At 47.6% G+C, this 72,089-nt stretch overlaps 1 protein-coding gene across 7 annotated transcripts; it reads left to right on the top strand.

Moving 5' to 3' along the window:
• The first annotated feature begins 31,792 nt into the window (after window positions 1–31,792).
• Window positions 31,793–54,909, top strand: LOC146207424 (uncharacterized). 7 transcript variants are annotated; one of them, XM_084587292.1, is made up of 8 exons: window positions 31,793–32,340; window positions 41,788–41,901; window positions 42,805–42,945; window positions 43,234–43,440; window positions 49,741–49,924; window positions 50,949–51,064; window positions 52,518–52,835; window positions 54,693–54,909. In XM_084587292.1, the coding sequence occupies exons 1-8, from the start codon at window positions 32,116–32,118 to the stop codon at window positions 54,726–54,728; spliced, it is 1,341 nt and encodes a 446-aa protein (XP_084443418.1). In that variant the 5' UTR covers window positions 31,793–32,115; the 3' UTR covers window positions 54,729–54,909. The 7 variants fall into 7 exon arrangements, with proteins under 7 accessions (XP_084443418.1, XP_084443399.1, XP_084443404.1 ...); XM_084587273.1 differs by having other exon boundaries at window positions 31,794–32,340; window positions 54,659–54,909; XM_084587278.1 differs by lacking the exon at window positions 41,788–41,901 and having other exon boundaries at window positions 31,795–32,340; window positions 54,659–54,909.
• The last annotated feature ends 17,180 nt before the right edge of the window (window positions 54,910–72,089 follow it).

Genomic DNA, 72,089 nt, shown 5'->3' with positions numbered 1-72,089 from the left:
AATAATTAAATTAATTATTATTTAAAGACTTTTATGATTTTATACGCGTACCTCACGCCATTCTAATTTCTTCCATACACTTGAAAGTGAACGGTATATGGAGCGCACAAAAATAACAGCTGGTGGTTCTTTGGGGTAATGAGGTGGTTTTCAATAAAAGGCAAATGCAGGGGAGTGGGTGGCATATGGATAGATGGTACCAGGGAGTTCGCTTGGACAGGGCTGGTGCGGCCAGCGAAACGTAGCGGGAGATTGCAGAGCTAACTGTAGGGATAAGGGAGAGAGAGGCCTCTGCTCTGAAGCACTTGAAAGTATTCCACAGCTCTCGCGTAGGACTTGTTTTATAGCCCGGGGTGCTGATTTATTACGCGACGAAAGCAGCAATAAATAAACTTTGCAACAAGATAAAATCAAGTGGAGAATGCGCAGTTGCATTAGTCTATGCTGTTTCTAATCCGGCGTCGCTTGTGAGAGCGCATCCATGCACCTTGCGTGGAGCGTGCGTGCCATGAGAAAACGTACACATGGTGGCCTCGAAAAACGTCTCTCCACTGGGATGTGGCGTGGATGGAAGCGAGCGAAGAAGGAAGGGAGAGCGGTAGGGATTGCTCTAAGCGCAGCTCGCTTATAGTGAAACAGCGCCGAAATGGCGTGCAGCTGACACCGGCCTAGTCTTATCAAGCACCTCTGCGTAGATACCTAACTATGCAGGTTTCATGTGCAGCGCGTTCCGAAGGTTGATGACCTTTTAATGAAAACCAGCACCTGCTGCTGGCGCTGATTTTCATTTTCTTTCAGATCTGCTCAAGCACACCTGCTTACTACGTGCCATCTATATATTAAGCGTAGGGCGGAGTAAAGGGAAAGAAGTTGGGGACCAGTTGGTTGGGTAAAACTATGTTCGCGTAATATCCGGCGCGTGGTACATGGGGATGCGGGTCCTATATCAGGTTTGCAGAAATCGTTTTCTCCCTTCTCAAATAAAAGAAAAAAATAATAGGGAACTAAGGTTCTTGCAAAAATTTAGCGTTTTATAACTTTCATTACATTGTGCATAACTGTTTATCCTTTACTGTGGTTAAAAACTCAGAAGCGCATTTGATGCTACAGGCGAATCAGCTTTCCACGGTCCAGCAGCTGATAGCACGCAAACAAACACAATGGTGGAGCTTGACGCGGTAGACGCAAACAGTCTGGACCAGTTTCGTGGCAGGGTGAATATATACTGCTCTGTGCGCCGGCTGCCATGAGAAATTTCTCATCGTGCCTTCGCTGGTACAATGTTTGACGCACAGTCTCGGTTACCTTGGTTTAAAATACGCGGCTCGAAGGTTACGTTGGTTGACCTGAACGACAGTTTTTTTTTTTTTTTCGTTTCTAGATGCTGAAGCCGACCTATGCGTCGCCGACCTGTGACGCATCAAAGAATATGCGAACAAATAAAATGTAGACTGCTTTTTTCTTTGCATACTAACAATGCAAGGAGTGACCCTTCGCTTCAACTTTCGGCGAAGAAAACTCCTCTTAACGGTATTAGCAGATACCAAGCGTTAAGCCATACAACGCTTGGTATCTGCTAAGCGTTAACCATAAGCAACGGAGCTTAGGCAGAAGAAACACAAGCGTAATTCCTGAAAATAAAGAGTGCTTCATGGAGTGGTCATGTGCGCCATTGCGAAATAGAGGCGGCGTGAGTGTTTATAGTACATTGCATGTGTTTCTTTTTCCCTTATGCGATACTGAAAAAGGCTCATATAAGATTAAAAAAAAATAAGAACTGAATTTAAAGAACCAAATAGATACAGTATCTTCAAAACCGTGTGTTGCGTCTCGTCTAAACCCGCTCGCATGGAGTACAACGAAGATGTGGTCGCGGACGTTTGACACTTCATCACCCAAGCACGCGACGCAATATTATGCAACAAAAAACTGTGTAGGCGTCGATCGATGGATAGTGTGGAAAGACGGAGCCAGTCCTCTAGAATAATTGCCCCTGCATCTCAAATGAGGCGCCACTCACTACTGATTGGATGCGAGAAGATTGCTTCATGCGAGGAAATGAATGCGTTTGAAGCGCTACACAGGGGTATTGAGAATAGCTTTCGTAATTCTCGGCATTCGCTTCTATTGTTTTCTTTTTTATTCGCGCAGTGAAGTCGTTTTTTAGACGACTTGTTACTAGGACTTCTTCCTAGACAAACAAGCGGAAACTATTAAAAGCTGCCGAAATGTTCTTTTCAATATGTAAAGTAAGGGTGTTTTTCATATCTTTTCGTGTTCGCTCTGTTAAACTTGACTATGAATTTTCGTAATCGGTTTTCGGCGTCACACGTGCACGTTCAACCATAAGCGCAATGCTTATTTGTACATAGCCCCCCCCCCCCCCCCCCCTTTTTTTTTTTCTCGCTAAATAGAAACTTGTTTTTCGGTCTTAGAAGAAACAAACGTTAAGGTGTTACTATAGTTTCGCACTTATAATAACTGCAGGAGAGTGTGAGCGGAGCTAGTTGTTACACGTTTGATGAAGGATCCAGTCGAAAGAAGACCAAGGACGACAGGCGAGACACATGCACACTAGATTTTAGATACACCAGCCATATGCTGTCATTACACCTCTCCTTGTCTGCTTCCAATTGGTTCATAATTCTAATAATAATCATAGTCATTATCCCCCCAACATAAATACAAGCACTATCACCGTCATCAGCATCCCAAATACGCTAACGCATACAGAGTTCTGAACAATTATGGCCTTACCATCAGATATACCTGAGAAAATAGCACGGAAGTACCGTTTCTCGCGGCTACGCTGAGGTAATTTTGTGCGTGAAGGTATGATGAGCGTTATTTGTTTGCTTGTCGAGCCTCCCGAAATACACTGTGTTATATTCAGAACCATGGCTATGCTTTAAAATTGTAGTGCAAATATTTTTCTGCATGTTCTGCGAGCATTTCGTTCTTATAAACCACATATGTCTCGACCAATCCGGCTTGTGGGTATGCGCCATTGTGTTGCAAGGTGCACAATAACGACCGCTATATTGTTTGGTACTTTAGGCCCTGCCATTTTTTTTTCTAATGATTACTGTAAAATGCTTCCAAAGGTAGCTCTTTGTTAGACAGACTTTTCCCCTGGAATTAGAGGCGTTCCCGCATGCTGCCGCACATTGTAACTTAAAACTACAGCTCTGAACTAAATTTGTCATTAAAAATTCTATCCAGGCGGGCAGGGCTGCAAGCATCCACGATAATGACCTATCACTATCGCCAAAAAGCTATCACTCTCTTTTCTTTGCCTGATGGCAGAGTAAGTTTTCCTGGAATCGGTGACAACAATCACATTGTATACTTTCCTTTTCTGCGAATTTCTTATGGTGCAGTTTTTTGTATATAGAATACGGCTGTTCTTCGAAACAACGCGCTTTTTTTTCTCCTCTATTTCTTATGCCGTTGCTGTTTTTGCTCTCAGGTGTCAGACGGAGACGCGCGCCATACATGTAAAGAGGGGCTATGTCTCGATGCGTCCTGCAGCTTCAAGCCACTTTGGTAGCAAAAGGCCTATTCGGGCCAACCTTCCCCGTTACCTCCTCCCTCATTTCCTGCTCACTTTCGTTGCTCTGCGCGAAGCGTAGAGCCTTTGGTGAGGCCGATGGACGAGGACCGTCCATTTACGTCGGCTAGACTTGCAAATTGCTACTTTCCGTCCTCCAGACGTGAATCGCCGTACCGAGCTTTCCCGCCAGAAATGCCCTCCTGCGAGGGGAAACTCCGGGCTGTTTCCACCCCTATGTGCCTTTTCACTTCCCGTTCCTTTGTAGTTTGGCCGCCGGCGACGCCTCTATGCCATGTCATTTCACTGCGTATGCTTGTAAGGTTCTCTTAGCTTGTGCTGACGTTATATTCGAGCGTTTTTTTTTGCTATTTTATCGTATCTGTTTTTTTTTGCTCGCGGAAGATTCTATTTGATCACACGCGAGGAGCGTACGCTACCGCAGTCTGAGCTGATCTAAGCTCAGGCTTACGTTTTGCTTTGTAATATTGACTCCGGTACAGGAAAAGTTAGGCATACTTGGATTGTTCAATCGCTTGTTTGTGAGTAAAGCACCCGTCAACCACAGACACTGTCGTGTATTTTTTTTTTACTTTTACTTCCTTTCTTATAACTGAGTTTTGCCATTTTTTTTACACCTTCATGCTTTGAAGCTTTGCTGTCTTGCTTAGTCAATAAGGATGTCTAATAGCACAGCACACCCTAAGCTTGATGCGTAGTGTTATATTTCTCTCCGCTTTCTCGTGTATAATTCTAACCGCCTAATAAAGTGAGTGCAAACTTTCCTCCTAAATAGTTTACATCATACATTTATGTGGGCTAATACTGGAAAACGTCGCGGTTCAAATTCCAAAGTTAGTGAAAGAAAACAGGGAGCAGTTGCTGCGCCCAACTATCGTTTGCAGGAGGAAAAAAAAATTCGGCAAAGTGCGAGTTAGAACTCGGCAAAACATCTCCTTGTTCACCGGAATATTTTACCGGCAGCCCAGATCCGTATGCCAACCTCTTTAAATTTGCGGACTGGGCAACGTTATTATTCTTCCTTTTTGCTGGCCCACACTAATTTATGCCTCTTTGAACGCCCATCTGCCATAAAACCAGGATAATAGGGCGACCCACTTCGTAATGAATGAGGTGCTTGACACGCTTAGGACCATATACTAACGCGATAGCATTAGAGGCCTTGTATTTAAAAAAAAAAAAAAAAAAACCGAGGCGTCGGCGTTGTTAGCGTTGTGAGTGAAAACTTAAGCTCATGCCTCAGACGAGTGATAGTTAGCAATAACGTGGCTGTGTATTGACTAGTCGTCGTGCTACGTGAGATCACGAGACCACAGAACGTGGCGTTGTTGGTAGGCGCTGATAACTGAAGGTTCGTAGGAGGCAATCGAAATCTGGCTTTTCAAGACCCGTGGATTCCGAGTTAGACACGCTTCGCCCAGGGCACGCACACGCAGGCACGTTCGTACGATTCGGTTAAAGCGGGAATTTGCGTCATGTCTTCATATAATGTGGTAGGTTATGTGACTGTGTGCTGATGAGTGTCTGCGGAATAATAGAAATGCAAATCAAAAATTATGATGAAGGCGAAACGAAAGCCTAGGCGTCTGTGTGCTGTGCGATGTCAGCGCAGGTTAAAGATCTCCAGGTGGTCGAAATTACTTCGTAGCCCTCCACTACGGCTCCTCTTTCTCTCTTTCCACTTTCACTCCCACCTTCCTCCCTCCCCTTACTGCGCGATTCAGGTGTCCACAGCGACAAGTGTGACAGATACTGCGCCTTTCCCTTCCTGTGCACAAATTAACAATAACAATAACAACTTAAAATACTAATGAATAATCGAGTATAAAGGTTTTTTACACAAAGAGCATCCGCAAGCGGAGCCGATAAACTGAAGCTTCTAACGCTATAGCGTCGTTTTTTAGAATGCAGAGTTTAAATAAACATCCATTCCCCCCCCCCCCCCCCCCCCCCCCCCCCCTACCATGTGCGCACTCGGGTCCTTAGGAAAAGTAAGCCCCGCCGGTGTGGTGCAGTGGTAAGACGCCCAACTACTGTCCGGAATACCCGAGTTCGAACCCGACCTCGGCGGCTGCGTTTCGATGGAGGCGAAACGAAGAGGCGTCCGTGTGCTGTGCGATGTCAGCGCACGTTAAAGATCCCCAGGGGGTCGAAATTACTCCGTAGCCCTCCACTATCGCTCCTCTTTCTCTCTTTCCACTTTCACTCCCACCTTCCTCCCTTCCATTACGGCGCGGTTGCGGTGTCCACAGAAAACAAGTGAGGCAGTTACCGCGCCTTTCCCTCCCTATAAATAAATCAGTTCTCTTCTGGGAAATGTAATCATACGGTAGAGCACTGTTTCTGAAAACGACCAACTCGAGCATCGAATCCTGGGTTGCAATATCACAACCAAAAGAGAAAATTCTTGGTAGTGACTAAGCTTTTACTTTTCTGTTACGAGCATTTGTGAAGGAGTTGCTCGTTGAGCGTCTAATCATGATTCATATGTCAGGTCATACGGATCAGTTCCCTAATATAAAGGTGCAGTAAACAGTAGGTCGGTTTAGATAAGAAATACGAATTTATAGACCGGCTGACGCGTCAAGAGATAACATGTCTTCGCCGCCTGAAAACTGCGCTTTTGAACTGCCACCGAATCGCTTTTTTACATTGAAGGGTTTGTACCACTGATACGGTTGAAAAGGCAACAATATTTTTCAATAACGATGTCGCTCTTTTCGTTTTGCCAGCAAAAGGCGGTGCAAAATAAAAAGCATATAAACGTCTTCATGTGCACTGTTTTCCACATCCCTGACTGCAAATCTAGGGCGGTGCAGTTTGAATGAATAAAAATGAATAGAACAAACCGGGCTTCTTGTCTCCTTCATTGCCTGTTCATCTAGAAGGAGAGTGCTTTTGTTTTCTGGTCCATTTACGAATTCATTTGTGTCTCGCTATCTTCGCACCCCGGGGGTCATTCGTCAGCTTGCAAGCGCGCGCTAATGAGATGTTTCCTGCGTCCATATCCACGGCCCGTCTGTAAGAAAACGCGTACGCTAGTTAATGGCGCTCGGCAGCGTCCTCCATCTTGTTCGGGCGTCTACGATCGTTGGGCCTGAAGCATGCCAACTTGCGCATGCGCGAAAGAATTGCTTGCATTGAAGAAAGACGGAAGGATGCTGACGGGTCTTCAAGAAGAAGAGTAGACGGAGAATTAATCGTCTGGTTTTCAAGATTTTTTTTTTTTTCTTGTTGTGGAAAATTTCTCGCACAAAGTGTGCACTGTCTTCACAAGCGGAGAAAAATGCCGCGGAAGTTAAAGTAACAGGGCGTAATGGTTGTACTAAATGCGTTTTATAATGTGCTCAAAATTTGCGCATAAATGAAATTAAAAGATTTCTGCCGTCATTGAAATGCAATAAGAATGTAAATTTCGACAACGTATTTGTCAAAGAGGACAGACCAAAATAAGTCGCAGTGGAATTAAATATTTGCACATAAAATGTTCTCGGCGTTATTAAAGAAAAGCCCTGTTGTTCGGGGCTTTTTATCTTTCGGAGTTCATGAATTCCACAGTGAGATTTCGAAGAACAATGCTATTTGCCCCGTCAGCATTGTACTGTACTGTTGAAAATATATCATGCAGATAAACAGAATGGGATGCGTAGCCGCGTGCATCATATTTGGTACGCATGCTAGCTGCCTTGTGTGCCTTCTCTCATCACGGGTATAAAAAGTAAGGGGGACGCAGTAGCGTAGCATTAATGGCTACCGGCGACTCTTATTGAGGGTATTCGCTTACACGTAGTTTCTTAGAAGGGTATACGCTTGGCCTTGTTGGTTCATGATTTCAATAATAAAAAAAAAAAAGAAAGTAACGCAATATACGCCTGCTATTACATTGGTCCGACACCTGTCCAGGGGATGGTCCGAGAAATCTGGATTGTGAACGGGAGCCGCTCCGCCGAAGAACGGTTTTGGCTCCATGGCAAACTTAGTTCCCGACGACAGAACACATTTATTGTGTCCAGGTAAATCCAATACTCGCGTTGCGCGGTAGTCATATGCACTGATGTTTAGATGGTTTGTTCCCAAGTTGTCTTCTGAGGTAGCCCAGTTGTAGCTGTCAAATGTAATGCGTAGTCTGGATGACAAGCCGCTGGTACTCTCGAATCTTTTTTACCCTGCTGTGAGCTAGCCGAAACGATTCAGCCTTCAGAATCTAGCAAACACTGACTGCTTGGTCTTGCAATGAAATGAGCCCACCGAAGAGCTGACTCACTTCATCAGGAAGCACTTTGTTCCCACGAGGGTGTCCGTGAACGACTGGTGCCCACAGCAATTACAGCTACGGCTTTCGAAAAGATACAGTACACTCAAAAGGGCCAGTTGTACTGGAAATATAATTCGGAAAGGTACATGCTTGGCTTGGTCGCTCATGATTTCAACGAAAAAATAAAAAAATAAAAAACAAACTTAGTGCAAAAAGGCACTGAATTGGCGTTGGCTCCATGACCTTGCGATATATTTTGCTTGCACGTATGATACGGCTCGGTTGGCCTAATGAAGAATGCATGTTTGATGCGATATATAATGCAGTTATTAGTGGTGTTGGTTCTGTCATTCGTGTGCCAGTTTTGTCCTCACTCCGTCGTGACGTATTTTGTTGTGAATAATGTACCAACTAGCCCAAACAATAGATATTCTTTTCCGCTAAGTCATCAGTGAAAAGTTCAAGATGGTGAAGAGACTCTGTACAAAGTCATCGAGTATCAGTGAACTCGTTGCCTCCAAAAGAGAAATCCAGTAAGCTCGAAGTCCAGGTTCTGAAATGACGTAGATGGTTACAACCGCTGACTTCGTGTTCCATTAAAGGTTTTAATTGAAAAGTAAGCCCGAAGCTCGGACTTCTTTCGGAGATGCTGTAGAAGAGGTGACCCACCTACCAACTCTCCGAGATGACCAAGTTACATTAATATCCTTTGTTATGCAACAAGGTTAAGAGGCTTCGATAGTGACTCATGAAAAAAGTTCATTGTTCACGGTCATCTGCAGAACGCCAGGTGCTCTTATTATTCCCTTTCTGTACAAAGTTTCGAGAAATTCAAACTGTTAACTTATACTGATGGCGAAATTATGGAAGTTGGTACAATGCGCAAGAAATGAGCTCTATAATCAGTCAGCGGTAAGAAGGAAGGTAGAAAATGTGAGGACCTCTCTGCAGAACAGATATTAGGTTTTATCAGAAACAAACATTTATGGCAGTTTTAGGGATATCGTTACAGAGTGTGCAATAGAAGCAAGTTGTTGGATAGTTAGACAGGACACCGGTAAACTCTCCCAGGAGACGAAGGATGAAAGCCTCCAACCCAACAGACCTGATAGAACTGGCAGAGCTATCGAGGTTAATCAGCGTCTGTGCGTAGTACTGCTTTCCTTCGTCCGTGACTGGTTAGCGTACACAGTAAATAAGCCAGAACAGTAAGCGTAACGTCACCTACAAAATAAAGTTCAATAGGAAAATGCTATAAAGAGCGGAGGTAGCCTGATAGCGTTCAAGAGCAAACTAGGCATACGGGAAAAAAAAAAAGAAAAAAAGAGAGACGTATGCAGCAATAAACGAGGTGGGAAGTGTGATTTTAAATATGGATCAGGTAGTTAATGCATTCGATGAGCTATATACAGATCGATACAGTAGTCGAACTAAGCAGGACTATAACAAGAGATGCAGTGTAGTGCAGATAAATTGAATATTTTACTGGTAACAAAAAAAAAAAAAAAAGGAGGCAAAGAGAGCCGTATAAGCAATGCAGATAAGGATGGTAGCTTACAAGAATAAGGTAAAAGCAGATACGCTGAAGAACGGTGTGCTTGTTATGCCAGAAAAACACCTACATGTATACATTATATGCTTCATGACCTCGAGCGCACATAAATATTAAAATAACGCTATGACATCATCTTAATTTATGATATATGTGCCTTGAAAGGCTCGAAAAATAGCAGGCTGCTCTCACTGCCCGTTCCCTATAGCTATTTACTATTGACGCATCCCATTGCGCGGACAAGGGTAGATAATACTAACTGCGAGGAGCAGTGCAGTAACACTGAGAACGAGGGGAGTACATGTTCTGACACACCGTACTCCGAGAGCAGTATATGCTATGTGGCCACGCTCGTTTTCCCATATAACCCCCATGCGGGCTAGTCACAACTTGACATCCTGTCTGGCGTGACCGTCAGCGAGACGTTAATCTTCGTTCACTCGTCTCTACCAGCTGAGACTTTGAAGTTGAGCGCACGTCCTCAGTGGTAATTGAAGTACCTCCGTCAACTAGACACAACTGTGTGCAGCTAGCCGAGCACCGATGCTTCTCAACCGCCATTTTCTCTGTCTCTGGTAGAGAGAAAACAGAAGGAGACAAATAAGCAAGAATAAAGCACTTCCATGCTATGCGACTTTCTTCACATTCGCGTTTGAAGAAGGAACTGCCCGGAGTGCCCTCGACGCTGAGCGCAGCGGTACCATATATATATGCCTCTTTCACCATTGCATGAAAACGCTTCAACTACTGTTCCCCTGGAAAATACTCTAATGTATTCTTAAGTTTTTGGAGTAGAGTATTGCAAATAATTCAGGCCACCCACTATTTGATTGGCGAGCGTGTGGATATTTGAAATTCCCGAACAGCAAATCTAACATTTAGCCCTGGAGTCCGGAAATTAAAGCTCTGTCTTCTGCATTGCATACCATGCCACGACCATTTCATTTATTTGATTTCAGCTGAAATATTATTAACTTCAGCTTGTCTCTTAATCATCTCTCTTCTTCGCAGCGTCACCCTATAGCAGTTTTAGAGCAGCCTTGAATGATTACTTAACAGCATCATCATCCTGGGGTTATCATATATAATCACTTTCTGACCAGCTAGAACTACCTCTTCCTCCATTATTTTTATCAGAGTAGGGTGAAAAGTTGTTCTTTCTTTACTCTAATTTATTCCAAATGAGTCTGCGCACTCTGCCAGCTCGACAAGCAAAGCTTGAAACGCACACAGACTACGACTAAATTTCACCCCAGGAACTTCGATTTCCGGCGAAGAGGAAAGGGAGAGATCATGGAACTGATTAGGTACTCGCGAGCACGGGAACCAACCGGGTGCTCGGAGAAATAGATAAACCTGTAAAAGAAACAAACTCACAGAGCGCAGGTGCAAGTTAAAGAAACGGCGTAGAAATACACCGCGGGAAGTTCTTTGAACGCGGCGTTGCTTGGTTCTACGTAATCGAGCTTCGTGGAAATGCTGCCGCCAGGTAAAATCAAGTGATAAAATACACGCGTGAAGTAACGCATTTGGGGGTGTTTACTTTTGAGTGCGGAGCGTTTTGGCTTGCAACTATGGTGCGAGAAGTTTTCGAGGTTTTGTAGGATTCGGCGTGTGTGCACGAACGCAGTTCTCTTTCGCAATTCGGTGGATTTGTATTAGACACCGCGCTCTTTGAATCGAGCGGAAATAAGGAGCTTTGTCTGGGGCTTAGTTATCGGAATGCGAGAGTGCGGAAGGAAAACGTTTTTGTCCTTTTAGTTTGGAGCAGACTGGGACGTTAACGAAGGTTTTTTTTTTTTTTTTTTTTTCCTTTTCCTGCCGTTTGGGAAGTGAAAGCACCCGAGGTAATGTATATACTGAAAAGCGATATTTAAAATATTTATCGTTTCATCTAAGTAAACTGAAACCACCAAGTTGAAATGAGGGGACAGGCTGCACTAAATGGTACGCCGCACAATGAGAAATGGAGGAAATGCAATCACCATCTTCTCGTGTAAATAATGAACATCATACAGTACTCAGAACGATTCAAATTTTGATCAGAAACTAGTTGAGCAGAAACTAGTTTGTAAAGTTTCTATTAATCCAGAGGGCTCTATGAAAGCAGGTTCTATAGTCATCAACAATTTTTGGGCGAAAGCTGGTTTCTTGTCAAGGGTGGTTCAGGAAACGTTAGGGTATTATGTGTCTGAACTACCGCTACAGTTAATTGGACTTCCCGCAGAGAACTACGATATTTTTGCCACTGTCAGACTCAGTGCAGAACAATTCATGACCGAATTTTGCGCTAGGAAAACAAAAATAAAAGAGGCCAACGATTCGCTACCTGGAATACAGAGAAAAACAGTGGCAGGGGGTATAAATAAACAAAAATACTGTAGTTTTTTTGCGGTGCATCGTTCGTTCGTGTCACACACCGTGGGCAGGTACAGAAAAATGTGGTGGAGATTTATATTTATTTATTTCACCCACAATGCCTGGGATATTATAGACGAGAGTTGTGATTACGATAAGGAAATACTAGCATAAACTTTAAATAAAAGCATTGAAATAATGTAGACATTAGCGAGAACCTCATGGCTAGACGTTCGGGCTGTCATATACGCGCTAGCCAGTTAGAGGGGCTACAGTTCCTTTGTTGTAAATGAGCAGTCGTTCCATATCATGCTGAATGATGTACATCAACGCATCTTAAACAGATATTTAAGTATGCCAGCATAATTGGGGCTCGTATCAAGCGCATCTTGCACTCGAATTGACAGTAAAACGAAACAAAAAAGAATCATACAGCTTTAAAAAAAATATTTTTGTCATGACAACACAGAAGCTTTGCGCACTAGAGGGTGTTCCTCGAATTATTTTGGTAATCGAGCCCCCGCCATTTAAGCCAGCTGGTGTTCTTTAAGGCTGGAAGGCTAATGATGATAAAAATAATTATTGAAAAGCGCCACTCCAGCAATAAATGCACCACGCTACTAGTCTCAGGTTGTGTCAGTCATATGTGCCCTTCTTCAGCTGTGCTGGAATCTACTGCGAACTCTGGAAACAGTGGTGAGTTTTTTTAACAAGTTGGCTTTTCCTTTTTTCTTCCTCCTTGAGTAAATGCTAATGCACCCCTGGTGTCAGAAGTGGACAGATGATCAGAGCAGCTTTAACGTGAATGCTACCTATGTGTATATTTATTACCAACGACACAAGCGCATTCAGAATGTCGAACCCCATCCCGCTTACAGTGACGCGACTGGTACCTCGTTAAATAATAATCAACCGATCAATCATGACTCCAGATCTAGTGTTGGTCAGCTGTGGTTAATCGATTAACACCGAGGTCTCCTTACGTATAAGGTTATTCTCATTTCACTTAGATGAAATTGACACCGTGGCGGTTGGGCTCGAAGAAGAGAACAAGCCATGTGACGTGCCCATGTGTTCTTCTTGTGGTGTATATAATGGTTTATATTGTTATCGCGCGTTCTGCTTGGAATACAAGAAAAGACGGATTTTGATCGCTTATTATAATCAGACATTTCGGAGCGAGGCGCACCGGTTAGTTCTAAAACGTCTTCAGGATGTTAAATTAGATTAGAAATGGTGACGGGGGTAACTATAGGGCATTTAGGTCTCGTATGCGATCGATAATAAAGGACTACTGCGAGATATCCGAACTGTGCAAAGAATTAGCACAATCGCCCAAGTTTTATTAAGGTAGAACTTTTGCTAGTTCTACAAATCGAGCTTATAAAATATTCAACCTCAATAGACCTCATGCTCAGTGGCTAAAAGCTACATCTACGGAACCGCTGCAGGGGCTGGGCAGAGCGAACCACTAGTGCAGTCATCACAGCTGTACCTCATCTGCTTCAATTCTCTGTTCTCATTCATTTGATTAAGGCTTCTATCGTAAATACCTAAACAGATTAACGACTGTTGCGATGACATGTATTTAGGAAGAATCTCCTATGAGCCGCCAGGTATTGATGCGATTTACGAGCCCTTAAGAGCAAGCACAGTTTGGAAGTGAAGTATCAACAACATTTTATTCGCACTATAGTTCCTAATTAGCTTTGAAACTTTTCCATTTTAATGGCAGTACCTAATCTGCAATATCCCAAAATCCATCGATTAGCGCGAAAGTGTTAAAGAAGAGAGTTTTGTTCTTATAAATTAAAACTTTACGACGGCTACTTCCATTACCTTTCCAGCTGGCTTTCTTGATTATCGACTTTTGTGTGCGACGTGATACTGCTGCGAATAATTTGAAGCTTTATTTGTTGGTTTTTAAAAGCCGCTAGCGTGCTGTCTTATCACTTAGCACACGGAACGATTTTGCACTATTTGTTTTCTATGGTCGTTGTCGCGAGACGGGCGTTATCATTTTTCTTTCTTGCTCAAAATTCGCCCAAATGTATTGCGAAATATTCCAGCCACGCGTGCCTGTTTCTACAATGTCCTCGATTGTGCAAGTCACGGTTTGCGTCTTTATATAGATGTTTCTGTGACGACTTTAAATTGAGCCCTGACGAATGCATTCGTACTTGAAGACCGATGAGCGCGCTCCCTGCTATCGCTGACGCCGAGTTGATTAGTTCTTTTGCGGGCGAAAGTTAGCCCAATTAAAAATTTATTTCAGTGTAATACCAGCCTCGTTGATTGTGGCCTACGGCCTTGTCACCACTACGCGACAATACATTTCCCCTAAGGTTTACATATTTCAGGCATGATTTCCCTCACACAGTTCTCTAACACATCGGTACAACAGTAAATGAGCTTCGTGGCCTGCGAGGAGTTTTAATATATAAATAATAAGCAGGATGTATCGACAGACTGGCGGGCATCTATATATTCCCGAGGACTAGTTGGTTGCTTGGCACCCTGCTTGTGTAAAGTAAATCATGTATAGGCTTTACTCTAAGGTTAATGCAGCCGTTCACCTTGGTCGCACCGCAAAATATCTACTTGTCTTGGATCAGCCTGTTTGGCCTGGCTATCCCAAATTAAACTTTTGCGATGTGAGTGCCGGCTTCACAGCTTTTTGATTTATTTGTCTTTCCTATTTCCTCTGTCGCTTTCCGTTTCGCGTAGCGAAAAAAAAGCCACGCGGAATAACCGCTCTCTCTAACCCCTTACTTTCCTCTTCCTTTTGAAACGAAAGCTTCACTACGCCATGTATCAGCCGAGGTCGACCTGGCAAGCCATTTGACCTTCAACGAGCCATAGGTCACAGTATGGCTATATACTCCACAAGTTGTTAGCATGGCTATACAGCTTAACGGTGGTACCACCTTTGCTGTACCACCACTTGACTTTGACCAATACCCTCCGACCTTTAATGGCAGATGCAACATCACGTGCTCTATCTTCAGCTGACGGCGTCTTCGGCTCCATAGTCTCGGCAATCGCTGCAAAGCCATGTTTCAGTTCAGTTCAGTTCAGTTCAGTCGTTTAGTCGTGTCCGACTCTTCGTGACCCTATGGACCATATCACGCCTCGCTTTCCGGTCTCTCACTATCTTCCTAACATCACGTATAACTTCACCTGAATGTTTAACTTATAAACATAAGCCCAATCAGAAGTAAAGCCAAGCAAAACGACGCTTTTGCTTCGCCTAACAAGCTTTAACAGGGTTAAACCTCTACCATTTTTTTTTCGGCTGCATATACCCTGTGAAAATGGGCATACGTTGTGACGAATGGCTATTGCTTAACAGCGCAACGTTAGTCGCCATCACAAGCAGTTTTTGCGGCCGCAGTTTTATGCCGACGTCGCACAGCAGGAACCATCTGAACACGGTGTAGCATCGCTTTGACGCCAGGCGGATCGGTCGTCGCAGCTACCCGTTCCGCTCCCTCACACCACGAAATCTGTTCTGCAGTTCATTTATGCCCAAACCTCATGGGCTAGCCCCGTCCGTCTGACCCGGCTGCATCGCTGCCTGTTCCGCACCACCGACGCGCTCGGCTTATCAGTGTTCCCGCACAGAGCGCCGAGCTGTCTGTGTCAAGCGTGGTGTCAAGCATGCCGCGAGCAATTGCGCTCAGAAACAGACAAAAAAAGTGTACTTCATTTCACAAACCGAAGGGCGCGCAACTTCTATCTCCAATTTTGGAAAATGAAATCGCAAGGAACGCGTGCTGCGGAAATGCGTGTCCGGTACAGTTCCATCATAGCGAAGCCTTTTGCCACAGAGTATACTGACTTGCGCAACTTGTGTCTGAATACTCCGACTGCTGGTTGGTTTGGAACTTTCGGATGGTTGTGACGGATTAAACGGGTGCTAGCGGATCCCGGGCGCTTTCGAAACATGCCGCTCAGGGACATCGCGTATTCTAGTGCTGCACCGGGTCCGGGCACGAAGCACCAGCCCCCTTTTGGTGCAATGTCAGCGTTCAACGATCGGTCACTGCCTCTGTCAATAGGAAATGAGAGCTGTGCATATTAGTTAATGTTCAAACTCTTGGTAACGGCGTGAAGGTTTGCACGAGAGGGACAGAGGCTAAGAAGCAGCCGAACATTTAAGCGCGCTTTTTGCGTGCCCATGCCCACCAAGTGCTTCTTGTCTTGCTTGAAAAAAAAAAAATAATAATTTTAGAGCTATAACGTCCATAGTTCGCGGTAATGTCTTCACGAGTGGTTCGTCTTATTCCGCCTTCCTGACTGATCGCAATAGCTCTATACTTCGTCCCGCGGTTTTGGATAGCGTGCGGTAACCGTACCGGCTAAAGTCACTGCATGGTGTTCTGGAGACGGCGATTTCACATGTATGCCGTATGGTCATTTCGTGCTTTCTGCTACTCGGCTTCCAACCACTCGAATGCTCATGGCTTGGAGCAGTTTGTCATTTATTCTTGCCCTTTAATATATGTGAATACTCTTCGCGTTATTTTTCAAGTCTGCGTTCGTTAGAGAGAACGGGACGGAAATACCACCCCACTCCCCTCTCTTTACTAAAGAAAGCGAAGCCCGCAATAATTGTCGGGACATTTTTGAAATACCTTTTTTATTTACAAAGATACTTGCTGGAGATGTTCGGTTATTACATCCTGCGTTTAGTTCTATGTGAATGTGAGTAGTAAGCGTGTAATTTCTGAAAAAAAAAAAAAAATGAACATTTTGATGTAGAACGACATGCTTTTTCCCTGCGGCGGTTATCTTGGTTAAAACATTGCGAATGTGAGTTTAATAAACAGTACTTACATACAAAATAACCGGGTACTATTTTCTTAAAGCGCTATCTCATCGTTTGCCTCGAATTTTCGGACAAGAGTAATGTACACGAGAATGAACAAAAAGAATTGCACACGCTTTGCTGTCTCCTTTTTCTGACTTTTTGCGGGGACAGAGCCCCATTGGTGACGAAGAGCTCACGGTGAGGTCAGCTGTAATTTGAAAAGAGAACAAATATGATTAGGTTAAACGACTAGACTGACCATAACCGTGGTTGACAATTGCTTAAGGGGTGGTTCTGCAACTGCAATAGGGAATTATTTGAACTATATTACGAATAATCAGGGAGAAGACTTATTACATTTGAAAGAAGTCTATGCTGAGGTAATACCTTCTTCTAACTACTGTAGCCAGTACTTGCGCTGCGAAAGAAGAAACTGAAAGCAAAACGACACAAACTGTATGCTCGCAATAACGTGAACTTACTGACCAAGCTTTATGTTTGCACTCGGAATCTGCCAATGTTCTTGAGGAGCGGTCATACTACTTTAAAAACAGTCGCCGTGCAGCTCCACTGGTATGTGAATTAATTAGAAGTCTTCGTTTCTGCTCCAAAATCATTTTTCAAGACAAAGAGTACAAATATTACCATGAAGAATCGGGCGTTTTCTCTTATGGCCAATAAGTTGGGGTGGTCATGAAGCGTGTCTTTACTGTCTTTAATACGAGAAGGGGAAACGCTGTATTGTCTGGAGAATCAGACGATTTTTTTTCTTGTTGTAGGTAACTTGAAATCGTTATCAAGAGTGTGCCAACTATTCTTGGTTATGTTGAGCTGCGGCTACTTTTCTTCGCCGAACATGAGTGGGGTTCGAAGTAGCAATTCCGTTCACCTTGAGCAACAGTGTGGTTGCCGAATTCTCCGAACAAATTGCCAAACTCAGAAAGTAATCGCTTTAACTTTGTGGATGAATACTTGTTGAAATACTAATTGTGTAATTTGTACTCTACTATATACAACACTACTACGGTAAATTGTATTCAGGTTGATCTTTTAGTTAAGCATCAGAAAGTGCGCGTCCACCCGACAACCTGTTTTTCCTGGAAATGGCTGCCTGACAGCGCTTTATTTCTAAAGGTGAATATTTCCTTTCTAATAGATAGGTATAGGCAGCCATTTGGCAACTCACTATGTCAGATATGAAGATATTGTGTAGTGCTAGAAACGTGCCATATCACGAGGTAGTGCTCTAATTAGATCTCATGCGTGAAATTTCAAGCCTGCCTCATTCGTATAAGGACAAGGACCTTAGCACACAATAGCTGTCGACGCACCGGAAAAAAGCGCGAAGCTCCTTTTTTGGACGAATACTAAGCCTCAACTACGTCACCACCTTGTCGCGCCAAGAAAGTTAATTGGTCGGCACTTTGATATGATGTTAGGCAGACACAATGATATTGCTGTGCTGCATTATCAGCCACAGCAAAGATAAGTGGAAATAACCGGATATATTGTTACGGACCAGGAAGAAGTGGTCGGTGGCGCGAGCAGGAGCGCTCGCGCAAGGCCCGCCGCAATTCATAAAAATAATCTCATGATTATCGGGTATATCGTCTCTCTGTACACCTGTGTTCATCGGCTTGCTGCCCCGTAACAATTTATGAGGGGGTTCTGATAAGTCCAGAGCTTTGCCTTGATATAACTCAGTTATTCCAGTTTAAAGTATATATTGTTACGCGGAAGATCCACAGTCCGAAAACTGTCCGCACAACTAACGTTGATGACAGCTAGGATTTCACCCCCATCAGCATCGTCTTCCTCTGGTAGTCTGTCGCATTTCATTATCCTCAACACGATCAGCGAATACCGCGAAGTAACAATATTATCAGAGAACTTACAATCTCAGAATGTCCCACGGCACATTTTATCCGAATGATCTAGATTTTGCTTTTCTTTTCGTTTCCTCTTCTTTTTTTGTTTGTTTGTTTAGGAGTGAAGTGTTCGGTGACCGCTAACTTCACGCTCAAGAAGTAGCCTTGTGCGATGAGTTTTTCCTCGGCGCAAAGAAGGTCTGCAGACGGCTTTTTCGACACTCTGTCAGCAACTGATAGCGGAAAACGCCGCTTCAAGAGTCTTTCATGTGCTTTCCTAGTTCGGTTTCATACAGGCCATTTCAACGCCGGAGATGGAAAACGTCCTGCGACGCTTATGGATGCGAGCCAGCGCTTGAGAAGATGTGAATACTATTAAATGGTTTTAGAAGGCAGACTCGTTTCGGCGAACTGCATAGCAGTGACCTGAAAATGTTTCATAAGAGCTCGTGGGTGGCATACTAACCGATGGAATAGGCGGGACGGCACTCTGGTCTTGTAGGATTCAATATCTCAAAGGGACTCAGGCTATGAGTGACACTATAGTGGACAGCGCCGGTTAATTTTGTCTATCTGAGGTTCTTTAACGTGCCATATGACACCGCAAAGTTCACAGGCGCCTTGTGTTTCGCCTCCATCGAAACGGGGACGCCACGGCTGGTATCGAACACGGTCCTCTGGCTGAATAGTTGATCGGCGTAACCATTGAGCCACCGCGGTTAGGTGTAGGCATGACAAAGGTTTATGCAAAGCTTGTTCCAAATGCATCACGTCTGCACGGAAGGTTGATGGAGTGGTGACTTCGCAAGCAATTTTTCGAACGTTTCACGAATATTTTGTGTAGGCCTCATAGAGAGAGTAGAAAAATTATTGGAAACACTTAAGCTCCACCTTTAAGGGATGACGCGATAGCATAGGCTACGACCTCACATATAAAGTCTCGCTTTAACTAATCCGTATGAGCGTGTGTCACGAAGTTTATGCCTGCCCTGTTCCTTCTCTTCTGCGGCAGCGGGGACCCTGGCGCGGTTGCGCCGAGTTCGACCCCCTGTTAGGAACGGGGCTTTCGCAGCGTTCCATTTCCATTTCTTTCTGCTTCTGCTTTGAGCACTTTGTTTTTGTAGTGACCACGTGGTCTGGCCTTGAGGGAGGGGAACTCGGACCAGGCCGCCCGGTCTCGAAGGCGAGCCGCTACATTTCTCCGGGTGCGTTCCGATGCTCCCTAATAGACGTCTATTTAGACGTCTAGCCGAACAGCTACCATCTTAGGACGTGTTCTAATTTTCTTGAAGCCGCCCAAGAAGACTGCTTCGCCGAAGTCAATACCGATGCAGGCTACTTGGCTGTCTAAACATGGCGGAAAGTGCGCGGATCTTCTCAGCCATGTTCTCAGCTGAGCGAGTCGTGTTTTGCGTGATCGCCGGTAAGGTGTTCCGTTAATACTACGCAAAATAGCGGCTAATTAACCAGCCTTCATGGTCGTGAGATTCCTAGCACTGAATATTTCTGACTCGCGCAAGAGAAGCGCGCGTCGTTGTGGGATGTGGATGTTGTTGGGATCTATTTATCACGATCGGTTTGTAATTGGCGATTACGATTGCTTGTGCCTTGATTACATACATAAACTCGTCGCTCTCTCGGTACTCCGCCGATTGTCAGGCCGGCTGATGTACGGCACGTAGATATTGTGAGCCTTCTGTGGACCTTCTTTCATTTGTACATGCCATGATCTTCTTCTTTCATTTGTACATACCATCATCATCGTCAAGCGGCGCCGGCTCCGGCGCGCGCCTGGGTTCGTGATCGGATTAAAACGCTAGACAAGGCTTCGCTGTCCTTGCCGTCACGACCTCGCCGTCTCGACCTAGCCTTCTTTTACAATATGTTTCTCTCACTTACTGTAGTAGCCGTATCAAACTATTCCGCTCATATTCAGTTAAGAACAAACTCATCTGACGATATACTTGCTTGTTTGATATTGATTTCAGCCTGTATATTACCGAAATTTGTTGAGGTATTTGGCTTCCTCGCCTAGTAACATCAGACAGCATGTAGTGTAATGCACGAATCTGTGTTTTGTTTTACTTAGCCGTACGAATCGCTTTTTGTCCATAGTGTTTTCATTTACAGTGGTTTGTATGTTTTATGCTTGTAGGTTTGGTTTGTGGAGTTTAACGTCCCAAAGCGACTAAGGCTATGAGAGACGCCGTAGTGGAGGACTCCGGAAATTTCGACTTCCAGGGGTTCTTTAACGTGCACTGACATCGCACAGCACACGGGCGTCTTGCTTTTCGCCTCCATCGAAAAGCGGCCGCTGAGGCCGGAATTCGATCCCGCATCCTTGGGAACAGTAGTCGAGCGCCGTAACCACTGCGCCACCCCGTTGTATGCTTGTAGGACTGTGTGGAAGCGAGAAGCATGTACATTTCAGCTGCTTCAGGATTAATAAAGACGGCGGTAACGTTGTGAGCGCGCCCATTGCGCGGGCAAAACGGTCTGCAACAAGTAGACTGACCGATAGCCTATTTATACTGCAACGATGAAAAACGCAGTGTCGAACCTCCTCCTTCTTTCTGTGCTTAGCTGGTTGCTGTCCAAGACGCGCTTTGCCCTGTATCTGACATAACCTTACCACCTACAGCCAAAATTGTCATCCGCACCGACACCCTTCAAGCAACACGTCTGCTCCGACGCGTCAGTCGGAGCCCAGAAATCTGCCGAATATACATCGTCTGGTGGGTCGCATCTCGCAGACCGCTCAAAATGAGTGGGTCCCACGTGACCTACTGAGTTCGAAAAGCTATGCAGATTCTGCAAAGCACCAGGCGACTCAACCCTCCTCAATGCCATGTTTCCTCAATGTGAATGATGCCACTCTGCTTCTCACAAGAAAGGAGCACCTCCGGCGCCGCACACGTGCTCTTGTCCCACCGTGTGCTGTTACCCTCCCCAGCTGTCTTACCCGCGCAGAGGAGGTTGCGCTACAGAGGATCCGGGTCGGGGTTGCCCTCACATCTGCTGTAACACGAACATGGCCTCAATACCGATATCTATATCAACGTCCAGGATGTCCTGTCTGCAAGTCACCAGATTACGAGGCGCAAATACAAATCTGCCAAACCAACTCCTCCAGAGCGGACGCGATGAAACAGTTATATTGGAACTAGCAGGTTTTAGAAGTACGTGAGAAGGCCGAAAGACTAAAAGGATTCGGATGGTCTATGTTTGCACGTGCTATGATTTGTAATTTATTTCTTGTTACCGATATATGGTACGTGCTACAAGTACTGCATTGTTCTCGTGTGAATGTGCAGAGATTCCACCGCGTGTTCGCCATTTTTGTGTGGGGAAGTACTTGGGAGCGCACCCGCTGTGCCACGCCGCAAGTCGCGCAGCGCTGCTCATAATTCCGATTGATAGCGGGATTCCGCGCGTGACAGATACTGCGATTGGCGCGCAATTTGTGTTAGGACAACACCCGGATACGTCGACTGCGACACACGGACAAGAACCGTGAGTGTACAAGGCACATTTCAAGACCTTTTTTACGCAAATCGGAGCTCGGGAGACCGAGCTCCGACTGTCTAAATCCAGCGTCGCTCCGGCGCCCTTGCTTACCCGAACGCCAGGCCTAGTGCGGCGCGAACGCCACGGCGGCAGTCATGGAATACGCCGTAGTTGGGACGAACGCTTCTCCAGCCGAATTCGAAACACCAGACTGGAAGACAATTGTTTCTTACCGTACCAAGAACCCCAAATCTGTGTCATTAACACCTCAGAGGAAAAATGAGCAGTCCGAGAAACCGAAGGCGAAACCTCTCCCTCCGCTACATCCGAAGAAACCGCTACCCCGACTCCCGGAAAAGGACTATAAAATCATCTACAGACCAACGGGTGGCGTAGACATCACGCGCTACACCGAGAAATCTATCAGACAAGCGATCGCAACAGCGAGCGGCGTCACCGCGTCCGCGGCCGAAAACGACCAATCTAGAACCAACTCTGCAAAAAATGTGATCACCATATCGACGCCGGTGCAGGCAAACGCACTACGCTACGTCGCGGTCAAGCAAATCAAAATAGAAGGCAAAGACATTGTTATGACGTCGTACATCGCCCCGCCGGACAGGGCCCTGCAAGGCATTATCTATAGGGCTTACGATGGCGAAACGCACCAAGAAATGATGACCGAATTCCGAAAACGAAACCCGGACATCGTTCAAGCACGCACCATGGGAAGAACATCAAAGTCCCTCCTGCTTCACTTCGACGCGGACGAACTCCCAGATAGCATCGTCTACTTCGGAGTCCTGTACCCAGTTTACCCCTTCATTCCTAAAGTAGAGGCGTGCACAAACTGCAGAAGAGTCGGTCACAGAAGAGACGTATGTCCGGAGCCACCGCAACAACGGTGCCCGTACTGCGGAAACCAACACCTGAAAGAAGAAGTCTGCGACCCGGTCTGCATTATCTGCGGAGGAGGGCACCGCACAGGCGATAACAGCTGCAAGAAGCGATTTCAACGACACCAAAAGAAAATGTCGGAGCACCAATCAAGACCCAAATCACGGACATGTGACGACCCAACATCTACCGAAAGGAAGGACCGCTCGAGCTCCTTCCCGTCCTTGGACAGCGGACGCAGCAGCAGCCGTAGCGGACGGAGCAGCAGCGGCGGACGAAACGGAAGCAGCAGCAATGGAGGAGGCGCCAGCACTAGCAGCCGGACTCAGAGCCCCGGGCCGAAACAGGTGAGCTGGGCAGGAGTGGCCTCTCATGGGAAGGGGATGGAGCTGCAGACATTACAGTCTAAACTAGATCAGGCACTCCATCACATTCAAATTCTCACGGATAGAATCAAACACTTGGAGGAGGAAAATAGTAAACTAAAAGCACCCGTCATATCTAAGGACCCACCTCCGAAACCACTCCCTTTGCCGGAAGTCACAGAAATGGAAACTACTGTGACCGCCTCAGTCGAAACCCCAGTAAGCGTAGTTAGCAAGGAAGAAACACCTCGCAAAAAACGAGCAGTAGCAGCTGACGTAAGAAATACCTCAGTGGAGGATAGAGTCCCAAAACTCGAACAAAAAGTGGAGGAGCACAGCCAGAAACTCGATAGTCTAACCCAAAGAGTTGATAATTTAACACAAAGACTCGAACAACACATACAGGATGTAAATCACAAATTCGGAGTAATTGACACCGTTTTACAGGAAATTTTACACCGGCTTCCCCCTTTAGCTCAAGGGGCGCCAATCGATCTATCCCAGCAAAATGGCCAATCCTAAAACCGTAACAATTTGGCAGTGGAACTGCAGGTCTATGCGCAACAAAAAAACAGATCTGCAGTTACACATTCAATCGCAATCCGAAAAACCTGACATTATAGCGATTCAAGAACCCAGAATGTCTCGACTAAAACTGCCAGGGTACCAGGCGGTTCTGCCATGTCACATCAAAGAAAAGCCTTTAACCACTACGTTGGTACATAGAAATCTTACCGTGGTTAACCACGAGATTGAAAACGTAGAGCTCGATTGTATATTAATTGAAATTCTGCCTAGCAGAAGAAACTCCTCTTCTCTGTTCGTACTAAACGCATACAGCCACCCCAGGGCACCGGCTGGACCAGCGAAAGCCGCTATACTCAAAACCCTCCAAATCGCAGGCCAAAACCCAACCCTAATTGTGGGCGACTTCAACGCTCAACACGTGCAATGGGAACACGCAACCATGTCCAGGAAAGGAACGGCCCTAATGGATTTTATCCAGCAAAGAGGGCTCACCCAATACACGGACCCCATGCAACCTACTAGGATAGGAAACAGCGTGACCAGGGACACGTGCCCGGACCTAACGATAGGCAAAAATCTCCCAGACTTAAGCTGGAGCAACACCAGACAAAATCTGGGAAGTGACCATTATATCATAATGTCTAAAATCACCATTGTCAATCTCAAACCCCAACCCAGAAAAAACAAAATCACCGACTGGGACAAACTTAGGACTATCCGCGACCAAAACAACGAACCAATCATAGACTTAGAACACTGGACACAGACCCTCCTATCGGATGTGGGAAAGGCCACTAAGGAACTAGTACATGACTTAGGCGTAAATACGGTTGATAGCCGACTTACGCACATGTGGGAGGCAAGGCAGAGCCTAGAAAAAAGATGGCTTAAGCAAAAATATAACAAAAAGCTTAGAAACAGGATCGCCACACTCACGAAAGAAATTCAACACCACACCGCAGAACTAGCGAGACAGCAGTGGAGCCATATTTGTGAAAATGTGAATGGCAATCTAGGCACGAGGCAGACATGGAATCTTCTGCGGCATCTCCTTGATCCGGAATCCAATAAAGCTACCACTCAAAAGGAAATCACCAAAATTTTAAACATAGACCCAGGCACGGATCAAGATATTATAGACACGCTACAGCAGAAATACTTCTACACAACCCGTGAGACGAAGTCCCTGCCCAATTATAAAGGAGAGCCTAACTCCATCCTGGATGCTGACATAACATTGGCGGAAATAAGAGCAGCCCTCTTTAAGGTACGTACAACATCCGCCCCAGGAGAGGACGGCATTAACAATAAGACACTCAGAAATCTAGACGACGCTTCTATCACAGCCCTCGCGGACTTTGCGAACGAGTCCTGGAGGGAGGGAAAACTCCCAGCGTCTTGGAAACATGCCATCGTTAAATTTATCCCAAAACCTGGCAAAAAGCTCGCGCTCGAAAACCTCAGACCTATTTCGCTTACTTCTTGCATAGGAAAACTGATAGAGCACGTCATACTAGACAGACTCCAGTCCCACATGCAAAAAGAGAATTTATATCCAAACACTATGGTCGGCTTTAGACCACATTTATCAACACAGGATACGATGCTAAGACTAGCAAACGAAGTCCTATCTCATGAGCAAGAAAGGAGTACCAGGGCAATCCTAGCCCTAGATTTAACCAAAGCCTTTGATAACGTTAAACACAAAGCAATCCTAGAATCTCTTTCACTGCTGAATGTAGGCGCAAGAACGTTTAACTACATCAAAGACTTTCTCTCCGATAGGACGGCTAAAATTCAAATTGGCACTATCAAATCCGACACCTTCACTTTAGGAGATAGAGGAACTCCGCAAGGATCGGTCCTCTCCCCCTTTTTATTCAACATAACCCTAATCAAAATGGCACACGAACTCGCAAGAATCCCAGACCTAGAACACTCTTTGTACGCGGACGATATCACCCTTTGGACCACCAAGGGGAGTATTGGCACGATACAAGATACGCTACAACAAGCGGTAGACGTAGTCGTAGAGGAGGCGCAAGCCGCGGGACTCGCGTGTTCCCCCCAGAAATCTGAGCTACTCATTCTACACCCAAAGCGTCAAAGAAAGAATAAAGCGCCTGCGATAAAAATCTACGCGGAAGGTGCAGCCATCCAAGAAGTGGAAACACTAAGAATCTTGGGAATGCTCATACAGTCAAACCAAAAAAACAACACACTAATTAAGAAACTGAAAAACACCGTGAACCAAATTTCCCTCCTCCTCAGACGAATCGCGAATAGGCGTGGAGGAGTTAAAGAAGCTGAGACCAGGAAACTAGTAGAAGCCTTCGTTCTTAGCAGAGTTATCTACTCTACACCATACGTCACCCTCACAGTTAGAGAAAGAGACGACCTGGATTCACTAATTAGGCAGTCCTATAAAATTGCGCTAAACCTCCCTCGTCATACCCCAAATGAAACACTACTAAAGTTAGGAATTCATAACACCTTAGCGGAAATGGTGGAAGCACACCTCACCGCACAGTACGAACGACTGTCAAGCACTGAAACGGGACGTTTCATCCTAAAAAAAGCCGGAATACAATATGAAGGGACCCGGGCCCAGACTTTGCCGATTCCAAGACACGTGCACGAGCAATTAATAGTCCGTCCTCTGCCTAAAAACATGCATCCAGAATATGATACGGACAGAAGAAGGGCTAGAGCACAAAAATTACACGAAAGATTTTCAGTACAGAAAGACACGGCGCACGTGGACGTGGCAGAACATGCGGACAGAGATGCCTTTTCCCTGGCAGTTGTCGATCATCGAGGTTCTCCCCTCGCATCGGCGACAATCAATAAAACAAAATTTCCGGAGGAGGCCGAAGAGGCTGCCATAGCTTTAGCCATTACCTCCACCACTGCCAAATACATCCTTAGCGACTCTAAAACTGCAATTCGAAATTTTGCAAAAGGAAGGGCCCACTCCGCAGCCATCAAAATCTTACAAAAAATCTCCCATACCCGCCTTATCACATTGATCTGGGTCCTTGCCCATTCGGACCATCCTGGGAACGAGGCAGCGCACCAATTTGCCCGAGGATTCGTAGTTAACCGGGAGGTGCGCTGCCCTGAGCTCAGGTCGGCTAGGGAGCGGATGACAACCTACAAAGAAATTACTACCCACTTCAAGAAAGAAAGACAAATCTTCCCAGAACCACATCGATCACTAAGTAAAACACAACAAGTCACCTGGCGCCAGCTTCAAACAGACACTTTCTTTAATCCGTACATGTACTCCATATGGTTCCCAGAGCAGTTCAGCCCTGTCTGTTCTCTCTGTGGACATCAAAAGGCAGACACACCACACATCCTATACTCATGTAATCAAGACAAGCCATCACAGAGTCTGCAGCTCTCTACCCAATCTCAGTGGGGGGCCGCGCTGCTCAGCTCCGACCCGGAGGTTCAACTCCGAGTCACGGAGCGAGCCGAAGAGGTCGCCGAACGACATCGTCGGTCGGCCACCTGGCGTCCGGCCTAGAAGAGGAGCCCACCGCGGGGACGGGAACGCCAACCCACCCCGCGCCTACGACCTCTTCTTTAATAAAGTTTACCTCCTCCTCCTTAAGTTGCTGTTATTGTTGAAAACCTTTATTTCCACCGAGAAGAAGCTCCGTTTCGGACTCCCCGGCACGCAGGTCTGATGGAGCCTTACTCAGGAGCCTCGCGAACTAAGGTCTGGTGAATATACATTGTTACTTCACGGCCTCAGCCGCCAGGCGGATGGCTTGCTGCTGCTGAGCGGGGTCCACGCTTCGCAGCAGGGTCTCCCAGGCGTCTCTATCTATATTTTCTTTAGCTCCTGGGCTGTTGTTACATTCCCAAATAATACGATCTAGAGTGCCCCATTTCCCACATGTTATGCAATGTAGATCCTTTTCATCTTTTGAAATTGTTGCATATACCCAAAAGGGACTAATATGATTGCCCCCTTGTGACCTCCTCCATGCAATTGCCTCCCCGTTTCCGAGGGAACGGTCTGGCGGCGGATAGACCCTTCTGCTTAGTTTATAGTGCTCTGTAACCTCTTTATACGAGATTAGGCTATCTTTTATATCCATGCAAGAGGGCTGCTCGGCAGCCGCCCGGTGATAGAGAGCTCGGGCAAACTCGTGAGCAGCCTCATTCCCTGCGATGGATTCATGTGCTGGTATCCATATAATTTCCACGTTGCGCTCAAGCGGCCTCGATTCGAGGACTCGTTTAGCTTCTTCTGATATTCTTCCCTTCCCAAAATTTCTGACCGCATTTTTGCTATCGCATAGTATGAATTTAGCCTTGGTATCGACACAAGCGAGCGCTACTGCCAATTCCTCCGCCGCGTTGGCGTCTCTCGTGCGGCTTGAAGCCGATACTACAGGTGCTCCTGTTCTGTCGACTACTGCGGATACGGCTGCTCCTTGCCGTCCACACGCAGCATCTACGTAGGCCACTTGTTCTGCTGGTTGTTCTCCCATTCTTTTCTCGTAGCCTCTGGCTCTATGCCCGCGCCTCTCTTTGTTATGTTCGGGGTGCATATTTTTTGGCATAGACGGGACGCGTATCCTGGCTCTTATCTCTTCCGGGATATCCACTGTCTTATGAGCAGTGTATCCCGGTTTGATGTCTATCCATCCTAGTATTTTTCTTCCTGTTTCAGATTGGCTAAGTCGTTCCAGCTGAGCTATTCTAACTCCCTCAGCTAGCTCGGCCCATGTGTTGTGGATACCCATTTTCTCAAGACGTTCCGTTGATGTGGATATGGGAAGTCCCAGAGCCCTCTTGGCACATTTCCTCAGTATCCTGTCTAGTTTATCTATGTTCTCTTTGTTCATATTTAGGTACGGCGTTGCATAGCAGATTCTGCTTGTTATGTACGCTTGTGATATTCTTAGTCGACCTCAAGGTACTCATGAGAGAGGACGTGGTCTCAATTAATATGACACAACAAACTATCCTCGTAGCGTCAGCAAACGAGGAAAGGGCAGTAAAATAGTTAAGTCACTCAAGTAGGGTGACGTCAAGGATATGTGACGTCACCTATCTGCCGTCAGCTATGAGGACCAAGGGGGAACGAATGCGCTCCAACGCCGCCGAGCGGCGCTTCTTGCCCTCCGTGAGTGAAAGATGCCGCGCCTTTCCTTTCCTGTAAACGAATTATGGAACGCCGGTGAACTTAGATGCGCTCGACATGGAAGCCAAGGAGAGTTTAGCTGCTGGCGAACGACGCAGAAGACTGGAGAGATTAACTTCTTCTGATCCCGAGATAGTCACTGCTTGTCGCTACGCATATCCAGGCATAGCAGAGCTAAGCTATGTTTAATTTTTTCGCTCACAATGCCAACGCCGGCACCGTATTTTCGGTGAACGGGGCCCTTAACGCTATCACGTTAAGCTGTGCATGTTTCGTCCCTGCCCAAACAGTATTCGAAGAAGTTGATTGAGGAAGAGAAAAGAGTGACCGGGCCCACAGTTCGCCCTAAAGCGATGACATCCGTGTTTCATGACAAGGATGGAGATGTCTTGGTAGGAGCCACGGTCGCACGGGATTTGGCTTGCGTGCGTTCGACATCCGGATCCTTTCGCTGCTGCGTAAAACGTTTTGATAGAGAGCGGAGCCGAGACGGCCGCGACAAGAAACATGCAATATTTAATGGGACATGAAAGGGCGCTGCTTCGTGAGACACGCAGCAGCAAATGACCTTGCGATGATTGTGGTGGCTGGAACTTCTTCAGGCGCGAATATTGCGCAAAGGGCGCAACTAACATCTATAGCACATCAGTTCGTGCGTCCTGATTACATGAATTACGCACATGATCACTCTAACCATATTAAATTCTCATAACACGTGCACTGTGATACCATATACACTGGTTGCGAGCAATAACATCACGCAGGATCTACCTTAAAATCATAGTTAGCTGCCAGACCATCTAGCAGTTCTGTAAACACATTAGTATCAAATGATATCACCCGACGAGCCTTAATTATTACCCTGATAACATAGATCTCGATAGAATTCAGTAAACATACAGTTGCATAACAGAGTCCCCGATGTGCCTCCTCTTCTGCAATCCACGCACGATGACTGACTCAACAGCAGTTGAGTCTATTGCAGTTCATGGTCCATAGCGCAGAAATGATCAGCGACGCCCGGAAAAGCGTATACGCGAGTAAGCGGTGTTGTACCCGTGCCGGTCTCGCTGTGCTCTTCGCTATTTCGGAGACCACGCTCACGCACTGAGTACTGTCGCAGCTATTGTTGCAGTGTCATCACTAACAAACCAAGGAGCACGACTGAGACTACGCCGAAGTGACAGATGCCACAAAGCCGGCGATAGCATCGGGGCAACCCGGCAGACGGTGCTCACGAAACAAACAAATCATACATTGGACGCGCGGCAGTTGCAACGGTCGCTGTGATGACGGGAGTGCGGGGGTCGAAAGTTTAAAAGGGGTACAGAGTGAGGAAATGTTTCTCCTCCCAAAACCTTTTCGGTCACCGATTGAAAGGCGATTTCTCAAATTATCACTAAAGTCCCGTCAATCACTTTCATAGGCCTGCAGCATTCACTTAGGGCCTTATAAGCACCTACAGAAAAAGTCACATCACGCGCAACGAAAGACGTGCTCATCTACGGCCGAGGGGGACGATACTTGGACAGGTCAGCCGGAATATACCCATTTCAGTGCCCGGTTGCTTTCAAACTGACTTGACAGTCTAAATTTGTGTGATAGTTAAATATACATAAAATTAACGGTGTCAATTATTTGCCCGCTTGGTCGTACCCCTGGTCTTCCTCGTCGTTGGCTTCATTTCGTCCAGAATAAATAAAAAAAAAAAGTTGTGTTTGAGATATGGTTAACCCTAGTTGAATTCGAAAGCAACATCGGAAGCTTCTTTTGCCTGCTACTTTATTCCCCTACCACGCCCGACTGAGGAGAATTGGGAAAGTTCTTTCTTCGTGGGAATTCGCTTCTCCTCAAGCCGCCCCAGGGGTGGTCATCGCTCGATGGCGCTCGACGACCTCCTTTGCACAAGCCGTGATGGCGTGTTGCCGGCTTGGATCAGAGCTAAGCAATGCGGCCTCCCACTGTTCCGAATTGGTAATCTGCAGGCCCTCCGGCGGATGCATGCTTTCACATTTAAACATGATGTGTTCGAGATTTGCCCTCTGGTCACCGCAAAGTGAACATGAGGGGCTGTATTCGCCTGGATACCATTGTGCTAGCTTATACGGATTAAAGCACGTATTTGTTTGAAGTTTTCTAAGTAGTGTTTGTTGTGATTTGCTGAGTGTATAGTGGGGCTCCGGATATTTCAGTCTGTTGTTTTTATACCAATTCGTAATTCCTCTGTACGTAGGGTCTCTCTCGCGAGCCGATCTTAGTTCGGGGTAACGCATTTCCCGGCCTACGACGAATCCTCGGGCATACTGGTGCGCCGCCTCGTTTCCAGGACCTAAGAACATGCACCCGGAGTTTCACCTGCAGCGTCGGGTAGCAAGAGCCCAATCATTAGAGAAATACTATTCCAGTCTACCAATTACGACATATGTGGACGCAGCAGAATACGGGAATAAGACAGCCTATGCCCTGGCACTAGTCGATCACAAGTATCGCTTACAAAATTCAGCGACGATAAACGAAGTACGAACGCCAGAGGAGGCAGAAGAGGCGGCTGTAGCTCTGGCGATTGTCACGACGGACTCCAAATACATTTTTAGCTACTCAAAAACAGCCATTAGAAATTTCGCAAAAGGTAGAATTCATCAACCAGCAGCCAAAATTTTGAAATGTTTTGATTACTCTAAAAACGCACGTTCGTAGAAATTGCTTTCGCATAACAAAAAAAAAAAAAAAAAAAAAAAATCAAAATACGCGCTAAAATACGTCACTGTGACGTCATGTTTTTGAAGAATATTACATCCGCCAGGGCGGCGAGCTACCATACCCATGACGCCAACGCGGGCCGACTGCTCTTGCCTTACTTCATTCCTCCATGATTTATGGGTTCGTGTCCGCTGTTGGCTGTCAGTCGGTCAGTCGATTCAATCTATCTGCTTTGTTGTGAACTCTGCCGAAAATTATCGATAACGATCGGTTTCCAACGTAGTTGTGTTGTGTTGCGTTTAGCTCTAAAGTGTCGATGTGCGAATCTGCTTCAGAAGGAGCTGGAACGTGTTATTCTTCTTGGCTCAGTGCTTAGTTATCGTTTATGCTCTTCATCCTGACGCTAGTGACGCTGCATTCGCTTGCGACTGCCAGAGCACGCTACCTGCTACCGGCGCTAGAGCACTATACTGACTATACCGGCGCCACTGACGTTGAAGTGAGCTGAGTTGTGCACACGTTCGAAACGTGTAGAAGATGGAGGGTGAGAGTGACGACGGAAAATGTAAACCTAAGCGGCGTAGCCCCATCGGGAGCGTTGTTAAGACACGCCGGGGGCTAGCCTTCGCGCTGTGGCCCAAGACGAGGTCGACGTTGAGACTGGATACTCTCAGTGTTGTTGCGAAGGTTAGTGGTTCTCTTTCATCCGAAGCCTCGGAGCCGGCGCGTCTGGAGGGTGCCGTGTCGCCGCGCCTGCAGCAGGTAGGATTTTTCAAGCTTCGCTTGGTTTTGATTACCCTGAAGAATGTGCATGCTCAGTTAGATGGGCCGTACGACGTATTGGAAGTGGTAGTACCGCACTTCGTGGCGTCAGCGCCGATGATGGGTCGTCGCGACCAAACGCTGCTGTTGCGTAACATTATGAATGTGTTCTTTAGCTGCACGTGTACGTGTGAGTTGAGCACGAAGTTTCTAATGAGTTGTGCGGTCCTATCATGTGTTAAAAAAACGCCGTCCCTATCAATTCACTGTATTTTCATCTCGGTGTTCCTCGCCGTGGTCGCTCTGTCCTTGGGCGTGTTCGGCTGCTGACACGAAGTTCGGGGGGTTCAGTTTCGGTCTCTGAGGCCGTACTCCAGTGGAGACGAAACAGCCAAAGGTCAATCTGCTGTGCGATGTGAGCGCATGGTAATCCGTAGTCCTGCACTCCTGCGACCCACGTGTCACGTTTGGATGTTAAGCCCTGTAAGTTACTTTTTCTTTTTGCTTTCATTGTGGGGAAATCTGAGTAAAGGAGGTTTACTGCGCCCCGACGGGGTGGTGCAGTGGTAAGACGCCCGACTACTGTCCGAAATATCCGGGCTCGAACCCGACCTCGGCGGCTGCGTTTCGATGGAGGCGAAACGAAGAGGCTTCCATGTGCTGTGTGATGTCAACGCACGTTAAAGATCCCCAGGCCGTCGAAATAACACTGTCCGGTGGGCCTCTTGGCCTCTTTCATCCGCTCGGCGCTGACCGCGCATGATCCGCAAAAGAGTCGAATCAGACAGTCGATTCCAGGCGCCTTATGGTCGCCGCGCAGGGAACGTTAAGAGTTTAAGTAATGTGAATACGTACACACATGCACAATAGTGTACCGCGAGCACGACTTCGATGCACATGGAGGAAGCTCCATGTAGGCAGAAGCGGCGAGGCATACCTAAGTGGCGCCTTGTATTGCATCCTCCTCTCTCTTTTCAAGTGTTTGCTTCTTTCTCGCAACTACTCGCAAGTTTGTCTGGTTTGCGTCTTGTTTAAAAACTACCAGATGGCGCTGAGTGCCTGATGTCAGTTTCATCATGTGTAGCGTCTGTGGAAAGATTTTTCGCGCCAGAATAGTAATTTTCCGAAATGTAGCCAGATTTAAGCTATATTTCACCAAAATAGCTAGATTTTGAAGAAAGGAGCTAAAACAGCTACTCGTAGCTAAACTAACTTTCTTGGTACTAGTTGTGTCCAAAAGTAGCTAGATTGGCAACACAGCTAAGCACACGTGCCTTGCCCCACATTCGGCGGATGGTGCGCGCGCTCTCCGCGATCACGCGATCGCCTCCTACACCCAGCTCGTGTGCCGGGTAACCTTCGTTCTCCGCTGAGGCGCGCTGCTGCACATGGGCGTGATAACGTTGGGCGTGATGCCTGAGCCAACAACTGTGCTGCAGCTTCAGTTTGAACCTATATCTCGGTAGCAGTGGCGTCGCGAGGGGGGTGCGGTCCGCACCGGGTGCAGCGCCAAGGGGGGGGGGGGGGGGGGGGGGGTGCGGCTGGTCAGTGAGAGGGAGGAAGGGGTGGGGGCCCGCGAAATGAATTATTGTGTAAAGACTCGAAAATGTGCGCATTGGTGCCTCTGAGACACTTGCTGGCTCTTTTTATGGACGCGTCTTGCACAAGGTGTTCGATTTTTTCCTTTTTTTTTTGCTTATGTGCTGCTTGAAACTACCGTTATTGTTTGTAAGGACGTCCTTTTATATCTCTGTTCGCACTTTCGACCAGAATCCGAGTCAATATCGCACGAGTGGTCGCTGAACTGATCATAGTGGAAGCTGTCTTCTGAGCGCATAGCCGCCTTGACATGTTATTTGGAAGCTCAGGAGAAGTACTGTGAATGTAGCGACGTTCACTGAAAGCACTGGAGTGAGTGCTGTGCAACATGCATACGGTAAAACACTAGATAGGTCTGCATAGTTACCAGTGCACAAGCTGTGCCGTGTTGCAGCTGTCGTATCTCGGGTTGAGATGAAAGTTTAAGGCAGTGATAAAGGAAACCGGCGTCCGTCTGCTTGAAACAAAACTTCAAATATAGAAAAGGTATAAGCAAAACTTGGGAGCACACCGAGCATCGCATGTATCTAGTTTCTTCGGCCGTCGCACTAAATGCATTGCACCTTGAGATTTTACGCCCCGCACACCGTCGGTTTTACGACAGCGCTATGCAGCTGTTCGGTTTTGCCTTACCGCACACTGCCGTCCATTTGAATCGTCATCGTAAAAACCGACGCAGATGGGCCCGTCCACGTGACGGCGGGCTGTTCTGTTCGGGCCCAGGTCGTCTTTTGCTTTTTGTACGAAGCGTACTGTATTCTTAAATGCGCCGAAAGGCCGACGCGGAATACGGGTCTGAGAGTGAGCTTTCAAGGCCAAGAAGTGGCCAGCTGAAAGAAGTGCGGGGCGCAAAACATTTGGATGGCGGTGCCGATGCTTAGGCCGCCGGAAGACATAAGTCTCTGCCAACATATGTGGCACTATCGCGTTCTTGTGCTAACTGCGCATATGCTTCTAGGACGAGTCTATAGTGGACTACAATATTGTTGTTCAGTATAGATTATTTGAAAGTGCGCCAGAAAACTGATGGACGTCTCGTGTGGGGTGTGATATAAGTAGTGTTTGTTGATTGATTGGGGTGGGTTGATATTGTTACGGACGACATCAAGGAAGAAAAAGCGGGTAGTGGCGCGGACAGGAGCGCTCGCGCTAGGCCCGGCAACATTTTCATTAAACGTCATCTCACTGTCATCGACAATCTCTCTGTCCTCTGTTCTCCTGTTTTCATCGGCTTGCCGTATCGTAACATTTGGTTGGAGGTGCTGGTACTTTATCATCACCCCCTCATCCTGGTCTGGAGCATCAGCGCCCTGCGACTTCTTGCGCCGTCGGCGAAAGGTTAGGAGGCACTGCATGGCTGTTCCCCAGCCTGCCGGACCCAGCAAGACCTTGCCGTTCCTCCGCCCCGTCCCCCCCGCCCCGACCACAAGACACGACGAAGGAGAGACTGACCCGAGACGCCATACATGACCACAAGACACAAGGAGAGACCCGAATGACCTAATGTGACCCCACTGACCTGATGTGCTGACCAAGGACCCTACGACCCAAGAAACCGCTACACTTCAAGACATTCTCCCCTGCCTATGCCATGCGGTGCGTGCCTTGGCCTCCGCCATCGAGTCGTGGCAACGTGTGGCCCGAGAGTGTCCTGCCAAGGTTCATCGCGAATCATCGTGCCGGCAAGCCATTCTATTCTTCCTTCTTCCTCTTCTTTTTCAAGCATCTAGACACGTCCATCATCATGCCATGGAATCATCAACATCGTGCATTTCCTCGTCCACGATCGGGACGATCGCTCGGTGGCCCCGGGTAATGTTACGGACGACATCAAGGAAGAAAAAGCGGGCAGTGGCGCGGACAGGAGCGCTCGCGCTAGGCCCGGCAACATTTTCATTAAACGTCATCTCACTGTCATCGACCATCTCTCTGTCCTCTGTTCTCCTGTTTTCATCGGCTTGCCGTGTCGTAACAATATTATGATTGATTAGTGGGTTGTAATCTGCGATTTGGGAATGAAACAAGCGTTTTGTACACGAATAATTTCGCGTCTTGTGTGGCTGAGATTGAACTCGTATGATGGAACCTATGGCTGTACTACTTGTATTCCTGTACGGTGATTTTGTACGGTCTGTTGCCACCGTTCCGTGAGCAGGCCGCAGAGTTGGTATTGATACAAGGCTAAACTCGCCTCTAAAAAAATAACGTGCCTTTGATGAGCCAGCGCGTCACTGCCTGCAGAGGACTCAGGGAAGAGGGGACGTGTCGGTGCCAGTAAGCATCTCAACACCACGGCGCTTGCTAATCGGGCAGCCTAAAAAAGCCGAGACGCTTTAGCGTTGCAGCCCCCTCTAACATTCCAGACCGAGCTAGTGTTTCATCCATGCCGGATTCCGAGGGGAAGGGAAGGGGGGGTGGGGTGGACTTGCGATAGTTTCGTATCGTTTCATTTTCTGTACTAAGCTATACGCGTACCGAGCATGTACTGCGCGAGTTTTTTTTTTTTTTGTGTGTGTTTGCGCACTGTAGTGTTTCTTGTGCACGCGTCGATCGATCGCGCGCGCGAGTAACTTGATTCTCGGAGCCGTCGGCAGTTTAGCGGCCCCGTTCCCGGTGCCCAAGCGGACGCCCGAAACCACCACAGAAGCCAACGCTCGCGCTAGTGGGCCGTGCAGAAGAGGGTTTACCTTCGCTCGATAGCTAAAGAGCATAACCAACACAACCGTCTACTTTCACATGACATCCCATCAGATGTTGCCTAGGTGCAGTACATACGCAGCGCTCTATCCGCGCCATGCGATCTATACGGCTGTTTCAGGCACTGAGTTTCAGCACAATGCCGCGTGTACAAAACATGATGCCGATAGAGATCAGGCATTTCGTTTCATGTGTAGATACTGTTCTTTGGCAGGTAGTTCGAGCCTTCTGCGTAGCGCCGGTTTTCACCTTCAGGTGACCTTGACAGGTACTCATAAACTGTCAGGTACGTTCTTACAAACTAATTTACAGTTGAAGCTAAATGTGACTGCGCTAATTTTGACTACGCTAGGTAGAGCTGGTCGTCGCGCGTCACTAAATTTGACCTTCCAGTGACCTTGACCTAATGAAGTCTTAATAATAATAATAATAATAATAATAATAATAATAATAATAATAATAATAATAATAATAATAATAATAATAATAATAATAATTGGTTCACAGGAAGGGAAAGGCGCAGCATCTGTCACACTTGTTTCTGTGGACACCTGAACCGCGCCGTGAGGGAAGGGAGGAAGGTGGGAGTGAAAGTGGAAAGAGAGAAAGAGGAGCCGTAGTGGAGGGCTACGGAGTAATTTCGACCACCTGGGGATCTTTAACGTGCGCTGACATCGCACAGCACACGGAAGCCTCTTCGTTTCGCCTCCATCGAAACGCAGCCGCCGAGGTCGGGATCGAACCCGGGTGCTCCGGCACAGTAGTCGGGCGTCTTACCACTGCACCACCCCGGCGGGGCAATAATGAAGTCTTGGTGTCAATGATTCTGTGGTGTCTAGCCGAAGTATACCGCGCCTTCCTTTCTCCAAAACAAAGATCCCCAGGTGGTCGAAATTACTCCGTAGCCCTCCACTGCGGCTCCTCTTTCTCTCTTTCCACTTTCATTCCCACCTTTCTCCCTTCCCCTACGGCGCGGTTCGGGTGTCCACAGAGCAAGTGTGACAGTTACTGCGCCTTTCCCTTCCTGTGAACCAATTTAACTTAACGGGTGCGTTTCACGCTTGACCGACGGAATTCGCGAGCACTAGCTGGATTCGCTGGCTAGGGGTTCTGGGCTGGTCACGCGGATGTCGCCCTACTGCAGCTTTGTTGAAAGGAGGTCATGTTACAATCGCATGAAAAAAAAAATTGCTTGCGCAGCGCTGCCTTATGTTCGTCTACCTGTGATTTGATTTATTCCGGGGTTCCACTGTGTATTCGCGCGTGCGGCCTCTCGCCTCACCTAACGTTGTTTATGTGCATGGATTCGACACTACGGCTACGGATCCTCTCAACTATGCATAACTTGAATGTTCAGCCAGGAAATGAAAATGAATGAATGTCTGATATACGCACTATCGCTTGTTGGCAACATACGGATATTTCCATTTTGTCCAATTGTATTAGCACATGCACTAGGACAGTTATTTGTTGTACAGGAATCTAGCATCCTCAGCAACCGCTATTTTTCTTCATCATCTGCAACGTTCTTCTTCTCAGAACCTCAAAAAATTAGCGGTGGCTGAGCTCTGGTTAAGCCTGAGTGATTGCGAAAGCAATACCTCCCTGGCTACGCTTGGCTCTGCTGGTGGTTCGGCATGGTTTCGCCTTTTGTGCAACTAAAGGATTTACTCTGGACACAACATGGTTTCTACTGTTTGTTTATTCCAATGAACACTCTGGTGGTCCGTATAGTGACTCTTGGTCTGAACACTGGCTCGCTCACTAGCCAACCGCTCTTGCCTTTCTTCATCTGTCTCCTCGGCACGGCGCCGGCGTTTGCGCGCAGCACGTCGCTCCAGCGACGCCTTGTACAACTCCTCAGACATGACTAAGCGGAGCGCGCCTGCGGCGCCCCGTTTATCCTCTCCTACCGAGCGCCCTCACACGGCGAGCCGAGGAGGCGGTCACGTGGTAGCCGCCGCGCCGAGCGAAGGAACGACGAGTTGGGGCCCCTGCTCTCCTCTGGTCGTGACGTCACGCTGTCACGTGGTCGTGCGCCGCAGCTGCGCCGGAGCGAAGGAACGACCTCCACCGACGGCAGAAAAGTGCTGGCAGTATTGCTTTCGCAATAAAAGGTTCACGAGCTCGGCGAGAGGGACCAGAGGGACGGGCTACCCGAGGTTACGCTGAACGATCCGGTGCCCAAGCACGGCTACGGCGCTCGCTCGCGATTTGACCAGAAGAAGGTAGGAATTTTCGCTTGTTAAAACAGCAACCCATTATGTGTTATATTCCTTCAGAAATGCGCACGTCCAATTAGAGAGAATGATACGGAAAACAGCGATTGGCTTTGAAATGTGATGTGATGACGTCTGAGCGTTCGGTGCCAGCTCATAGCGATAAATAGGAAGGCTACGACAAACGGTTCGGCTCTGGCGTAGTAGTCTCGGCCACTGATGCAGCTCCATTTAAAGGGTTGTGACAACATTACGCGAGATGGGCCCTAATGGCTGCTGTCGCATGAAGAAAAAAAAAAATTATGGGTCTCTTGGATGTCTCTTAAGAGGAGGATGGCGAAAGCCTACCCTTCCTCTCTATCATTTCCCTCTCATGTTTGCCTCTTATCGGCGTTCTTTGCAGTGCTACATAGTATAATTAGAATTGGTTTACAGAAAAGGAAACACTCGGTGTCTGTTGCACACTCTCCGGCAAGTGCTCACGGATGCTACACCATCGCTCCTGTCGCTTGGCGTTTCTCGGCGCGCGTTGCAAGTGGAAGACTGCAGATGGTAGGAACGCTAGACATGAACGCATCTCGCGGAATCGCGCGGAAAATGACAATTCTCGCGCTCACATCTCTCGTACAGCTCTCGCAAACAGGATTTAGTTCCACCAGAAAAGTTTTTTGCCACCACCACCTAGAAAGACTTTTGCCTTAAAAAAAATTAAAGAGCACTGCAGAATGTGCATTGGAGTAATGCGATAGCACGGATGCTGCTGTTGGTTGCTTCTGGTTGCTTAATTCACTTCTTGTTTACCCATTTTAGCCTTTGGTACTTTCAAATTGCGCGCAAATCCCTTCCTATACCTTTTACGGCTCTACATCCAGTTGCGTGACGTCACATCCTCTACGTCACAATTCATTCCTTGATTAATTTTAGTCTGGTACTTTCAAATTGCGCGCCAATCCCTTCCTATGCCCTTTTTCGGCTCTACTTCCGGTTGCGGGACGTCTAATCCCCTACGTCATATTAATTAACTTCTTGCTTATTCATTTCAGTCTTCGGTGCTTTCAAACTGCGCGCCAATCCCTTCCTACGGCCTTTTTCAGCGCTACTTCCGGTTGCGTGACGTCACATCCTTGGTCACCCTAATTGACTGATTTCGTTAACTATTTTAGTATTTCATACATTCAAATGTGGCGCCAAGCCCTTCACTGAGACCATTTTCGCCTTTAAATGTTTTGCCTCTAATTAGTTACCTAACTAACCTATGGGCTTAATTATTTTTTTTTCTGCAGCAGCATTACGTCAGCCTCTATTGATTGACACTCTTTACCGCTTCTCAATTAACCGCAACTGCTGCGGACGCGGTCTGCGGACGCGCTCTGCGGACAGAAATCTGTGAACATAGCGAAGTAACGCTTTCGCGTTAAAATTATTTGCTTGTGCAACGCTGTCGGTGTTGTACGGTTGTGCCTATGTTTGTGGTCGCTCCCCTCGTGTCTGATTTGCGCCGTCTAGTCTCCGCCGGTAACATAGGAATTTCTCATCAAGCATTATGACTGCAGCGCTACAATGAATAATGCGAAAGCATTACTTCTCTATGTTCACAGATTTCTGTCCGCAGACCGCGACCGCAGGCCGTGTCTGCAGATCGTGTCCGCAGACTGTCTCTGCAGAAAGTGTCCGCAAAATCGTGTCCGCAGCAGTTGTAATTGAGAACTGGTAGAGGTTAATGAGTGGTGTCAATCGATATAGGGTGACGTAATGTTGTTGCCGCAAACATGATTAGGTCAATAAGTTTATTAGGTAATTTTAATTAAATAGCTGGTTCACAGGAAAGGAAAGGCGCAGTATCTGCCACACTTGTGTGGACACTTGAACCGCGCGTAAGGGAAGGAAGGAAGGTTGGAGTGAAAGCGGAGAGAGAGAAAGGGCTGCCATAGTGGAGACGTCAAGGATGTGAAGTCACGCAACCGGAAGTAGAACCGAAAAAGGACATAGGAAGGGATCGGTGCGCAGTTTGAAAGTAGCAGACTAAAATGGGTAAACGAAAAGTGAATCAATGAGGTAGATTGATGTGACGTCACGTAATCGAAAGTAGAGCCGAAAAAGGGCATAGGAAGGGATTGGTGCCCAATTTGAAAAGCTTCCTCTGACGGGGCTGGGACAGGTAGGTCACCGCCGCTTCCGGCGGGGGCTGGCCTGCTACTGAATTTTTATCTGTTGTAGGCCATCATTGCACCCGTGGTGGTGGACTACGGCTGTTGTTGCGGCGCGCGTCTTTCTCTCCCTCTTCTTCTTTCTTTCTTGTCTATTTTCTCTTCTGTCTGCTCGAGGCAGCGGAGGTGGCTTAGCTATAGATCCAGTAGCAGGCCCGTGCATTTTCTTTTCTTTCTTCCTACAGCCACAACAACAACAATAATTTGAAAGTACCAAAGACTAAAATGGGCAAACAAGAAGTGAATGAGGTAGATGATGTGACGTCACGTAGCAATTTGAAAGTACCAAAGTCAGTGCTTTCGCATTACTCCAATGCAGATCCGGCAGTGCTCTTTAATTTTTTCGTTGCAATGAAATGTTTCGTCGTCAGCAACCGCTTTTCTGATAAAAAGTTGATTGATTTATAGGAAGGGAAAGGCGCGGTAACTTTCTCACTTGTTTTTATGTGGACGCCTCAACCGTGCCGTAAGGGAAGGGAGGAAGGTGGTAGTTTAAGTGGAAAGAAAGAGGAGCCGTAGTGGAGGGCTACGGAGTAATTTCGACTACCTGGGGATCTTTTTTAACGTGCGCTGACATCGCACAGCACACGGACGCCTCTTCGTTTCGCCTCCATCGAAACGCAGCCGCCGAGGTCGGGTTCGAATCCGGGTACTCAGGCACAGTAGTCAGGCGTCTTACCACTGCACCACCCCGGCGGGGCTGCGTTTCTGATAATCACATGCAGGGTTCGTCCTTGGGGGAGAGCCTCGATGAGAAGAGCAAAGGGCACAAGGACGGAGGGACAAATCAAATGGCTAGCGACGGCTTTGATGCCCACATGCAAGTGTGCCTGCAGCAGGTAGGATATTTTTTTTTTTTTTTTTTGTTAAAGCAGCTCCTTGTATGCATCACATTCCTTCAGGAACGATGAGGCCGTTTAAAACTACTTGGAATGCGACAGCATTCGAATTCTCAACTACTTTTTCCTTGTATGTCTGAGTCGGTTTTGTTGCTGCGTTCATCAGCACATTTCCCGACATCCACCGGTGGCTGTAGTGGGGCTCAGAAATTTCGAGCTGGCCATATGAAACGTATTTGAATTTAATTATGTAGATGATTCTCTTGTGATAGGCCCTAAGTGATAACGTGACCTCTGACGTCATTGTCTCGACATTGAGAGAATTGAAGCAATTTTTGAATTTGATGTCATGTGAGTGATCCTCTGTGGTCGATGTCTCGTCCTCGCTCGACCTTCATGACGTCATCACTGTCTCGACCAATCAGATAATTTTGTATCTTACGGCGGCGGAGTATGCGTGGGGCGGGAACAATAATATAAATTTAAAATATGCCTTGCAGTTAGAATAACCCACAGTGAAGATAGCGAGTGAATTTATCCAGTTACGACTTCGTTGTTGATTCCAGGTGTTAGCCATATTTAGGAACGCTACGACAGGCTGTTCCGCAGTAGAAACTGAAATAAAACTTGTTGCTGGGCTAGTTGGTTCGTGATCGTACGGGAGAAAAGTAAGCGCAAAGGAGACGTATACAAGCAAGGAGACAGGACAACGCTCTTCCTGTCTCCTCGTGTTCGTCTTTGCGCTTATTTTTCTCCCGTACGATCTGCTGTAGAAAAGCAGTCTCAACGAGTGATTCAGTCTATCTTAAGGTTTGTGGCAATTTACTGTGCGAGGCGCCCGTCGTGCTCCAAGGTTCAGTCGACAGCAGCTACTGGTTTCATAATCACCTCAATCACGCGCAGGTCTCGTCTTTGGCGCTGAGTCCCGGGAGTGAGGTGCACGGGCAGGAGAGGGCAGGGTACGTGGTACCCGGAAATATGTTGCACCAGGATCAAATTCCGAATCAGATTGGCGGCGCCGATGGGCCAGCGTACCAGCAAGAGGTATAGGATCTTGTCAAAACTACAACTCGATATGCTTCAGGTTCCTTCAGAAATAGTTTGAATGAGCGACGTAGTAGACAGCGAATGATTTTACCCTGCGAAGTTCGCGCTGTCGACCCTACGCAGATCACAGCGATTTACCTGAAAGCTCGCACAGTTTTGCGGTTCCGTTCTCTCCGCCACCATTTGAGCTTAATTTTTGATCTGTGTGCAACTTAACTGCCCGAGATATCTGTTGCAGTGGAACCCCTCATTGCCAGCAAGCGCTGCTTTCTTGATCACATGCAGCGTTCGTCTTTGGCTCAGAGCCCCGGGAAGATTGTGCATGGGCGAGAGGACGCAGGGTACGAGGTACCCGAACGCCGAAAGGAGGCAGGGTACGGGGTACCTGTGCATGGGCGAGAGGATACAGGGTACGAGGTACCCGAACACACGCTGAATCCGAATCGAGGGCGTGATTTCGACGTCGCCTACGTGCGAGCGTACCTTGAACAGGTAGGATGTTTTAATGCGAGAGCGTTTCTTACCTCGTGAGTGACGTCATCAGAGCGTGTCATCAAAGCGTGTCCTCGTGTGCGTGATTGTCTGAAGCCCTCCACTATGGCACCGCTTTCTCTTTTTTTACTCCAACCTTCCTCCTTTTCTTTACGACTTGGTAAGTGTCCGCAGAGAACTGTGACACTGCGCCTTTTTTTTTCCCTGTAAACTAATTTGAAACGCCGCTGATGCCTGCTGTACTGGATCTGCTTTCGTATGGTGCGGCGTTCGATAAAACGCCAAATGAAAGGCGCCGGAGCACGGACGCCTGGCATGCGCAGTGTGCGACCGCCGCATGTTGATTACTGGCTGCTAGTGACTTGGCTACTGGCTATCGTTGGCTACTGGGGAAAGTTTGTGACAGAACTGCGCCTTTTCTTTCCTGTAAACTAACGTTGCTGTAAGCCAATTTGAAACGCCGCTAATGCCTGCTATACTGCCTCTGCTTCTGTAAGCTGTCTGGTGCGGCATTCGAGGGAGCGCCGAATGAAAGGCGCCGCACGGACGCACTTTGTATATGCGTGAATCGCCTGGTGACGTAACGACCACCGGATGTGACGCCACCACGACGTCAGTTCCGATTATTACACGTCACATCCGGTTATGACTTCATGGCCGGCCATGGCGTCGCCAGGGGAAGACTTCATAGTCGTTTTTGTCACTATTATCATCACTGTCACTAACTGCCACTAACGGTCATTATAGATCACTACCACTAACTAGAGGTGGCGGTCTCCATGGCAACCGCGCTGGCGTGACGCTAGACAAGGAGACCTAAGATACGTTTCTCACATGCCCAGCGTGGCTGTCAGGATGATTGACAGCTATAGTGGGACAGGACGGACGCCGCATGAGGCATTAAAGGCTTTCGCCTTAAAATTGTGTCCATACGAGAAATTGAACCGCCATGCTTCCGTGTCCTAGCCGAACGCGTTAACCGCTACTCTGCGTCGACGTACTGCGAACGCGTCCACAATTCTTTTTTAGAGTAAGGGTGCTGCAGGCCTTTGGGCGAAACGAAGAACTATATAAAAAATAAAGCAATAAAATTAAAAAATAAAAAGAAAAAGTAAATAAAAATGAAATGACACACTAGTCTAGCAAGAGTAGCAGCAACGCATGCTTTCGCATTTTGTTCAGTGCAGGTTCTACAGTGCTACTGTTACGCAAGGGTGGAATTATGTGCCATTTGCGCCATTCCGCGCCGTAAGGATTTCCCTGCGCCATATCATGCTCCAGAGATAGCAAATTACGCCTTAAATAATTTCTGCCGCCATTCTGCGCCGTGCCGAAAAATATTGCGTCAAGAACGTTTTGCGTCAAAAAAAGATATCAGAAGACAGTTTCGGTTTTGTCGGCTTAAGCCCATAGGCCTGCATTGACACGCAGCAATGGTACAGTGGTAGGACGCCCGACTACTGTGCCGGGGTTCCTGGTTTCGATGCCGGCCGCCGGCGGGTGCGTTTCGATGGAGGGGAAACGGAGAGGCGTCCGTGTTCTGTGCGATGTCAGTGCACGTTGTTGTTGTGGCTGTAGGAAGAAAGAAAAGAAAATTCACGGGCCTGCTACTGGCTCTGTAGCTGAGCCACCTCCGCTGCCTTGCGCGGACAGAAGAGAGAAAGTAGAGAAGAAAGAAAGTAGAGAAGAAAGAAAAAGATAGGGAGAGAAAGACGCATGCCGCAACAACAGCCGTCGTCCGCCACCGAAGCAGTGGCGGGTGCAATGACCCCTGCAACAGAAAAGATTCGGTGGCAGGCTAGCCCCCGCCGCAAGCGGCGGTGACCTACCTGCCCCAGCCCCATCAGGGCCAGGATCAGCCACCCTTCACCAACTCCCCCCCCCCCCCCCCCCCCCCCACTTCAGCTGCGCGGCAGGAGCTGATATTGTTGCCAGGTCACCAGGGAGTTGAAGGAAACGAGAGCACAAACGCTTTGGCCGGAGCTTTTCTTCCCCGGAATCCTTCCGTGTCCTTCCTTACGGACTTAGGCCCCCCTTCTCCGTTGATCGCATATTCCGAGACTTACAGTATTTGCATCTTGAAAGGCAGACATTCCCGAGATGCTAAAGGTCTTCATAAATCAGAAGACTGCCAGCTTAGAAGGATATATACAAACTGTCTTTCAATAATCAAGCTACTCTTCACGCCATTGAACCCAATTCCTTTTCGGCGCAGTGCACATTTTGTGGCAAGAAGGCAAACGTGCATCGCATGGCATGGGCTTGTCAGAAAATTAGCAGCATTAACGTAATAAGTCACTCAACGTGGGAAGGAGGTAGGCGGTCCTGTCCAGCTCACAGCCCTCGAGGAACGATGCCTCGTCGAAAGAGCACGGACAGCGGCTTTCGCCGATGGTGTCCCGGACTATATATGATCGGGTCAGCATTCCTGTTTTCTAAACTGTTGTGGCTTTAAATAAGCGTTTTCATCATCTGCTGGGGATACTTCAGTAGATTTAAAGCTAGGAGTGGCAACGCATTTCGCAATTTTTTTCAGATCTGATGCTTTGTTGTGTGTATAAAAGTGGGTCTATGTACTGCTCTAAAATGCAGTTTGTATAATTAAAACTTGACAAATCCACATTTTAGGTGCTTTCGAAATGCTCCGAACCTCTCCATTTTTGCCTGCTCCAAGCGACAGTTTTTCATGTCCCAGGTGTCCTCATGGCGCGGTCGGTCAGTTTCACCTCCGATTGCAGCAGCCCAATATTCACCGCGTTCCTTGAAAAATGTGCACGTTCAGCTAGAATTAACGACACGTATGAACGGCAGCGAGTGATTTTACCCTATGACGTTTGCTCTGTTCACGCCATTAGGAGACTTTGGCAACTTGGCCGGTGAACTTGTCCCAGGGTCTCTTCTTTAGAATGCGGAGAGGCGATAATTGTTATCCCGCTCACAGACTCACCGCAACTGGTTCGGAGAGGGGGGTTTCTAGTTCACTATGGCTCTTTTTCTATGTTAGAACTAGTGCATTTGTGTTCCTTCTTGTGTGTCGTGTATAAAGAGAAATAATTATTGATCATAACTTGTTAATTTAACGCCTAATTTTTTGTGCTTGTGAATGTTTACGCAATCATTGCATACTCTGGAGGGGAAGGTTTTTTTTCTGAGAGGGTGATGGCTTTGAAAACGAGGTTGTTATAAGTGCAGGCGGCCGGGAGCAAGATACACGTATTTCGGACCTATCATCTTGATGTGCTTGCAGCGTTGGACTCCGGCCGAAGAGTCGGTTAGTCGCAGTCGGATTATGGAGGAAGTCGTTTCTAAGCTTCGCTATCTCATGATAACCTCAAAGGCCGCATCTGGCACCCGGCTAGACGATCACACAACGTGTTGTTAAAGACGGCGACAGTGAGTCGATCAGAGAAGCAACAGCAGCCTCGGATTGCGTAGGCAAGGCTTCGTATCCATCAAGTTTGGAGCTGGTGAGGACGGCGACGGTGAGATGCGACTTGGTAGCGACACAGACGAGCCGAAGAGGCGCGTGGTGTTGCTCGGCCAGTAAATGAACGGACGGCAGGGAACAAAAGGGCTCGTTCCTGATGGTCTGCAGAGTGGTGGTCCGCGGCCGCGCCAGCATTCTCTCCTTTTCGGTAGCGTTGGGGTGAACAAAATAACCCTGCCCGGCTACGTTTCATCGGCTCCTTTGAAGCAGGTGCGCATCCGAACGTAGGCCCGGCAGACGCTAGGTGCTTCTTGTGCCGCCATCTACGTCGTTCAACTACTTCCTCCTCACCACCAATATCGAACTCATCTTGGGGGCATGAAACCAGAGTGAAAGTGTGCGCATATGTGCAAAACTGAAGTGAACATGCCACTCCTTCGACTACCGGCCCGCCCTTAACCTAGGGATCCTAGGGAATACGGACCATATAGAACTCTGAGTGTGTCCGGGCGTGAGCCTGTTCTTTCCTCATTAGTCTAAAATGTAAATGAAGCCACTCATCTTCATCCTCAATTTGTACTTCTTCACTCGTCAGCACTTTTCTCCTGGGTGGAACGGGCATCGTCTTCACCGAGGAGCGTCAAGCGCTACCCCGACCCCACATCTATATAAAACTGTGCACTGTTAGACACACATTGTGAAAGGCAACATCCGTGCCAGCGACAGCGTACTCGGGTGACGTACTGGCCTAGTCTGGTCACACCCCAAAATGCCTGCAGTTTTACCAAAAGTGAACTAGGCCGCTGGCTGCTTGCTCGGAGGCAGAATGTCTGCGGCAAATACGGCAATGAGCCGGGAAAATTGGAGTGGTCTTCGTACAAGGCAAGAGAGAGAGAGAGAGAGAGAGAGAGAGAAACAACTTTATTTGCTCGAGCTAAATACGACGTCTGCTTAGACGCCGTCGATGGGAGTGGTTTCCCTCTTCACGGCACCCATATGCATCCCTGGCCGCCTGGGGACGAGCTGGTCTTCTACGGCGGGGCTGGTTAGCAAGGTCTCCCATCGCTCGGTAAGGGAGGATGAGGGATGGGGTGGTGGGGTAGTGGAGCAGGTAAGAGGTGGGGGGATTTCCTTGATGAATTTGCATACTCCAATGACATGTTGGAGCGTGCCTACCTCAGTCTTGCAGAAATCACATTCCTTCTGGTACCTTTCCGGGTACATCTTGTGTTGAAGGTAAGGGTGCGGGAAGGATCCTGCCTGTATCTGCCTGTAGATCGCTTGCTGTTCTCTGGTAAGAGGTTTGTGAGGGTCGGGGTAACGTCGCCTCTCCGTCTTGTAATATTTTGGAATAACTGCGCGAAGGACGAGGACGAAGATAGAAGGACACAAACACAGCGCTGTGTTTGTGTCCTTCTATCTTCGTCCTCGTCCTTCGCGCTGTTATTCCAAAATGTATTACCAACTAGCCGGCACCTCAACGCTTGTTAGCGTCTTGTAATAGTTCGTAATTTGCTTATAACTAGTAATGGACTGTGGCTCACCTTCCTCTGCCCGGTGTTCCATCTCTCGGGCGAACTGGTGGGCAAGCTCGTTGCCCTCCAGCCCACAGTGAGCCGGTGTCCATATCAACTCAACTTTCCTTTCAGGAAAGTCGCGTTTACTTTTGAGAATTCTTAGTGCCGCAAGAGACACCCATCCCTTTCTGTAATTGTTATACGCCTTTTGCGAGTCGGTGACAATTCTGAAAGGCGCGGTCCGAATTAGAATATACGCCGTTAGACTCAAATTCATGGCCAACACATACTACTGTCGTATAATATACCTGTACCTGAGGTGCAGAAACATCTAGACGGATTGTATTCGCAAATACATGCTCCTAAGCTACGAAATATAATAACCGAAATTCAGTGCGCAACGAAACAAAATCATATTCGCGCACAGCGATCTTCAAGGAAACCAGCGACGTTGAAGGAATTGTGATACACAGCGGTAGCAAAACGGCAAAGGTTGGTACTAGATGCTACAAGCAAAACTGGAATCGTCGCCACCGTCACAACGGGGAGGGGTTGAAGGGTTCCTTGCCCTACGGGGCTGAGACGGTAGGTCAACGCCGCTTGCGGCGGGGGCTGGCCAGTCACCGAATTTTTATCTGTTGTAGGCCGTCATTGCACCCGCCACCGCTTAGGTGGTGGACGACTGCTGTTGCGGCACGCGTCTTTCCCTCCATCTTTTTTTTTTTATTCTCTACTTTCTTCTGTTCGCACGAGGCAGCGGAGGTGGCTCAGCTACAGAGCCAGTAGCAGGCCCGTGCATTTTCTTTTCCTTCTTCCTACAGCCACAACAACAACCGTCACAACGCTACCGAGAAAATAATGGCCGCACCTTCATTTCAAGCTCGCAGGAGCTTTCTCCGCACAAACCAAAGCTCCGCGTCCTGTCCTCTCAGATACCTCTCAGATAACTGTTGGCAGCAAAGGTTAGCTGTATCCCCAAAGAATTTTCGCCGCATTCCTGTAAGCCAACCGCCGGAAATGCGTTGAGGTATGATGTAACATGAACAATTCATTCAGAGACAACAATGCCAGATGACTTCATCGCAAAGAACATATGAAATATTTCTTTCCCCACGAGCACGCGTCCCGAAAATCCGAGCTGCCAATAATACATACGGTAAGCTACAACTTCAGGACGCAGAAGCAGTACCTCCAATGATTTTTTTTTGTTCTCGGGGCAGCTGCACCACAATTCCGCTTTACTTATTTCATAGCTTTAGGCAAGTCTTCTCACTGCAGCGCACCGAGCCGCTGTCATGGCGTCACAGGTATCTTCCACCACTGATAATCAACCGCTTTCTCTTCCACCAAATGCAGTTTCGGACAGAGCAAAACAACACCGACCGAGAGGAAAAAGCTGCCGTTTTTGCCATGTATGGACGTCGTCCGGTCAAGGCTACCGTGCCGAATGAGGGCGCTCGATTGCACATGTACTTGGACCCTGGTGAAGACCCGCAAGAGACTGCAGACTATTGGACACTGATCCGCAAGGCCATGGCAGGTAGGCATCCCGTTGAACAGAAAAAAAAATAATGAATATGGATCTGTGATGTGCACTGTACAGGGTTGGGCAATAACATTCCCTCATGTAATACTCAATAATTGGGGAAGGGGGGGGGGGGGGGGGTGGAGGTCATCATCATCATCAGCCTGCCTATACCCACTGCAGGGCGAAGGCCTCTCCCATATTTCTCCAATTAACCCGGTTCTGTGCTAGCTGCATCCACTTGACCCCTACGAACTTCTTAACCTCATTCGCCCACCTAACTTTCTGCCGCCCCCTGCTACGCTTTCCTTCCCTTGGAATCCAGTTTGTTACCCTAAGCGACCATCGGTTATCCTCTCTTTGCACTATATGTCTCCAAATTCCCCGATTCTCTGAACTGTGGCCGCGAGCCATCCCTTCCGTACCAGTAATTCATGGACTCACTCACTCACTCACTCACTCACTCACTCACTCACTCACTCACTCACTCACTCACTCACTCACTCACTCACTCACTCACTCACTCACTCACTCACTCACTCACTCGTTCACTCACTCACTCGTTCACTCGTTCACTCACACTCACTCACTCGTTCACTCACTCACACTCACTCGCTCACTCACTCACTCGCTCACTCACTCACTCGCTCACTCACTCACTCGTTCACTCACTCACTCACTCTCACTCACTCACTCACACTCACTCTCACTCACTCACACTCACTCACTCACTCACACTCACTCACTCACACTCACTCACTCACTCACTCACACTCACTCACTCACTCACACTCACTCACTCACTCACTCACACTCACTCACTAACTCATACTCACTCGTTCACTCATTCACTTTCATTAATTCACTCTCATTCATTCACTCTCATTCACTCACTTATTCACTCTCATTCATTCACTCTCATTCACTCACTTATTCACTCTCATTCATTCACTCTCATTCACTCACTTATTCACTCTCATTCATTCACTCACTTATTCACTCACTTTCATTCACTCACTCATTCACTCATTCATTGTAGGTGAAGAAAGCAGTAAGGAGGAGAGATTCCGCCTGGCACACCTGCTCCTGGACAAAGGAACCAGAGACATAACGTTCGCGCCGAAGGCAGCGAAAATCGCAGCTGCCATCATTTGCGTAAGCAGTGCCTCCAGTCTTCTATTTCAAGTTTATAGTAAAATAGCACGGGGACTAAGAAGGACGCCGCGTTAGAGGGCTCCAGTTTTCAGACTAGCATTGCGCTCTTTCGCGCGTATTTGCATTCGCGCACAATAATTGCACACGCATCCGTCCTTTTGTGTTTCGTCTCCGTTCAAATGCAGTTGCATTAAACGTCCAGGACTAGATCGCGCTTCCATTCGTTGCCAGTCACAGTCAAGTGCCCCCAAACATTTCTCCCTGAGGGCCGGACTTTTTTGGATTTCTCCAGATGACGGGGGCCGCAAACCAAACAATTCAAAAGTGGAAGACGAAATTAAGAACTCAAAAAATGCAAAATAAGTCATTGGGTCACCTCAGCAGCACGGCGTCGGCTTTTTTCTTTTGTTTGTTTAGGCCGACCTTCTAGAAATAGGCACGCAAGCAACAGAGCTTGACTCGGCTGACCGCCTATGAGTCAATGGAAACAACTCTGCGTGCGGACACCCGCATTATTTGGCGCTCGTATTGCTGTCTTCGATTACATAATTTTTCGTTATATTATGAAGTGCTTTGGCAAACACGATCTCTTGCTTCCTGTCATTATGCTGCCAGTTCATTATCCTGACGCATGTTGGTGAGCAAAGAGCACATGTTTTCTCATCCTTACTTAAGGTTAGACCAGCAGGTGTCAGTAGCCTAGAATATGACAAAGCTCGAATTGCGGTCGGTCCGATTTGTCAAATGAGCGAACTAGGAACTAATGCAACGCGGCTGACGTAGCCGCGTACAAGTCTGAGCCCTGACATGCTCGTGCTAGAGGCACAATTAGCCTCGTAGTCGTGGCAGGATGAAGGCCTGACGCCGTTGGCAGCTTGTGACCCGCCGCGGTCCGATCAGAATGGCTCTGCGATCCGTGATATTAGTTTAGAGACCACTAGTATAAACAGTTCTCGCTAGACGTTTTCTTCCGGCTCTGTGTATACAGTACTAGTAAAAAACTTGAGGGCCTTTGCAAGAATATTCGGCGCAAGGGGCGATTTTAAAGATGAAACATTAACCGCCGAGCAAAGGGTGCGCATTCAAGGATAAAAGAGTTGAGGAGGCACATCCGTCGGTCTCCACGGATGGCTTTTCATTTTAACCAGGGTCTGTGGAAAGAAATAAATATGACTTCTGGCATAGGCAAGCTAACGCATTAGTGTTAAAATTATTGCTTGTTAAGGATTTCCTTAAGCTTCACTGGGTTTAGTGTTTCCTAAGCTACCGCTGTGCCTCTTCTATCGCCTCCCTGTGACACTGCTCTCCATCTTTTTTTACACCTTATCCCAATTCTTCTCTTCCTTCTTCTCAAACAGCTATTGAAGTAAAATTTCGATGAGCGTTGACTCGCTCAGAAAAGGCTCGACGGCTTTCTTCAAGGTGTACCTTACCACATCCTCTTTCATTTCAGCGGAGACCACAAGGACATGACTTTCTCTGCACAATGCTCCGCGTCTGCGAGACGTGGTACAATGAGCGCGATGAGAGGTTGCCCCGGGCTATGTCCTATAGTGACCTGTTCAAGATCCGAGAAAAGGGTCCTCGTGTACGCTTATGGATAGCTTATGTGGCTTTCCTTGCGAACTTGATGGCCGCATTGACCCACCCGGATGGCTGCCCTGGAGCTGTGTGGACACCGCCCACCCTGAACCTGTTCTTCATCTCTGTGATGGTGTGCAACTGCCTAAATCTGATGATCTGCTGGCCTGCTTTGAACGTCGAGATTGAGGTGAGGCGACGGACACTACCCACTTGTTGGTCTAGGCTTAAGTAAGATTATACATGTCTGCCTTGTTCTTACTCATCTGCGCTCGTGTGTTTCGCGGTTTTCTTAGTAGAACGAGGTGAAGGAGGTCAGTACACTAAGCCGAAGTAAACCGAACAAGGGTTGAGGGAGAGTTTTGAAGGCTAAAGTGTTATATGTCTTAGGCAACGCAGAACTTGTCACCTGAAGCGGTGGTACCAAAAGGCGCATGACAGGACGGGGTGTTATCAGTAAAATTAGTAGTAACTAGGTATGAAGTAGATGTGGCTGTAGTCCAAAATGAGAGGTAAAAAAAAACGCATATCCCGTCGTGGCTCGCTTGCGTCACAGTTGCCATAGCAACTGTGACACATGCGCCAAAGCAACAGTGATGGTACAGTTGCCATAGCAACTGTGACGTCAGCCGTTGTTGAGCCATCGAAGCGGCAAGTGGGATAGCAGCATGCACAACAGATCCTTTCCCGCCATCCTGAGTCAATGCGGGCCTGAAGCCGATTGAGAGCCATTCTCTTTCCCTTGCGAAGCAGAGACGCGATAGAAATTTTGAAATGTGTTTTTTGCTTAGATTTGTTTGAAGGGTTTTATGGGGCTGGTATAAGGCAGCTGTCTGCCTCGTTGCTGCATCGTGGTTTTAGAAGCATGTAGCAACACAAAGACGAAACACGGAGAAGCACTATATTAAGCAAAGTAGATTGTTGGGCCAGTTGGTTGGACATTATGTTAAAAGAGCGCTAGGAACACGGACAGATAGGAAGACAAACACACACCGCAATAAGTGTTTGTCTTCCTATCTTTCCGTGTTTTTAATATAAAGCACTATATATGTCTGTCTTGTTTTTTCTCATGTACGCTCGTGTGTTGTCCTGGTTTTCTGGGTAGAATGAGGTGAAGGAGGTCAGTATAGCCGAAGTAAACCGAACAAGGGCTGAGGGGGAGCCTCAGACCATTAGCGAACGTTTCGACTAGTGCCCAGAGACAAGCCCACTTGCCTAAACGTTGGCTTACGCACTTAGCCTCCCACTAAACTTTTGTTCGGTTTCCTTTGGACACCGCGGTTTTCTGCGTTTCGTCCGCGGGTTGCCTAGTTCCGCTGAAAACCGATATAAGGCGCTGTTGATGCGAGAAGGGTATCCTGTTGTTCCCAGTAGTTTATTGCGAAGGTGTTCGTCCTGTCGGGATGTCCCGTTGAGATGTCCCAGGGATGTAACGCCTTATCAAGATCTGCATTGGGATAGGCGAGGAAGAATATACAGGTTGTGGGGCTGGTTTAGTATGGTGGGCGAACCTTGCAGGGAGCGGTGCGGCTTGATAGTGATAACAGGAGGCGGTTGGTGCCGCGGCGATGTTTTCGAGCGTGCCATAGATATTACAGGTTAGAGTCAATTATTCGTGGAGAGGATAGCTCAGTGTTGTCTGACCTGTCGCGTCGATTGATTAACGCGTTTGGCAAAGGGAGTGTTGAGTCGCTTCTTTCCTCTTCAAGACGGTCGCTGCAAGGGGCTGAGGTAGTATCCTCCTGCGTGGCTTGTTTCTGGACCTTTATCGAATGCTTTCAACCAGCTTTCGCAATTCCCATACGTTTGGGAATAAATCGCGACTTGCGCGGAGGCTTCGCCAGTTATGTGGAAAATCGTAACGTTCTCGCGAGTATGTACAGGACAGCGCTGTGATTTGAATAATCGTGGTCTTAATTATTATTTGAATAATCACGCTTGTGTTAACCCGGTACATCAGATATCCGAGCTCCCGGTCAATAGGACCGAATAATGTTTTTCAAATGTTTTCAGATGGACGTCTTTTTGTGGGTGCTCTCTACCGTAGGAGGGACCGCAGCAAAAGTCGCACCTACCCACGTGAAAGATATGATCTCGTGTGTGTGCAAGACGGTTGTCCGCCCCGAGTGTCCTCCTGAAGTTCGCAGGGTACTGAAACGCGTAATTCAACTTCGAGCATCCGGGTGGCAGCTCCCGGAGGAAGAGGCGTCTGCTTTCAGGGCACGCGGATGGAGTTGAAGATTTGGTCTCTGTTTTTTTTTTTTTTTCTGTGCTAAATTCAAAACTAAAGGGGGGATGTGCTCAGTAGGACAATTCCCACAATTTTCAGTATACCCTTTGCATCGGCTGTTTGTTTTGCAGGGCCATTCGCCTAAAAATAAAACAAAAAATTTTGTTTTTCGTGTGCAAACTGTTGCTAGAACCTCTTTGGGCATTTTGTGCTGTGTTTGCATGTTTTGTGTTACGTGCGTTTTGATTTTGTGGGACTATACATGAACTGTTGTGTAGTCGCATAAACAAAATATTGTTTGTCTTTAAGCATGTGTAGATAGCAAACTGCATATGTGAATTCATGTTAATACAGAACAACACAGTGATTTGGGAATGTTAGACACGAATACGCATCATCAGTATGGGATCCTGCTTATGTCACCCTAGCTTTTTCTTTTCAACTTGTTCAAAATAATTCCACTCACTTCATCCTTTCTAACTACAACAGAACAGCCAGCATATCATCAATGAAAAGTAACCTTGAATTATTCTTTAGCGTTTCGCCATGTGTTGTGTCTAACTGAGTTTCTTGTTTATTAATATATAATTTGACCACTCCCCTGTGTAATGCCTCTGCCCTTAGGGTAAATAAATATTAGCAGGTAGCAATTTATTAACATAAAATAAATATTTTGCACAATTGTCTGTGTCTGTCTATTTTTTCAGAAACCGAGTGCGTTGAGGGTCAAAGTGGGTGGCTACTTTTTTAACGGTAGCGGCTAAAAGCCCGTGCTCTGTGTTTAGCGCTTTCGTGGTGTTCTGCATGAGATGCTGTTGGTATATAATCAGTAAAACATCCGACCACCCTGCCGCGGTGGTGCAGTGGTAAGACTCCCGACTACTGTGCTGGAGTACCCGGGTTCGGTCCCGACCGAAGGCCGCCGCTGCGTTTCGATGGAAATGAAACGAAGGGGCGTCCGCGTGCTGTTCGATATCAGCGCACGTTAAAGCTTGCATTACAAGCTCGGTCGTTAGACCTGTCCAGCAGCGGATAAACAGCTCAGCAGAAAAGAAGAAATCATGCGGAGGAAATTGCCAACCGGGGTGTTTCCAAACCCAGGCTCAATTGTACAGTAGATGGCATCCTGAAGTCTTTCTAGCTTTACTCACTGCAATAGCATAGCAGATCTAGTCCACATTGTTTGGACATGCCCATTTTATAACGGTCCGAATAGAAATGTAGAATCCTGGGAGACCTTAATACTCATTCACGGAGCAGAAGAGCAGCGCAAAGTCGTCGCCTTTGCCCTGGCCGCCGCCGAGTCTCAAGGGATTCCGGCTGACGGTTAGGGGAACGAATGGAGGTTTAGGCTAAAGCCTTCCCCTCATTCTTGACGGGTGCGAATAAAAGTTATTGCTCTCTCTCTCTCTCTCTCTCCGTAACCCTCCACTAAGGCTTCTCTTTCCACTTTCACTCCCACCTTCGTTCTCTTACGGCGCGGGTCAGGTGTCCACAGAAACATGTGACAGATACTGCGCCTATCCCTTCCCGTGAACCAATTATGACTAAGTGAAACCTTGTGACCACATTGGTGTCGCACCACAAGGTCAAGACCTTGATCATTTGACTTTTGGGTGACCTTTGACTACTGAAGCTTGGAGCTGAGAAGAGAGTGGAAGAGGGTGGGGCCAGCGCCATCTAGAATTTTCGTCATTCTATACGTATAACTACGAGGAGCAACAGCGTCTCGACTCGGAGCTAGCCATATGGCTGTGGCGATGATATTTCACTTAGCGCGTCGTACCGATGCCAGGTATATCGGGCTGCGAAACAGTTCTAACAAGCGTAACATGCTGTGAAGCTTTCGCTGAATACAATGTTTAACTATGATAAACATCTGCTAGTAGCTTTAACTTGCCCTTGTCTCTGTTCTGCAGAATTTGCGTTAATTTTTTTTTTTTTGCTCCAAGGTGTGCTGCATGTGTGTCAGTGTGTGTGTGTGTGCTGTAGCTAAACAAGACAAAGCACCTCGGCTACGCTATGGTGATGAAAGCATTGTGAAGAGAGAAAAAAAGTCGTGCTTTCGATAGGCGGTGATAAATTGTCTGACCTCGAGAACGCTCTGTTGGTGACCGTTGGTGGTGACACACGGTGTCGTTTCGTGATTAATGCGGCATCTTTGACTGCCTTGAACGAGTGTTGCTCTCAGTCATGACTTTGGGGGCAGTCGGCCGTGAGACTAGTGTCGTCACGATCGCTGTCCATTTCGTCTTTTTTTTCCCCCTTTGCGGCGTTAGGTGTCTATGCCAGTTGTCTTCTGTTTTTCTCGCTTGATCAGTACTTTCATTTCACCCACGCCATGTTCGTGGTTATAACCGTAGTAAATGTCCTGCCTGACGATGCTGTGAATCGATTAAGCGTTCCCTGGACACGCCGACAAAGGCATCAGAGAGCGTCGTTCCCTGTGAGTGGACAATAAATCTTTCGGTCTCCTTGTTGTCGGTTTCATAAACAGAACAGAGTGTTGCTCTTGCCACGGATGCTGGGCCGAAAGAAATCGATGAACAGGAGTGTATGTAATAGTAACACAAAGCTAGACAAGGTCCTGACTAATAATACAAATGCGAGGCAGCAAAATTATGCACTTCTAGTTATTCAGGTGAAACGCGTTTTTCTAGCATCACTTCTAATGTCACACTGCTTATGTTTTTAAATGGTACCTTTGTGTTCTCAAAGCAGTAGCTGAATGCTTTCGAGTCCTTTAACAGGCGGACGATTGCAGTATATGCAGTGGGATGTATGAAGTATAAAACTGCAGTGTTTGGCGTCTTTATACATGTAGCAAACCGTTCCAAACGTCTATAGGAGCGCTGATGTCTCCCAGAAAAGTTGATGGCACTGTGTTCAGGGGTAAGTGTCTATTAGAATGCCAGCCTTCGCAATTTAAGAGGTGTGCTTTTATTAAACTAGGGCGTAAATTAAACGAAAAAGGTACCCAGTATATGTCCTTCAATGACCACTTCCACTTCTTTTCGCTGCCACATATTCCATGTGTGCCTTTAATTGCTGCAAGTTTGGTCTTAATTGCCCTCTAATAGCGCTGTGGGCCACATTTTTCGACAACGCCTCCTGGAGAGTCTGATGTGGTCTTAGGGTTTAACGTCCCAAAGCGAGGCTATGGAGACGCCGTGGTGGATATGTGCGGAATTTCAACTACCTGCAGTTCTCTAACGTACTTCTGACATGGCCTGACATGGTACAGAACATGGGCGTCATGCTTTTCTCCTCTATCGATAAGTGGACGCTACGACCGGGATAATAATTGATTCACAAGAAAGAAAATGATCTGTATCTTGACACGCTCTGTGGACACCTGAACCGCGCCGTAAGGGAAGGAAGGCGGGAGTGAAGGCTGAAAGAGAGAAAGGGATGCTGTAGTGGAGGGTTCCGGTGTAATTCCGACTACCAGGGGATCTTTAGCGTGCACTGAAGGGATGCCGTTGTGAAGGGCTGCGGAGTAATTTCGATACATCCAGGAAGAGTGCGGGACAGACACTGAATCCTATACTTCGTAGATGCAAAGTCAGAAGCGGGGTACACGGTGTGGTTGTGATTTAGCAACTACAACTGGTTGATGCCCTCACCGTCTGCGAGGACATTATAGAAATGGCGGAGGAGGTGGACATTGCTTTAGCCGCCACCAACGTTCTTAAATCTAATAACATTGGCCGCCACGTATACCACCTGCGCCTATATAATCACAGATTCTATGGCTGCCTACCGCAACTACATCAAAGGATGAATATGTCCCCAGGCTGCCAGAATATTGAAAACTCATGGACACTTCGAACAAGGCAAATGCCTCGTCTGGACACCGGGATATCAAGGCGTGGAAGGGAGCTAGTGCGCCCATGCCGCTGCCCGAGCTCTCCTCTCCCGGGACTCGACCGCTCCATCCTCCACACACCCTTATCCTGTCCCTCTGGCGACGTACGCGGAGAGGTTACAGCACTGCAGACTCTCTCGCAGAAAATATTCACCCCCAGCCAATGGACTTTCTAAAGCGGAGGAAGGTAGATGGCGACGCCTACAGACAGGTGCATATAACACACCAGCACGTTTAACACCCCGGGTTCTGCGACCCCAAGTGTAAATATTGCGGGGAGAAGGCAGGCGTGCACCACATGGTGTGGACCTGCCCTAAAAGCCTCATTGCCCTTCATTCCCGTCTAGGTAAGGATGTCCTTATCTGCGGGGATTTCAACTCCCACCACAGGGCATGGGGCAACCAGTCCAGCACCACCCGAGGCAAAAAGCTCTTGGACGCCATCAACGCGGCTGGCCTTCGTTTCCTACAGCCTACCTCCCCAACCTTCATTCGGCCAGGACGATCTTCTTTCATCGACCTGGCTCTCATCTCTGATGCCTGCCACTATTCGTGGGCCAGAGCACCTGACTCTTTGGGCTCGGATCATTTTCCCATCTCCCTTAACCCCTCTATGAGGGGTAGGAGGAGGGAAAAGCTCTACCCCATTACCAAATGGGCCGAGTTCAGAGAACGAGTGAAAGACATCCCACTTGCAGGTGACTTCCTGGATTTTCTTGGACGTTGCGCCAAGAACTCCACAATCACCTGCGCAGTACCACTACATGCACCAGTCCCGGACCTACGTCTACTCGGACTTAGGGCCTCCAGACGAAGGGCTGAGAGAGTGGCCGAGCGCACCCACCATCCCGAACATTGGAAGGCCTTCCGCAGGATCGATGCTTGCTGCCGTCGTCAGGCCAATCGTCGTTCCCGGGAAAGCTGGGCCAGCATTTGCCGGTCCATACAGTCAGCCAGACAGTCCTCTGCTGCCTGGCGCATCCTCAAATCCCTTTTACAGGTTGCCTCCAATCGACAACCTGTCCTGGGAGCAGCCATCGCAAGAGGTATTTCCTTTCAAGACTTGGCAGAGCAACTTGCCGACTTCCTTTCCAAGTCAGCCACGCCCCCCCCTTCCGCTGGACTTCCAGTGGCGAATCCCCCTTCGCCCCTTCGGGCTACCCCTTCACCACCAGCAGCTTTGGCACAGACCATCTCTGCCCTCTGCAATGAACCCATTGCCCCTCATGAGCTTCACCGTGCCCTCAACCGCTCGAAGAAGAAATCAGCTCCTGGCGCTGACGGACTTACACTCCAGATGCTCCGTAATCTGGATGCCCCGGAGAAGAAGCGCCTCCTCGCAGTCTTCAACGACATATGGGACAGCAGCATACTACCGGATAACTGGAGTAATGCCATCGTTGTTCCCATCCTTAAGCCCCGTAAGCCGGCTAAACAACTATCCTCCTACCGTCCTGTATCTCTCACATCTGCAGCCTGCAAGACCATGGAGTTCATTGCCCTGGAACGACTCACATGGATCACCAGAGCAACCAACTTCCTTCCAGAGATGCAGACAGGATTTCGGAAGCACCGCTGTACTGCAGACTCTATAGCGGATGTGGTCTCCACCCTTGAGGAAGCCAAATATGCGGGCGATGTTGTCTTCCTGGTTCTTCTGGATGTCCAGTCCGCTTTTGACAACCTGCCCCATACCATCATTGAGCAGGCTCTGAATGCCCTTGGAGTGACTGGGAAACTGCGTCGCTTTGTCTCGGCATTCCTCTCCAATCGCACCTTCCAAGTTAGAGTTGGGCAAACACTTAGCTCTCCTCGTCCTGTTACATCTGGGGTTCCCCAAGGATCAGTCCTCAGTCCTTGGCTGTTCAACCTCGTCCTAGCTGGCCTGCCGAAGTTCGTTCAGCAGATCAGAATCCACAAAGTTTCCTGCTCCATCTATGCAGATGACATAGCCCTCTGGATCCGAGCTCCAAAGAGACGTATTGTCTCCGCTAGGAAGGCTATGCAACAGGCACTGGACGGCGTCCAGTACTTCCTATCATCTAAGGGATTGACCCTCTCGGCTACTAAGTCTGAGGCCCTCGTCTACCATCCCAGAGGAGCACGGAGTTCCCGCCGTCTTGCAACTTTGCATATTGAAGGAACCCCTCTTCCATGGAAACGCCAGGTGAGATACCTAGGTCTCACAATTGACGACGGTCTCACCTGGATCCCAGCTGACAAAGCCCTCATTCCCCATCTTGATCGTGTGGGAAGAGCAGTCCAGCGTCTCCTTGCAAATGGCAATGGTTGCTCTTCCACTTGGGCAATCAAGCTCTTCGAGGCAGCGGCGACTTCGGTCATCCTTTATGCCCTTCCCTTCGTCTCCCTTCGGTCCACTCGAGTCATTCGTCTCGACACGATTCGAAGGCGCTGGATTAGAAGATTCCTCGGAGTCCCTCAATCCTCACAGATTCCCGCTACCCTTGCGGAAGCTGGTATCTACCCACTGGATCTTCTCCTCGCCCAGAGGGGACTGACCCACATTGATCGTCTCAGCCATGCTCCAGATGGTGCCTCACTCCTAGCACGGCTGCACAGCAAATCCCATTCTCGTATGGGTAAGCTGTATACAGTGTACAGAGAAATCATCGGTCCTGTCCCAGGTTTCTCAGTCCTACCCCCTCCACCCAGTCGACCCCCAATTCCTGTCTTTTTGGATACGGATGGTCACACCAAACGTCACACCCCTGCAGCTGCCTTCCAGCAGACAACTGCAGCCCTCCTTGAGGAGTGTAGAGGATCTACACTCCTCTTTACGGATGGCTCGGTTCGACCCGCTACCTTCCAAGCAGCTGCTGCTATGACAGCACCGCAGCTAGACCAGTCTAGGTCCTGCCGCCTGTCATTCCCTGCCAGTTCAACAGCTGCTGAGCTGGCCGGTCTACACCTAGCCGCACAGTTCATCGCTTCCAGTGTCCCTCCTGGACCTGTGAATGTTCTGTGCGACTCCAGATCTGCTCTGCAGCTCCTGACTATCTACCACGGCACCAACCTCTCGGTGAACATTCTCCGAGCCCGTCTCCTAGCCCTTCAGGACTCGGGGTATCAACTGGCCCTACATTGGGTTCCAGGACATACTGGAGTCCAGGGCAATGAAGAGGCGGATGCCTTGGCCAAAGCGGCGCACGACAACGGCGCCCCAGTCACTGAGGCTGTCACACCTTTTGACTTTTCAAGACCCCTCTTGAGAAGGTCGATAAGGTCTTTCCATCCTGACCGTCGTATTGCCGCTGGTGAACATCTCCAACGGCTCTCTGACAAACTTTCACGGAAGGACAAATCTCTCCTCCTACGACTTCGAATAGGCTGCACGTGGACTCCGTCCCGCATGTATGCCTGTGGCCGAGCTCCCAGCCCAGCCTGTCCCTCTTGCGGCAATACTGGCACACTGGGACACTTGCTCCTCGTGTGTCCAGCCTCCGCTGGCCATCGCCAGAAACTTCTGAATGGCTATCGGAATCTTGGTCTCCCTGCTGATACGGAAGGGCAATTGCTCTTCCCAGCTCGGAACCAACTTTCTGCTCACCGGCTCCTCCTGATTTATCTGGAGGAGTCTGGCCTCAGCTCTGTTCTGTAGGCCTGCATGGGCCTATAGTGCTTCGTGCGGAAATGGCGGCGACATATGCGGCGTCAGCCACCTTCCCCTCCCCAACCTTCCCCTAATCCCAATTCCCCCTTCCCCCTGGTCACCAAGAGTGATGCCACAAAGATGGCTAACATAAGACGTGACCAGTACCCCCTCCCCAAAAATAAACCATAGTCACCACCACCACCACCCTGCCCACACAATCCACCAGATGACCCAAATGCAGTGCCAACAATTGAGAGGTGGGAGGTTGCATGCCATATCCAGCTCTGGACTAGCGGCCCAACGGGCCCTCGTGACACGCATAGCAGCGGCAGCCGCTGGAGTCCCGGACTAGGGACGCCACCTACACGTCCCCCTCGCTTATCTCTGCTCAATAAAGTTTTTCAGCCAATCAATCGTTTTCCTCACCACCTGTTGGGTGCGCAACGGAGCTACGCGCGGGGATGAAGAAATTCTTATGTGACGTTTGCAATAATGTAATCAGTGCCAGAGAACAGTATGACCGTTTGTGCCGGTAAGTTCACGCTCAGCCACAGCAGCAGGCAGCCTGGTTCATTGGTGTCCTAGTGGACCGATCGGTCGCAAGAAAGTTGTCTGCGGTCGTTGACGTGTTCGAAGACAACCCGGTCAAAGCCGACTGTGCACAGTTTCATAAGTCCCGCAGGCCGAGGACAGAACTCTACACGAGCTGCTTCCCGGCAGAGCGCGCTCGAAAGACGCTTCTCTTGCTTAAAAGCAGAAAAGTGACATAATGTTAGCAATGTAGAAACAAACATTTAATAAATAAAATGATGGTATAGTTAACCAATCTAAAACAATATTTAAGATATAGGAAGAAAAATGAGCATGCTAGCTACTGCTACCACCGCATTTCAAAGAGGACGCTCCTATATTCCATCCATCCATCCATCCATCCATCCATCCATCCATCCATCCATCCATCCATCCATCCATCCATCCATCCATCCATCCATCCATCCATCCATCCATCCATCCGTCCGTCCGTCCGTCCGTCCGTCCGTCCGTCCGTCCGTCCGTCCGTCCGTCCGTCCGTCCGTCCGTCCGTCCGTCCGTCCGTCCATCCATCCATCCATCCATCCATCCCGCCCGCCCGCCCGCCCGCCCGCCACGGAAAGCTACCGCCCATGGCCCACACACCACGCACACCTGCCAGTTTCAAGGCGACAGACGGTTGTATTATGAGCCTTTGTTATTCTCGAAGTGAAAGTTATTCTGGCGCCTAGTGGCTTTTATTTTGTGTACGAGTCTAATTGTTTCTGCCCCACGGGCTCGCAACGGCTTGGTATAAATGAAATCTGTGCTTGCATGTCCGGCTCGAAGGCACGCCTTGACCGCTGGCTGCTCACAGTGGGACCCGTAGATGACAATACTGACAGTTGATGCGGCCAACCTCTACAACACGAGTGGTCCGTGGTCGTGAGCACTGTAAAAACAAAAACACCTTTTGGGCATTTGTTTCATTCAAAACACCCTTACAGCCTGAGTAAAGGGTGTTGTGCCATTGGAAATCACCTCTTGCATACCAAAGGGGTGTTTTGGTTGGAGAATATGCCTTAGGGTGTTACGGGCAAGCAGTATCACCTAACATGCTGGAGGTATATGGCTGCGTAACTTCGTAGCCTTTTATACACAAGCGGCGCTGCTAATATAACCCAACACCTAAATAACGCACCAAAAATAACACTAAAATTAAAATTACTCAGGAGGGCTTTCTAAAAATGAAACTGAAACAAAATTTCACAGCCAGGAGGCCGCCGGTAGCAACGCACGCTCTTTTCAAATTTCGCAATATGGTCGTCAGCATTGTGGGGTGCGTTTCGACCACGTTTCGGCGAATGCTGAATGTGCTTCTTCGATTGTTTACCCTCGTGAAATGTGTTGCGTTTCGCATGCATATGTGTTACAGAAGTGTGTACGCTTGTGGAGTGCCTTCTAGATGTGGTGTTTAACTCAAACGGGCATTGATCGTGTCGGCAAGTGTCCGAGCTTCTTTTTACTTTGCTCAAACGGAAGGACTGCTGCAGCGTGTTATGTTTGAGATGTTCGAAAGAAGAAGGCATGAACAATTGTTTTTTCTGCGTGACTAAGAGGTATATGCGCCGACTACATTGTACTCGCGCTGAAATCGCACTGGTTGGTTCGGTGCCGGTGAGCAAATTTCCAGTTGGGGACGAGGGAGGGGGGTGGAGTAAGGCATGGATGTAGAGGAGAAGATTATTTCTGTCTTTGCTGTATTTAACGGGACTAGCAACGTTTCTGACTGCTGTATGAGAAAGATCGTGAACAATTACTTCACTTTACGCCAGGACGAATGCCGTATTTATGAACAAAATGACCTAAAGAACAAGGTACATATAACATCTGTTGAGAAACTATGAAGCAGTCGGCAAATACATGCACTTTTGCACTACAGTATAACAAGCCAACACAATGATTGAACACACACAAGGAATGCGAAGCCACGTTAAACGCCGTACACAAACGCATATGGTGTATATCGGAGCTTTGATACCTGCAGCCATGACGATGTGCACAACTCTGACACATGTAAATCTGAAGTTTCAGCTGCTACGCGCAAATATTGGTTGAATATGCACAAGCAGAGGCGCTTTGCCCTTCTCGACCACTGAGTGAACAGCTTAACTAGTAAAGTCTAAACCAAGACGTGCGCATCTATGTACTTGCCATTAATAAAAAAAAACTAGACCGACACAAATACATGTGTGCAATCTCCGCCACATTTCGAACAGTTACATCTACCTAGGTTTCTAGTAGCAACGTCCCATCACTTTGACCACAACACTGATGTTTGGGCCCGTTAGTATTGATCCATCTTTAAAGTGTTCGCAGCACGAAAAAATGAGGACACGAAGAAACACTAACGACAGGACGAACGCTGCACTTCTAAATTTTGTTCAGCTTGGCTTTTTCTGAATAAAATTTAGTTGGAGCATTCGTGCTGTCGTGTGTGTTTCTTTGTGTCCTCGTTTTTTCGTGCTTCGAACACTTTAAAGTTTGACGACATAATGCATTACGAATTCAGGGGGTACCTTCAGGAAACCAAAGAGTTGTGTACACCCTCACAAGGAATGCCTAGGGAAACCACAGCAACCATATTGGCAGATAAACTTGAAAAGCAGCCGTGCGCTGATATGCGGACTTCAGGCGGTGGACTATAATCTGACTTAAGTTGGCAACGTTATGGTGGCTATTGAACTTGGGCCTCTATATCCCGACTTGATTAAAGCAAGCCCATACTGTAGTAGCTTAATACTGTATGCTAATGAAGAGTTGTAACAAGTATGGTTAAGTATTTAGTGGTTAAGCGAGTAACAGAGTGCATATAAGCCTCTGGCTGCAGCGATTACCGCATCAGCGTTTCCGCAAATTTGAAAAGTTCATATAGCTGTCACTAATGCCAAGTTACAAGTCTGCTGTACAATCAGGGTCTTACTGTAATAGTTAAAAAAAAAAAAAAGGTTCTTGGAATTCAGCAGAATCTTGCTAGTGAACTTGATGTACCGTATTTTTTTTTTTTTTTCATGTATGCCAGTACTGGAATCACTGTGCCACAAATGTCTGCTTTATACTTTGAAATGCGTTTCGACATTTCTCCCCGAGCTTCGCTTCCGTGCATGTTGTTACTGATGCCATTGAAGGCTTCACTGAAAAACTGTTCATTGGACGAACATTGGCCGCAGAAAGCAACCATGGCGCCTGCAATGTCATACTTCGCAGAATTACACCTTTCGTAAAGAGGTGTTGGTCCAATTCTCTAACTACAGCACATGAGCGTGTCGCCAAACAGGAATAGACGCGCCGAATATAAGCACTATCGTCTGGTAGCGAGGGTAATTGGATTTCAAGGGTATGATACACACCGCTTTCGAGTGTTAGTGGCACCGTAGAATAACATTTGTGTGTGTGCGGGGACACTACTTCAAAATCCAGTTTGTCCAGTCATCGAATGATTGCGTGCAGTATAAAATATAGCAACAGGTGTTTCCAGCCAGTTCTCGATGACGTTCGTTCGGCCACATCCGGCCATGAACGCGTGGCGTGTAATCTGTGTCGTGTCATCGTAGGTTTTAGTGGGCGGGTAGCTGCGCTGTAGGTTTTTATTCCGCCTCGTCGGTAGGATTTTTGGTGGACAAGTCTTAGCGGTTCGTCTACTGCAATACGATGCTTGGCGAATGGCATTTAAACGCAAAGAAAAATCTTGCAAACGTTACAGGAGGTGCTACGAGAACATAAATCTGGCCGGGTTGTTCTGTTATTATTATAAAACAGCGAAAAAACAAACAAACAAAAGTAAAAAAAACACGAGGATGTCGAAATTAAAAGTATAGCTTTTGTGCTTGGATGCTTCGCAGGGATGAGAGAGGGTTAATATGACAAATTCTATCTCATTATCGGCTACTTAGACGACAGCGACCGCAACCATTGTGTGTGTCTTGATGTGTCTGTATTTTACGTTAAAGCTATCCAGTACATCGCCTCGATTTGTCTGTTTCAGAAAACGTGATGCCTGTTATAACGACAGTTCCACGGCCTAGGAGCAGCAGGAACTGCGTTACAATTTACGATGCCTTAATATTCTAGGCACATTCGAACTCCACAGATTTGACGGCGCTTGAAGGAAAACGAAATAAGCTTGCTGAGAGCAGCGCTATGACTTAATTTTGTGTTTTGTTGACGAGCATCATCGATTGATAACGCAATCGATTTTGATCGGTTGTCAGTGAGTGATGTACGCTGTGCCGAGTCAGAATCCATCCGCAAGGTGCCCTCGCGCGGGCACTGCTACTGCGCTACTAACTTCATCGGTTAGTATTTTAACTTATCTCCACATTAGCGGTGCACCGCCCATTCCATCGGCGGGAATTTGCGGACCATTTCGCGTAGTTTCCAATTTCATGTGTTGAATTGCAAAAGCTCCGCTTATTACGAATGAACTGCTGCCGTGTCGGTCATGGCTGTAACCTTGTTGTCTTGAATGGAGAAACTACTTCTGTGAAAAGCGCGCTTCTTTTTTTCTTTTTTTTTGCTCTCCTCATCATCTGTCGACTTCTTCTCTCAATCCACCTTTTACTTTCTCCTTCGTTGCCCACGCATCACTTTGGTCACCATGCCCCCAGAATATCTGGAGAACACGTGTGCCACAGTTTGGGACTAAATGCTCTTTTATCTCTCATAATGTGCGATTCACCGCTACCGACTCCGCAAGCACTGGCCAGAAGGCTTACTCCAATGATAACATGTACATCGTGTTCACGTTATTTAATTCTTCGTCAAAATGGCTCTGCCACTGTGATGCCTTGGTTATGGCGCTTGACTGCAGTGCCCATATTAGGATTTTAGGGCCCCTGCGGTAGCTGCCAGAAATAAAATTCGCGTTTGATTAAAGGCACCGCAGCAAGGACAGAAAATAGGCGAAAACAGGCGAAAACACAAAAAAGTCGACGCCCGTCACACAGCTCAAAGAATGACACGGTGCGCACCAACCGGCACGTATCTGCATTGCAGATATCTAGACTATAATGCGATAAAGATAACGCACAAAAAGGACAGTATATTCGCACACACGACCGGCAGATTGCACTTTAATGGTGAGCCTAAATGCTGAACACGCATCTTTTTGCGCTGCTGGTGCTAGCTATTCGATGCAGTCGCGTCAGGGAAAAAATAATTGGCAGAACTAAGCTTCGTGGTTTAGCGCATAAATCAACGTGAACTTACTTGCATTTGCCGCCTAACTGTGTGGAGTGATTAGAGCTCCGGACTTAAGCCTGGAGTGCGTTCGACTACACTTGTTCTGTTCCGTCTGTTTCCTACAGGAACGACTTAGAGGTAGAACAGTCCGAACAGTCATTAGTGTCTGTGGCGCGACACGGCTTGCCTACGTGGCTTTGCTTTGGGACCGACTTGTGCGCGAATGGAACCCTCAATGGACATGCCCCAAAAGCCGGTGTGTGAGTTACTTCACTGGTATAATATTGCAACTGGAAGATTTGTTTCTTAGATTTTTTCTTCCTTTAGTTTACTTGCATTTTTTATTTAGTTAATTTTTTCTTGACTTCTATCGCTAGTACCTAGCAATTTTTTCCAGAAATTTTTTTCACCAATATTGATTCAGAAATCATACTTTGTGCAATGCGCAGCCTAAGGCAGGGTAAGGTATTCATTTCTTTTGCCTTCACAAAACCCTGGCTAACCCTGAATCCCACCACACCCCTGCTCCGAAATACACACGCCACGGCACGATGACAAAGACGTGTCTTCTTCCCTTCCCAGCTTAGCTTCTGCTGCAGAGCAAAGAAAAGGTGTCGGTTTTTGACGCTATAGCAACCACGCGCGGCGTGCTTGGCGTACGTGCAACTAAGGGTTTCAAACAACGTGCGTGTAGGTTACGCTGACATCTCAATTTCCAGCCCGGTGAGCAAGTCTAGATCTGGACACCTGTTCACCGCTCAGGGCTGTCAGAAAAACTCCTCGACCGTTACTTTGGACTCTACAAATTGTTGCGTCGCATATCAGACGTTACTTACGAGGGTTTTCCAGACGGAACTGTACTGAGTTCTACTCGTCAGCGCTCATATGACGTAGTGCATGTACTTCGCATGAAGCCGTATTTCACCCGCTGAAGGCCGGAACATTTCTTTTTGTGAGCGCGCTTTTTTTTTCTTTCTTTTTTTCAAAAGGAATGACACCTGGTGGCTCCAGGTGGCGTTTGATAGGCGAAGAAGTTAGAGACTCTCGCACGCTTCTTCTTCTAGCTGGGACTTGCGGTAGATCAGGTTTTGATTCCGTATCTTACCTTTTGCCTCTTACCTTTTCACGTAAATCCCTGTTTTCGTAGAAATATACTTATTCTTACGGACAAGACTAGCACCGTAATAAATCAGCCCAGGAAAACATGTGCCCCAAATTCCTAGTGGGCACTGCTGTTTCGGCGCTTTTATGCGGTGATTATCGACTCAGTGGAGTTAATGGAGCTGTGTAAATCCTTTACAAAAGCCATATCTCTAAGCTGGTGATCGTATGAGCACTACATGGTTTCGTGTGAACTCTAAACGCGCCTATTTAGCGAAGGTCCAAGCATGTAAAGTAATGAGAGACGCATAGTCTGTACGTAATCGTAAGACGTGTGCCAATACGCCTGAAGCGTTGAGTACCCTTCGCCTCTAGGAAAAATAACTCAAGGCTGTCTGGTTTACATTAGCTGGAATTTTGACAGGACGCAAGAGCAGCTTTTTTGGGCATACAATTTTATTCAGAGGCATCTGTGGAATATTAAACGTGCTGTTATGAATATTGATAGTGATTGTTCAATATTCAAGGGGTGTAGAAAATCTTACTTTTAAAGCTTCTCCTGCGCTCCGACCGAAAGCTTGTGGACACTCAAGCACCACCTTTAAGTTTTTCTTTCTTTTTTTTTTTTTTAGTGCATGGTGGAACGGGGATGAGGAGAGTAAGACGGGGGCGATGCCTGGTGAGGACGAAAAATCAAACTTCTGGCGTGCGAGAATCGGTAGGTCACGTGGATTGCAGGCATGAACGTGGTATAGATCGCTAACCGAGTCCGCTAGCGAGTGAAGCGAGTGAGAACGGGATGCGCGTACCGTGATCCGCTGATAGCGAGCCGGCGTTTCGGCAACCGGAGAGCACTCTCGCCCCCACGCAAGAAGAGGGGGGAGACATGCGACCCCTAGGCAACGTAAACAAATTCGGATGGCATGGTTAAATCGGGCCTTCATAGTTACGCTGTGTGGTCTGTGTTGGAGCTGTGGACGGGAGGCAATAACACTGCCAAGTCATGCCCTTATAGACAGAGCTTTAAGAGTGCGCAGATTCTCCACTCAAAGCTGAATTACGTATGCACGGAAGAGAAACGCGCCCATGTCTCCTACGTGTTGTTCGTGGCGAGGTCGACGAAACGCGGCAGCGGCGCAGGCCGGGGTCATGCCGGCTCCTTCTTTAAGGAATAGAAAAGAGGGAGAGCCAATTGGAAGATGGTTATACGGGATATTATAGACTAGGTTCTAACTGCGTGTGTATAGAAATGTGCCTCAATTTCATTACTTCGGCATATTACAAAAGTAAAATGCCCGATCTGCGGCCATATTTAGCGTTGTCGAGTATCGTAATTGTTGTCAATTGTTTTCGTATATTTAACCAACAGGATGCATTTAACTGCCCTTGAGTTCAAGCAGCAAGTTTCTCTTAGCGAAAGTCCTTTTACGTGACGAAAACTAATTAGGGCTGCCCTCACGCACACAGTTGCCAATATTGATCTGTGGGTCTCTTGATGTCATCACCTGCACTGTAAGGTCATCCAATGGTGCTAAAATATTGCTTACAGCCCACGTTCACTAAAACACTACAGCCACGGGGCATAGCATTCTTGTAGCTGTCAAAGGTCGATGCGAAGGCGAGCTTCATCCTTGCCGCGCCCGATATCGAAGTGCCCGGGGCAAAAGTCTCGAAACTTTGAACTCAGCCAGAGCTGTCAGCGTCAGATAGCTGCGCCATCGAACATCCTTTTTTTTTTTTTTTTTTTTTTTTTTGTGCTCCTCGTTTGGTTGGCCTGCAACAAGGGTGCACACACGCACTGCTGGTGCTTGATCTAAGCAGCGTGCAAAAATAAAATAAAAATAACAAATCAACAAAGTAAAAAAGTACGGCAGAAACAGCGAAGAAAATCAAGAAGATAGGCGGTTGATTTCTGACCTGTCAAAGCAGACGCCTCTTGCGAAATGCCTTTTCTATAAAGCAAGAACGAAATGTCTCGCCGTTAGCGCCTCATCGTATAGTGCCTGCGCACCATGCCTGTTTGCGAAGAGTCAAAACAGCGTTCCTCTGAACTTTTTCTTGCGGTTTAGTTTCTCTTCTTTCTGTTTTTTTTTTTTTTTTTTTTTTTCAGAGGAGCGCGAACCTTGGTTTCGGGTTCTCTTTTTTTGTTGTTGTTGAATGCTTCTCGGAGCGCCAGAGCTCGACCTCAGCCCTGGCTTGCCGATCACTCTCCTGTTGAAGCGTCCGGTTGCATTCTGGTTCACTGTTGGTGGGGAAAGAAACGAATTGAAAATAGTCAACCATTTTATTGCTTGCTGTTTCGGCCTGATCTATGGCCGTATATTGTGTGTCGTGATGTGCAAGCAATCTTGAGTGTAGGCGACCTTATTACGCAGGTAATGACATATGACTGCCTTCCCAGTCTCCACTTAACAGCTTGGACAGTTGAAATATTGGTAATTAGACTCGGTCTTGCAAGGAAAGGCAGAAAGGTTGGCTGGAATAATTCAAATCTGGCCTGCTACTGTGCACGATATATATATATATATATATATATATATATATATATATATATATATATATATATATATATATATATATATATATATACAGGCACAGTAGCTTGCTTTACTCGCGAATCAAGTCCGCTGGCGCACAAAAAAGCGACAAAGAGCACGCACTGCTTGGACACCCTTTCCCTTGTCTTGCCAAGCGCGCAAAGCATGTGTGCCTGGCGCTGAGCTGCCTACACCTCTCTAATCCAACCTAATCCCATCCAATCCAGTGTAATCTAATCCAGTCTACTCTAATCTAATCTATTCCAGTCCAACCAATACTGTTCAATCCAAACCAGTCCAAACCAGTCCAATCGAGTCCAATCCAGTCCAGTCTAATCTAGTCC

This window comes from Amblyomma maculatum, chromosome 1 (genome assembly GCF_055883805.1).
Source record: "Amblyomma maculatum isolate TAMU_Amacu chromosome 1, ASM5588380v1, whole genome shotgun sequence".
NCBI lineage: Eukaryota > Metazoa > Arthropoda > Arachnida > Ixodida > Ixodidae > Amblyomma > Amblyomma maculatum.
Note: the sequence above shows the minus strand (reverse complement) of the source record. Positions and strands in the feature narration are given on the sequence as shown.

Excerpts from the sequence above, each read along its gene's own strand:
- LOC146207424 (XM_084587273.1), top strand. The coding sequence starts at position 32,116 with ATGGAGGGTGAGAGTGACGACGGAAAATGTAAACCTAAGCGGCGTAGC. Across the intron at positions 43,441-49,740 it reads TGCGAGCGTACCTTGAACAG|TTTCGGACAGAGCAAAACAA; the intron begins GTAGGATGTTTT and ends CACCAAATGCAG. Across the intron at positions 52,836-54,658 it reads CTTTGAACGTCGAGATTGAG|ATGGACGTCTTTTTGTGGGT; the intron begins GTGAGGCGACGG and ends AAATGTTTTCAG.